Raw genomic sequence first — 52,182 nt, forward strand, 5'->3', positions numbered from 1 at the left:
CTCCATCACCCAGTCCCCCTCAGAGGGGCGGCTCCATCACCCAGGCCCCCTCAGAGGGGCGGCTCCATCACCCAGGCTCCCTCAGAGGGGCGGCTCCATCACCCAGGCTCCCTCAGAGGGGCGGCTCCATCACCCAGGCTCCCTCAGAGGGGCGGCTCCATCACCCAGGCTCCCTCAGAGGGGCGGCTCCATCACCCAGTTCCCCTCAGAGGGGCAGCTCCATCACCCAGTCCCCCTCAGAGGGCCGGCTCCATCACTCAGGCCCCCTCAGAGGGGCAGCTCCATCACTCAGGTCCCAGATCATGCAGTCATCGTGTGTGATACACGTCCCTGCACCAGACAACTGACAGGTTCTTACTAGAACACCTGGCCCTCACAAGCCCTTCTTCAAGAGGGAAAACAGAAACGGACAGGTGTTCATCTGCCCTGCGTAGGCCTCTGGCCCCCATCCCTCCTGGGCCCTACTGTGCAGAGTTCTCTTCCTGTCCTAGCCCAGGATTCAGAGCAAGTCATCTGTCTCCTTGGACCCTTGAATCCCTCAGCTAAATGCTGAAGTGGATCTGGAGAGATGGCTTAGTGGTTAAGAGCACTGGCTGTTCTTCAGAGAACCCATGTTCAATTCCCAGCACCCACATAGTGGCTCATAACTGTAACTCCAGTTCCAGGGGATCCAACACCCTCTTCTGGTCTCCATGGGCACCAGACACACATATGATACCGACATGTCTTCATACAAAACACCCATATACATAAAATGAAAAGGCAGAAATGAAGTCTTTGGCCATACCGCCTGAACTCACCTGATCTTGTCTAAAATGCAGAAATTCCTCCTTTTTAAAATTACTTTAAGTATTGAATGGGGCGGTGAGGGGGGACGACAGATGAAGGTACCTCCAGCCTAATGCTCAGCTGCTAGCACTCAAAACGGCCCTCTAAGGTTTTTGTTTTCCTCCGATGAGCGAGCGTTCCAGCAGCAAAGGTTTCATCTCACCACCAGAGGGCAGTGCTATCCACTCACCGTGCACTGCGGCTCTGCAGGGTGGAAGCCTAGGCTGGCTGGGCTTTCCAGTACCGCCTCATAGGGCAGACAGATCTCAACATAGAGGGGCGCAGGCCCCACTGGGGCAGCCCCGAGCTTCCAGGTGGTCACTCCTGTGTCTCCACCCGTAGAGCAGAAACACAGCATCCTCCCTGGTGACAGATCTTCAGGGAAGACCACCCGGCAGGCCAGGATTTGGACATCTCTAGATCCCAAGCCAAGCACCACATTATCAGGGATCCTCTTGCTGAAGAAGGGGACTGACTTCCCTGGAGCAGCCTGACAGGTGTGTGATTTCCACAAACAGGTGGCCTGTGCTGGCTTGGCCCCAGGAACGAACCCACTGTGGTGGTGCAGATCTATAATCCCAGCACTTGGGAGGTACAGGCAGGCTGTTAGTTCAAGGTTGTCCTCGGCTACATAGCAAATTTGAGGCCAACTTGGGCTAAGTGTAACCCAGTCTCAAGAAAGCAAAACATATATACACCAAAAACCCAAAAATTCCCAGCAGGCACCAGGCCAGCTGGGACATTGGAAATAGGGAACACGGGACATTCACAGGTCACACATTGCTGTTTAATGACTAACTCTGAACAGGTCTTAGGAGGACTCTGGAGGATCACCACACACATGAGGTTTTCCACAAGGGTGGACATTTGGCATCTTCAAACCTCACAGATGCTGAAGAAGCCCAAATCCCTTCAGTGGTTGGTCAGACAAAGCCCATCCCTGATGGACAGCCTTTTGGAGAAGCTAAGGCCTTGACCAGGCAGGCACAGCGTACCCTGAGCACTCACCATTCCTAAGCCTGCCCTACCTAAGCACTTGGAACAAAGGACAGGGAGGTGTCAACAGGGAACAGGGACGTGAAGACCTGCCCACTGCTGAAAAATAGCAAGTCCCCAAGCTCCACAGCCTGAGAGGGAGCAGGTTATTGCTTGGCCTCTTGTGAGGACTTCCTGGGACACACACCAGCCAGGTCTCTCCGTGGGCTGGCCCAGAACTGTGGGTAGGTTTGAGAAGCCTTCACTTTTAGCCCTGGATGGAATGATGGCGATGTTGGAGGATCCTCTGCCCTTTCAATTGTTTGTTTGGTTGGTTGGTTTCTTTGAGACAAGGTTTTCTCTGTGTAGCAGCTCTGGCTGTCTTGGAACTCGCTCTGTAGTCCAGGCTGGCCTCGAACTCACAGAGATCCACCTGCCTCTGCCTCCCAAGTGCTGGGATTAAAGGCATGCACCACCACTTCCCGGTTGTTCTTTCAGTTTTACGGGGCAAAAGGGAGTGTGGGTGATGTTTAAGGCTTTTGTGAGGTCAAGGATGTTCTGTTAATCTTGACAACTCATCTATAAGTGATTCTAATTGGGCACTTCATCCAGATCCCAAGAGAGTAAGAAACACACACGCACATTGGGCCCAGGTATCCAACACACCTAGATGGCAGGATCCCAGGACCTCAGCCCATCCCTATTCTCGAAGAGACACCAAGTCCCCAGGTTCAGCCTCTGTGGCTTCTGTCCACAATGTGGTAGTTGAAGAGGCTTCAGCCACTGGTCACAGGTGGTGGGCCACTTCCCAGAGGATCTGCAGGGCCATGGAGACACAGGCAAACTGGGCCAGGACATAAGCTCCAGAGCGGATGCGTGGGTTCAGCTTGCCCAGGTAGGCCACCGTGTGCACCACACGGCCTATGAGGACAACAAGGAAATGTATCCAGGCGATCAAAGGTGTGGGTTCCAGGAAGGAGTAGATGAAGCCCAGGAAGAGGAAGGGATAGATCGTCTCCATGTCGTTGCGGTGGGCCCTGGGGAGCAGAGCGGTACAGTCAATAGCCTTAGTGCTGGGACTCCCAACCCACCGGGACCTTCTGGGACTGCCAGACACTCCAATCCCTTGCTGGCCAGGGGCCAAGGGGGACAGTGACTCCGAGCTTTTACCCAGAAGGGCTGAGGCTCAAAGCCCCGTTAATAGCACCTGACGGGGAGGCCGCCGCTGGATTAGGGCTTTCTTAACACGCCATGGGGCTTGTATGGGCATAGTCCTCCCCACCTTCCCCATGCTGTCTCCTCTGTCCCTTAGACACCAGGCGGAAAAAGGAGGACTCAGAGGATAGGGTTGGGTGAGTGACAGGTGTTCTCTGAGGAGACCTGCCTGCACTCTGAATGCAAGTTTGGGGTCCCATCCAGTGCTGTCTCTGTCCCTTTCCACCCCAAAAGCTGACTAAGCATCATCTTTGCAGGACTAACCACAGGATTCTTCCATTCCCCAGCCTAGCTAAGCACAGGACGCTGCTCAGCCTTCCCTTCCTTCCTTCAGGCGTGCTATCCCCGCGCATGCGTGGCGGGAAGGCTGCTTACAAGCCAACCGTAAATGATGACCAAGGAAGAAAACTCTCACTGGCCGTTAGTTTCCATGACCCCTTTTGGACTGTTGCCACTCTCTAAAATGAACCAGGCAGGCAAGCCCCATCAATTAGGGACGGTGACCGCCCTGGAGCCATCGATGACCACTTAGAAAAACATGACCCCAGTGGCTGAGCCGTGACCTTCCCCAGGACAGGCTCCATCCCTCAGTCTGAAGCTGCAGTCCATCTGACAGGCAGCACCAGGCCACTGGCCGGTCCAGCCTAGCCCCAGCGCTATGTGGCGAACCGCTTCAGAGGTCTCATCTTGTTTCCCGCTGGAAAATGAGTCTTAGTAAGAGCCACCAGCAGTTTACTGAAAGGCAGTAGGCAGAGCCTGGAAGAGGCTGGAATACCCAGCACCCCAATGCTTCAGGGAGACCGAGGCAGTAGTCGGGTGGAGACATGTGTTAGAGTCTAACTGAGGAGAAGCTGGCCAGGCAGAGAAGAACCTTCTTGGCAAGTACCCAGCATATGCAAAGGCCCTGTGGTCAGAACAGCAGAGTTCAAAATCGACCTGTTTGCTGGAGGGAAGTGAGGCAGATGGGTAGGAGGGGGCCTGGGAACAGAGGAGGAAATGAAATTCAGCCAAGGGCACGAAAATTCTTAAGGAGGGGAGATGTAGCTTAGCAGATGGAGTGCTTATCCCCAGCTCTGCTTAAAACAGGGTGGAAAAATAACTACAATCAAGAGATCAAGGTCAGGGCCTGGAGAGATGGTTCATCAGTGAAGAGCACTTGGTGCTCTTGGAGATGACTCAGGTTCAGATCCCAGCACCCACAGAGTAGGTCACAAGCATCTCTAACTCCAGTTCCGGGGGATTTGATGCCCTCCTCCGGCCTCTGAAGGCACCAGACATACACATGGTGCACACATATGTACATGCAAGTAAACACACACAAAATAAAAATAAATAAATCTTGGTCATACTCTACTAGTGAATGAGTTGAGGCAGTCCTGGGCTGTATATAAGACTTTCTGTCCTTCCTTCTGTCCTTCCTTCCTTCCTTCCTTCCTTCCTCCCTCCCTCCCTCTCTCTTTCTCTCTTTCTTTCTTTCTTTCTTTCTTTCTTTCTTTCTTAGCCAAGCATGGTGGCACACTCCTTCAATCCTAGCACAGAGGCAGGCAGATCTCTGTGAATTCGAGGTCAGCCTGGTCTACAGAGCTCCTGGTCTACAGAGTTCCAGGACAGCCAGAGCTACATAGAGAAACCCTGTTGCAGAATATTTGAACACTGTGAAGATGTGTCTTTGCTACGGCACCTTCTGATTGGTTTAATAAAGACCTGAATGGAATAAAGAGCTGAATGGCCAATAGCTAGGCAGGAGATACAGGCAGGATTTCTGGAGAGAGAAGGAAGAGGAGGAGGAATCTAGGCATGCAGGAGAAGCAAGGAGACACCGAGAGGAAACAGGAGGTACAAGATTGAAGAGAGGTAACGCCATGTGATAGAATGTAGGTTAATATAAATGGGTTAATTTAAATTATAAGAGCTAGTTAGGAACAAGCTAAGCTACAGACCAAGCTTTCGTAATAAGAAGCCTCTGTGTTATTATTTGGGAGCTGGCAGGACAGAAAAAGACTCATTACTTGCCAGGCGGTGGTGGCGCAAGCCTTTAATCCCAGCACTTGGGAGGCAGAGGCAGGTGGATCTCTATGAGATAGAGGCCAGCCTGGTCTACAGAGCGAGATCCAGGACAGGTACAAAACTACACAGAGAAACCCTGTGTCAAAAAAAACAAAAAACCAAAACAAAAAAAAGGCTCAGTGGTTAATACAGATTGCTGAACAATCATGAGGACCAGAGTTCAAATCCCCACACCCATATTTAAAACAAAACAAACCCTAGATGTCACTAAAGTGCTAATAACCCTAGCAGGAGGGGATGGAAACAGAATGGCTGGAGTTTGCTGGCTGTCGACCAGCTCCAGGTTCAGTGAGAGACTCTGCCTCAAGGGAATAAAAGAAGAGCACTAGATGAGGGTGACAAGTTCTCTAGCCTCAGCACCTCCCTCTCTCTCTCTCTCTCTCTCTCTTTCTCTCTCTCTCTCTCTCTTACACACACACACACACACACACACACACACACACACACACACACCCTTTCTTCCATTCTTCCAGCAGGACCTGGAACTTTCCCAGGTGTTGTAGCCAGCCTCCATCTCCCTGAGCCCCATCCATATGACCTTTCTTCTCCTTTTCACCTGGATCATGACCTTGTGACCCAGACACAGGGAAAGCAAGTCTGGGTGGCTGGTGAGGTCAGCTCTCAGCCTGCTGTGGCATAGACTACAGTGGTGCATGGCACAGGGTGACAGGCCTGGACAGACTCTGGAGACTGATGACAGGGAGGGGCGAGAAACCTGAGAGCAGGGACCATGGGGACTCTCATCACATGGGTCACTAGAGACAGGACAGGGTTCCCTCAGATCACAACACCCGATGAGATGGAGCGGTGTCTACACAGCCTCCGTGTCCTAATTATGGGAACACCCTTGAAAGCCCACCACAGCAAATTAGCTGTCTGCAGATGGGCTCTGCCTACCACAGGGGACCATGAGATGGTTCTGTCTGCAGATGGGCTGCTCTGCCTACCACAGGGGACCGTGAGATGGCTGTCTGAGGTGCCCGATGAGGGGGGGGACTCAGCTGCCAGACTGCGCCGTAATATATGGGAGCCGAGGGCTGGGGAATCTGTAAAGTGTTGGCTGGGAGAGCATGAAGAACCAAGTTCAGTCCCCAGAAGCCACGCGAAAAAGCTAGGTGCTCTTGTACCCGCCTGTAACCCCAGCTCAGGGAAATGGAGACAGGAGGCTCCCATGGGCTAGCCTAGTTCCAAGTTATGAGGTCGTCTCAAAAACCAGTGGGACAGCGCTTGAGAAACAGCAGCCGAGGCTAGCCCCTGGACTCACACACGTGTGCAAGCATACCTCCACCAAGAGGAGTTGGTGTGTTAAGAGCGAGAGTCAGCTGGGTGGTGGTGGTATACACCACCTGGGGCTACAAAAGGCCCTGTCCTGAAAATAAACACAATATTTAAATACAGTATCCAGAAGCATGGAGGGAGTCACGTGTTGGAAGATGGCTGAGTGATTGGGAGCACTGGCTGCTCTTCCAGAGGACCCACATGGTGGCTCACAACCATCTGTAACGCCAGTTCCAGGGAATCTGACGCCCTCTTCTGGCCTCTTCGGGCACTGCATGTATATAATGCAAAACACCCAAATACATAAGATAAATAATATATATATTTTTAACTCTAGGAATATGGCTTAGCTGGTATAACACTTGACTAAGAATTAAAAGGTCCTGGGCTCAGTCCCCAGCAGCAAATGAACCAGAGGTGGTGGCACATGCCTCTAACTCTAGCACTTGAGGGGTAGAGGCAGAAGGATCAGAAGTTCAAGGTTATCCTCAGCTATGTAGAGAGTTAGAGGCCAGCCTGGGCTATATGGGACTCTGTCTCAAAAACAAAACAAAACCATATTGAAAACAAATGTGACCAAACCTGAAAAGCAGGTAGGCAAGGTTGGGACTCGGGGGTAGGAGGAGAGGTCTCTGCTCCGTGGCAGGCCCCTGGTTGGGGAGGCAGGCCTTGCAGAGAAAACACACTTCCTTGGCACACGTAGGAAAAGCGGCTGGGAGCAGATGGAGCTCCGACCCAGGGCCTCCCTCCCTCATCTGTTTGAAACCACAATGGGGCCCCACAAAGCCACGGAGGTGCCGGGGGCAGGGAAGAATGGGGAAATCAGGATGTTGAAAATAACAAAGTAAAGCTCACCTCTCCTCCCCTGCTACAGTATCCAGAGGCATGGAGGGAGTCACGTACTGGGAGGCAGGGAGAAATGTGTCACAATAACAACCAGTGATCTGAGGCAAAAGTCACCAAAGCCAGTTCCCACCAGACGAGACTTGCACAGCGCACACACACACACACACACACACACACACACACACACACACGTGACATCCGCCCGCCCCTCACCCTCAACACATGCTGGAACAGAGCTGTTTTACTGCAGCAAGTGACTGCTACGAGGAGAGACCTCCGGTGACCCCAGGTCAAGGCAGTGACAGCAGCTGGAGGCAACGTGTTCCCTCTCTTCCAGGGCGCCACCCACGCTGCACGTGTACGTGAGCCCAGGGTGCCAGAGGACGGCTGCTTGGTGCCAAAGGCAGGTGTGCACAGGGAAATCGGTAAGGGGCGGGGCTGAGGCAGTGGGTTTGAGGCTTTGCCTCCTGCTAGATGGGGTTACAGCCTCAGGGCCAGACCTTGGCACACCGCTTCGAAACATCACTCTCCTCGGAGTGCTAGGGTGCTGTAGGTGTTGATACCCAGAAAATAAGGAAAAGCAGATAGGAGGGCCTTAAGTTTGTTACCACCACCCCCATCATGGGCACCCCGAAATCACCAGCCCTGGCCTGGGCACAGCTGTGACTGCTCCTCATTCTCCTTTAGCTGACAACCTGCCACAGTCCTTCACTGACCCTAGTGAGAAATGGGGGTTCCACCAGAGGCCACCAACTCTGACTGCCACCAAGGAGCTGAGGCCACAGGCAGGTGTCCCTTCCTCTCAAAGCCTGTGTCCACTACTGATAAATGGACAGGTAGGATGCCAGTTTTGGAACATAGGATGGTGGCACCGTCCTGGGACTAGAACATGGCTGGGTGTGAGTGCGGGCAGGTGTCCTGGGATGAGAACATGGCAGGGTGTGAGTGCGGGCAGGTGTCCTGGGAGGAGAACGTGGCAGGGTGTGAGTGCGGGCAGGTGTCCCGGAAGGAGAACATGGCAGGGTGTGAGTGCGGGCAGGTGTCCCGGAAGGAGAACATGGCAGGGTGTGAGTGCGGGCAGGTGTCCTGGGATGAGAACATGGCAGGGTGTGAGTGCGGGCAGGTGTCCCAGGATGAGAACGTGAGTGCGGGCAGGTGTCCTGGGAGGAGAACGTGGCAGGGTGTGAGTGCGGGCAGGTGTCCCGGAAGGAGAACGTGGCAGGGTGTGAGTGCGGGCAGGTGTCCCGGAAGAACATGGCAGGGTGTGAGTGCGGGCAGGTGTCCCGGAAGAACATGGCAGGGTGTGAGTGCAGGCAGGTGTCCCGGGAGGAGACCGTGGCAGGGTGTGAGTGCGGGCAGGTGTCCCGGGATGAGAACGTGGCTGGGCGTGAGTGTGGGCAGGTGTCCCGGGATGAGAACGTGGCTGGGCGTGAGTGTGGGCAGGTGTCCCGGGATGAGAACGTGGCTGGGCGTGAGTGTGGGCAGGTGTCCCGGGATGAGAACGTGGCTGGGCGTGAGTGCGGGCAGGTGTCCTGGGAGGAGAACATAGCAGGGTGTGAATGCGGGCAGGTGTCCTGGGATGAGAAAACGTGGCAGGGTACCTGTCCAGGACGGCTGGAACTTGACTGGGGCAGCGAGGGAAAGAACAGACACACATCCAGAGAAGCTGGGGTCAGTGGGCCACTCGCTCTCTGCCAGGAGTTTATTGTGTACAGAGGGGGAGGGAGAGGTCAGGAGGTCTGTGTAGGAGGGCAGTCCCAGCCCGTAAACATCCTTGAAGAGGTTTGCAGTTATGAGTTTTTATTATATCCTGCCAACATTCGCACCAGGACCAGAGGAAGGCTTTGCCATCCCCGGGCCTCATCGGAGGAAGGCTTTGCCATTGCTGTGGATCTGAGACTTTAGTTTGTGGCACAGCCGTGCCCATGTCAACAACAGACTCACTCAGGACTTCCTTCGCTCCCCACAGCTGGCCTTCCTGTCTCATGGAGTTTGTGCAAGCCTCTGATGTTATATTGTGCAGCTAAGGCTGGCCTCGAACTCTGACCCTGCCGCCTCCACCTCCTCAGTGCTAGAATCCCAGGTGAGGCCACTACAGGTGGCCTCAGGCTCATTCTTTTTTTTTTTTTTTTATCTTAAAAAAAAAATTGGCCAGGTGGTGGTGGTGCACACCTTTAATCCCAGCACTTGGGAGGCAGAGCCAGGCAGATCTCTGTGAGTTCGAGGCCAGCCCATTCTATAGAGCAAGATCCAAAACTACACAGAGAAACCCTTGTTGTGGGATGGTCTGTATGTCAAATGTGTTGCTCTGATTGGTCAATAAATAAAACACAGATTGGCCAGTAGCCAGGCAGGAAGTATAGGCAGGACTAACAGAGGAGAACTAAGAGAACAGGAAGGCGGAGGGAGACACTGCCAGCTGCCGCCATGACAAGAAGCATGTGAAGATGCCAGTAAGCCACGAGCCGCGTGGCAAGGTATAGATTTATAGAAATGGATTCATTTAAGATGTAAGAACTAGATAGCTAGAAGCCTGAGCCATTAGGCCCAACAGTTTAAATAATATAAGCATCTGTGCGTTTATTTTATAAGTGGGCTGTCGGACTGCCGGGGCTTGGTGGGACCTGGATAGAAAACTCTAGCAACAAACCCTGTCTCAAAATTAAAAGAAAAAAAATGTAGGTGGTGTACACCTTAATCCCAGCACTCAGGAGGCAGAGACAGGTGGATCTCTTTGAGTTTGAAGCCAGCCTGGTCTACATAGTGAGTTCCAGAATAGCTAAGGCTACATAGTGAGACCCTGACTTGAAAAAAAGAATTAAGTTAAATTAAAGTTATCTATTTTATTTTTTCTCAGAGCATTTTTGCCTACATGTATATATGTGCACCACATGTGTGCCTAGTGCCTGAGGAGATCAGAAAAGGGCACCGTGTGGGTGCTGGGAATCGAACCTGAGTCTTCTGCAAGAGCAACGAGTGTTCTTAATCACGGGATCCTCTCTCTAGCTGCCTGGGTTCCGTTCTTTAAACCTGGTCTCTGATTGCCTCAGAACCAGCCTGGCTTGTCTCCAGCATGTGCTAATCTGCAAGGCAGATTTATGACCCGGGATCCAGGCTTCATGCTTCCTGTGTACACAGCAGTGTTGGCCTGGGGGCGTGTGCCCTCGTTCCAACATTTAACTGCTCGCTCTCGCTCCCTCTCTCTCTCCAGTCAGTTCCTAGAGGGAGGCAGCTGGCATGATTCCCAGTTCTGCACCCTCAGCTGACACATTTTCTTCTTTGAGACAGGGTCCTCTGGCTGCCTTGGAACTCACTGTGTAAATCAGACTGAACTCAAACTCATAGAGATCCTCCTGCCTCTGCTTCCCAAGTACCGGGATTAAAAAGATGGGCTACCACAAGTGGCTGGCTTCCTTCCTTCCTTTCTTTTGTAAGATAGGGTCTCATGTAGTCCAGGCTAGCCTCCAACTCTATTTTATGCAAGCACTCTACCAACCTGGGCATCATCTCTGACCCTCAACTGTCTGTGATGTCCTATGGAGTCAGGAGGCTTCTCAGCTCCCCAGGAGTTCAGCCCCCTAGGCAGAGTACCTAGGAAATCCTGAATGAGCCTCACCAGGTGAGGAATGTTCAGAAAGTGCTAGATTGAATACCAACCACTGACGCTTCAGGACTAAAGAGTATAAGAAATAAAATCCAGGGCTGGAGAGATGGCTCAGAGGTTAAGAGCACTGGTTGCCCTTCCAGAGGTCCTGAGTTCAATTCCCAGCAACCACATGGTGGCTCACAACCATCTGAAATGAAATCTTGATGCCCTCTTCTGGCCTGCAGGCATACATGTAGACAGAACACTGTATACATAATAAATAAATGAATGAATGAATGAATAAATAAATAAATAAATAAATAAATAAATAAATAAATAAATAAAAATAAAATCCAGCTAGAGAGATGGCTCACTCATTTCTCTTGCAGGCACACTTATTTCTCTTGCAGAGGACCACCAGGATCAACTCCCAGCATCCATATGGAGGCTTACAACTATCTGTAACCCCAGTTCCAAGGGATCCAATATGCACATATGTAGTGCATATACCTGCACTCAGGGAAAACACTCATACACATAAAATGAAGTAAATATAAAGCAAATATTAAAAAAGAAGAAGAAAAATCCCACTGGGTAGGTGGGAATGGCAGAGTCCCTTGAAGTTCTTTCATCTTCCCTGAATAAGGTTATGCCTTTAGGAGGTAACAAAACCCAAGCCCTGGGTTGTTGCTGACAGCTGGCTGAGATGACTGTCTGGGCCACTCAACCTTTCCCTCTCAAGGTTCAGAATGGCCCAGACAACCAAGAGTCACCAATATGTGGTCACGGCTGTGCAAGGCCATTTACTCATGAAACCAGCCAATGCCTGCCATGTAGTAGCTGTTCATTAAACCCTGAATGGACAATGGCCTGATGGAACACATACAGATTAGCCCATATTTCTGTTGGAAAGAACAGGGCGGCCTGGAGTCTCACTTCCTGACACAGTGCTGTCATTTTTTAAAAAACCACAAGTGTGTACATTATTGTCAATGGCTAAGAAAAACACAAGGAAACCCTCCCTCCCCACACTTTGTTTACAGAGGGGAATTCTGTTATGGACGTGACCGCCCCACCCATCTCCGCCTGTTGCAAGGGGCTCTGTTGGGAGCTGTTTACAGCGGTTTGTCTCACATCTCAGCAGGTCCAGCTGCCCATCCTCCTTGCTCCCATCACCCCAGTGCCCCTCACTCTAGATGACTGATGAGGTGGGAAGAAATGGCCCAGACTCCAATACTAAGCGGGCTCTAAAAATCGACTTTTACTCCCTAGAAGTTTACACAGCCAAGACTTTCGCTTTCCTTTTTTTTTTTTTTTTTTTTTTTTTTTGGTTTTTTGAGACAGAGTTTCTCCGTGTAGTTTTGGTTCCTGTCCTGGAGCTCGCTCTGTAGACTAGGCTGGCCTCGAACTCACAGAGATCCGCCTGCCTCTACCTCCCGAGTGCTGGGATTAAAGGCATGAGCCACCACTGCCCGGCTTTTTTTTTTTTTTTTTTAAGACAAGTCTCTCTGTGTAGCCCTGACTATCCTGGAACTCGCTCTGTAGACCAGGCTGACCTCAAACTTAGAGATCCGCCTACCTCTACCTCCCGAGTGCTGGGATTAAAGGCATGAGCTGCCACCACCCAGATTGTTTTGTTCTTTGAGACTGGGCTTTACCCATAGCCCATACCAGCCTAGAACCCAAGGCAATCCTTCTATCTCAGCCTCCAAAACATTGGCATCATGGGTGTGTGCCACTATACCTAGCCTAAAGACTCACTTTAAAACTAACACTTAGGGGGAGAGAGAGGGTGTGCCCTGAGACATGAAGAAGCCAGGGATCCACTGGCAGGGATGGTTTTCTAACAGCAGAGGCTGGTCTTGAACACCCGACGCTCTGGCTTGTACCTCCCAAACGCTGGGCTCACAGGTATGAGCCACTATACTCCACTTGTATTTCTTTTTCTGTTTGTTTGCTTGCTTCAAATGGTCCCACTCTGTGGTTGGTCTAGAACTCTGGTCGAGCTTCCTGCTTCCAGCTCCCAAGTGTTGGCATCTCAGACATGCACCATCAACCTTGAACTAACTCTACTTCTGGATCCCGAGAATTTTCTTTTCCAAGACAAATGTAATGAGCAAACTATCATCGCCTGAGAAGAAATCAGGCCCACAGACGCCCTTAGACACATAAGTGACTCTCAAGGCCCCATTTCAGAAACTCAGTAAGGACAGGTAGCAGCCAGGTCTGTCTGTGGCCAAGTCCAAGATGCTGGCAGGTACTCACCTGAGGCAGCGCTCCACATCTGGATCACTCCTGTAGAACTGGAGGCCTCCATGTCTCAGGGCATCCTCAGGGTTGGCAAAAGCCTGAAACACATTGGCTGAGGGTCACCATCCCTGAGGAGGTCCTCGTCTGAGGACAGAACTCAGGAGCTAGGCAACAACACAGCCACCTACATGGCCTACAGGCCACTCAACTTGCCCCCCTGGACCTCTTCTCTGAGCTGCGCACTGGAGCTCACAGTGGCAAGCGCTCTCTCATAGGTTAAGAGAGACTGCTAGATTGGGACTCAGTGGGACTGGATAGCCTAGCACTCAGGAGGGGCTCGGGGTATGGATCCACATCCTGTCTTTGCCTAGCGTGCGTGAGTCCCTAGACTCTAATCCAAGAACCTCGAAAAGTAAATTAAAATAAGATTCAGCAAAGTGTGGTGGCGCACACCTTTAATCCCAGCACTCTGGAGACAGAGGTGGGCAGATCTCTGTGAGTTCAAGGGCATCCTGGTCTATGTAGGAAGACCCTATCTCAAGATGAAAGTAGGAGCCATCAGGGACGCTCAAGAGCCTGGTCAGACACTCAGGCCCTCACGACCACCAGGCTTGCAGAGGGGGTCACTGAGCTCTCAACTGCTCAGGTCCCCAGGCCGGTGGGAGAGGATCCCGAGCCTGTGCCCATCCCCTCTGCAGATGGTGATCCTCTGGTCCCTCCTGACAGAAAGGAGAGACGCCTCAGGATCCCCAGGGCCCAAAGCAGGGGAGGTCTCCCTCAGCGCCTGTATCTGGAATCATGGGGAATGGAGACCAGGAGGAAGTGAGGCTCAGGAGCCAGACACTAAGCTTCAAAAGGGGATGGAAGGAGCCACAGGAAGCCGACATCTCCCAGCCCAGACTTCTCACTGGAAAAACCGAGGAAACCTATCTCCCACTGCCTCCCCCAGGCTCTGGTGGTAATTTGGTGCTCGGCTTTGGGGCCCCTGCCGAGGGGACAATGACAGAATACAGCTATCTCTGCCCGGCATCTGTGTCCTACATCCCAGGTCAGACCCAACAGGAGAACCAGAGGCAGCCAGTAAGAGGTGGCCCTGCCTTTATTCCTGCCAGTAGCTGCCCCAGGGGCTGAACCCAGCTGGAGGGCCAGAGTCCCACCCGGGGATCCCACCCGCACTCCGTCCCCCCTGCCTTTGGGCCTGTAAGCAACAGATAACTTCGTGCGGTTCTGCTTTCCAGTAGCTTCCAGGGTTCCGTCCAATGCGGAGGAATGGGTCGGGGCGTCCTGGCCACTCCCACCGGCTCCGTGTGGGCTCTTTTTACTGTTATTTCCTTGCCAGGACTGGGATCAGAGTGTGTCGTCTGTGACCTCTTTGGCTAGGACCAAGCCTCGGAGGCTGCCGTGAGTCTGTGTGTGACGCCCACGGGGAGTGGGAATTTCCACGGAAAGACTTCTCGGGCTCCTGCTTTGCCGGTCCCCACTCCACCCAGATACGAAATCCCCCTGCCTGCCTGCCAGGAAGCCACCAGGTCAGGAGACCTCTCGCTGTCAGGGTCCCTGTGCTCCACGTGCGTCTCCTGGTGGCAGATGCTTCACCTGGCGCTGAGAGAGGGAACCCCGAGTGCTCTCATGCCAGCGGGTTCAGGAGCTGAAGCCCAAGCCAGCATCCCGAAGGGCTGAGGCGGCAGCTTTGAAGCAGCTACGTCTGCACGCTGGCAGGCACACCTCCGCCACGCTGTTCAGTTCTCAGACTTTCTTGCAGGAAAAAGCCAGCAGAGTGCTAATTGCCCCCCCACACACACACACACACACACTCCAGCTCACGTACCTTCTTCCGAAGCCTAGTGTAGCCTGTGATGACACCCACCGCGTACATCTTGATGATCAGCAGTGTGCTACAGAGCAGGAAGGCCGGGAGTACCTGGCCGTTCTCCATCACCTGGCCCAGAGAAGGCATCTCGGCTAGCCGGCTTGGGCTCCAACTCCGGGACGCAATGACTGAGTGTGTCTGTCCCACACGGCAGCCTGTGGAGAGGAGGAGGAGGAGGAGGAGGCGGGCCAAGCCCTGAGTAGGCGGCCTGCCGTCGCCCCCGCCCACTCCCCGCCCACCCTGAGCACCCACAGCAGGCCCCCTGCTCCAGGAAAGAAGGAAACAGGGACTTCTGCTCCAAGTGCTGGGAGCAGCCCAGAAGTGGAGGTGACCCCACGCCATCCTTGGATCTGGACCATGGTTCCCTGGCAAAGCCTCAGACTTCCTAATCTGTTTCTCATCTTAACTCCAGGTCATCGACCTCGGTCTGCGGAATTTATCACTGACACATGCCCACTTTCCAAAGGGGGAGGACAGGTGGAGGGCACGAGAACCAGGCCATCTGTGCTAATGCACTGTCTCTGTGATGTTAGACACTCCAGGCACGGAGATGGGCTGCCTCCACAAGCCAGAAAGTGAGAGAGATCCTTCGGCTGTTCTCTAGCAGGAACACAGACCTCCAATTCCCAGTTCAGACTCTGTGTGTGTGTGGAGGGGGTGTTCATTTGGGTGTGTATATGTGCATAAGGATGAGGGCACATGTGTGCATCTGCGTGTGGAAGCCAGTAGCTGACTTCCTGTGACTTCCTCAATTGCCCACCACCTCATATTTTTCCTTGTAGTTTCTTTTAAAATTACAATTTATTTATTTATTGTGAGTGTGCTATAGCAGTTGTGTCAAAGTCAGAGGACAACTTGTTAGAGTTGATTCTATTATGCCATGTGAGTCCAGGAATAGAATTCAGGTCTCATGGGCCCAGCCACTATCTAGTCCTGGCTGGCCTTGAACTCACAGAGATCCGCCTGCCTCTGCCTCTGAGTGCTGGGACTAAAGGTGTGCGCCATCACATCTGGCCCCAAGTTACATTTTGAGGCGTGATCGCTCACTGAACCTGGGGCTCCTCCTTCTGCTAGACTGGCAGGCCAGTGAACTCCAGGCACCACCTGTCTCTGTGGCCAGCAGATTACAAATAGACATCTTCACGTCTGGCTTTTTAAGTGGGTTCTGGGGGTCAGAAGCCAGGTTTTCCTGCTTTATCAACTGAGCCATCTACCCCCCCTTGACCCTCCTCCCGTCCCTCATCTCTTTCCTTGTCTAACAGCATCTAAAAAGTTGGGCTCAAACTCACTCCTTAGCCAAGTGTGACCCAAACTCCAGCTGCCTCTGGCTGCACCCCTCCAGTGTGGAGGTGACAGGCCTGTGCCATCACCGTGCTCGGCCCCCAGTCCCAGCTTCTAAGCTCAAGGGCTTTGGTTCACACCCACTAATGCGAAGTCACTTCAGCAGCTGTGGGAGACCCTCCACCAGCAAAGAGCCTGACTGTTACGAAGACCCTAGAACCCCTGCCAGGCTGCGTCTCATCCCTGGTGATTGTCCATTTCTCCGCACTTGGGAGTACGGCCTGGGGAAAGGCCATCTTGCTTATCCGTTCTCCAATCAACTAGAACCTCAGGGACAGTAACCTCATCCTGACAGTCCCAGAGGGACGTCAACATCAGCCTGGCCAGTGCCTCAAAGCAACAGGGATCTAGGGGCAACCAGTGTGACGCCCACTCAGTTGGTACGCTTAGCCACAGGGTGGTGATGTGCCTGGGGATGTGATTTCCCCCTTTGATCAGTTTCCCTGGCTACAAAATGCAGTTGACTATCACTGCCACCAGCGACTCCACCATAGCAGTTACTGGATCTAAATAGTCTTGGGCTGGGGGTGTGGCTCAGTTGGTAGAGTGTTTGTTTGTCTAGCACGGATGAAGCCCTGGGTTTGACCCCCAGCACCACAGAAACCAGGTACATCTGCATGCCTGGGAAGTCAGCGGGACCCACAGCTGTGAGGAGAAAGGTGTCCTGAAGTCGGGCTATACCTGAAGCTGGGATCCGGTGGGGGATAGTCTTCCGGCAGGATGTAGCAATCCTGCTCCTCTCAGAGCCAGAGCCGTTAGAGCTGAACTCTGCTCCCCCCACCCCACCCCCACCTCTGCCAAGGGAGCTTCCGGGCAGAGGTATCCGTTTCTTCTCAGCTCCGGCCCAAGATGTTATGTCTTCTGCTTCACTCTGCTACAGGGGAAACCTCTGTTGAAATGTAGCAATCTGCTTGGGCTCCTCCGAAATTTTGCTCTCGAGATGTAGCGACCAGATCAGAAGCTCAAGGTCAACCTCGGCTACATAGTGAATTTGAAGCCAGCCTGAGATGGTAAACCCTGTCTCAGAAAATAAGGGCTGGTGAGATGGCTCCGTAGGAAAAGGTACCTGCCACCAAGCTTGAGTTCCGTTCCCAGACCCACATGGTGGAAGGAACTGAGGCAGGTTGTCCTCTGACTCTGAGTATACCCACAAATAATAAAATCAATGTAAAAAGGATTAAATCAGTAATCACAGAGCACCCGCTATGCAGTAGCCCCCCCTTGCTAAGAGCCCTGGAACCTCAGTTCCCCTCCTCAGAATAGAGCTAATACTTCCAACCTAGTTAGATTGGCAGGAGGGAGACCTTGCTGCTGGGGGCAGTGGGTGGCTTCTTGCTGACTTACAGAAAGAACTAAAGATATGCTTGATAAGATGACTTTCGACATTCCTGGGTTTTGTTTGTTTGTTTTGTTTTATTTTTCTCAAGACAGGGTTTCTCTGTGTAGTTTTGATGCCTGTCTTGGGTCTTGCTCTGTAGACCAGGCCTCGAACTCACAGAGATCAGCCTGGCTCTGCCTCCTGAGTGCTGGGATAAAAGGTACGCACCACCGCTGCCCGGTGACATTTGTGTTTCTAAAGCACAGGTTACCACACCGGGCTTAGCAGGGCTGATAGAGACAGAGCTCTCTCAGGGAACTGGGCATGGCACGGTCTGCTTGTCCTGAAGCATGTTTTATCTGTGGCTGCGGGCTGAGGAGCTAGGCAAATAGCCAGCTTTCTGCTCCACTTGCTGGGAACTGCTTCAGGGAAGCATCTTATCACAAAGCTCAGTGCTGAGCTGGCTCCTCTGACCTCCATATTTGTGCCATGGTCCTTGAGTGCACCCACAAGCTCTTGCACACACACACCACACACTCACTCAGCCAGGTGGCACACACCTATAATCCCAGCACTCCAGAGGTAGAAGCAGGGGGTTCAAGGCCAACCTTAGCAACACCTTGAATTTCAGGCCTCCCTGGACTACACAAGGCTCAGAGAGCTTGCTAAGCATCACCAGAACCCGAGTTCAAATCCTCAGCTCCCATGTATAGGCCAATAAGCAGCCCCAGTGCTGTGCAGGGCAAAGGCAGGAGGGTCACTGGGCTGCAGGCCACCAGCCTAGCTCCGGTGTGATGAGCGACGCTGTCTCAAGGGAATGAAGCGGGACATCAGACATCCTCCTCTGAGCTCTACTCATTGGGACACAGACCTGTGCACCTCTGTACACAAGCATGTGTGCACAAACTGCACACGTACTTTATACACACTTTCAGACACACCAACAAACAAAAAGCATAGTCCCCAGGCAAAGGCCAGGGCTGTGGCTGCATCAGAGCACTTGCCTGGTGTTTCTGAGGCTCTGCATTCCCTTCCCAGGCCCAGAAAAGTAACACTAAATAAAACTCCAGTTGTGTTCTGTGAGTGGTTGCCGCAGCTCCGAAGAAGAGCGTTGGGCTTACCTCACCGCGTTCCCGATATTTTTCCTTCCTTTCTTTCTTTCTTTCTTTCTTTCTTTCTTTCTTTCTTTCTTTCTTTCTTTCTTTCTTTCTTTCTTTCGAGACAGGGTTTCTCTGTGTAGCTCTTGCTGTCCTGGATCTCACTCTGTAAACCAGGCTGGCCTCGAACTCACAGAGATCCTCCTGCCTCTGCCTCCCAAGTGCTGGGATTAAAGGCGTGTGCCACCACCACCTGGCTTAGCTTTATTTTGTATACCTAATCATTATGTGGAGGATTTGGAAAAGGTGTTTATTCCTCATGGACTGACTATGGACGGGACTGAAAGCCTTGCTCGAGATGTCATGAAGGAGATGGGAGGCTATCACATTGCGGCCCTCTGTGCTGAAGTGGGGACTATAAATTCTTTGCTGACCTGCTGCTGGATTACATTAAAGCACTTAATAGAAATATTCCTATGACTGTAGATTTTATCAGACTGAAGAGCTACTGTAATGATCAGTCAACAGGGGACATAAAAGTTCATGGTGGAGATGATCTCTCAACTGGAAAGAGTGTCTTGATTGTTGAAGATGTAGTTGACACTGGTAAAACAATGCAAACTTTGCTTTCCTTGATAAGAGGTACAAGCCCTTATCAGGGGTTAGGGTTGTTAAGGCCGCAAGCTTGCTGGTAGAAAGGCCTCGCCAAGTGCTGGGTGGAGGTCAGACTTTGCTGGATTTGAAATTCCAGACAAGTTTGTTATTGGATATGCCCTTGACTCTAATGAGTACTTCAGGGATTTGAATCCTGTTTGTGTCGTTAGTGAAACTGGAAAAGCCAAATGCAAAGCCTAAGACGAGAGCTGGATCTGCAAATCTGAGGAGTGGGGTTGACGTTGCCAGTACAGTTAGCACGTCTTCCAGTTCTGCTGCCGCCTCTTAGGACAGCTTTTTACAGGAACCGTCTAAGAATTTTATGTTTTTTATTTTTAGCGATGTCAGTTGCCCCATTCTTGATCTTTTTATTTGCACTATGAACCTATAGGCCGACTATCAGTTCCCTTTAGTAGATTGCCACTTACCTTGTGAGCAAAATAAATCTCCTAAATTACCACTATGAAATAATACTGAGATCGTATCTGTAAGAAAGCATTTAAAGAGAAGATATATTAGTTTTCTAATTGGTGTTTTAATTTTTACATATTCAGGAAAGAAAGATGTGATTGAATATTGTTAATTAGACCACATGTGTTTAGATCAGTCTGAAGCACTCAGCTTCATGTTAGTACCCATCTAAGAAGTTTTGCTCAGTGGAATAAACATGCTTCAGCAGTTGTTGGCTGTATTTTCCTACTTGGATTATTTCAGTGAATTGTTGTCAACAGTTCCTTTTAATACAAATAAATAAATTCTAAAAATTAAAAAAACAAGAAACAAACTCAGTTGCTGCTGGATGTGGTAGCCCATGCCTTTTATCCCAGTAATTGAGAGGCAGGGGCAGTGATCTCCGTGAGTTCGAGGCCAGCCTGGGCTACAGAGGGACTTGCAGGACAGCCAAGCCTACACAAAGAAACCCTGTCTGGAAAAAACAAACAAACAAAAAGAAAAGAATCCTCAGTTGTGAGGTTGCTGTCTGTAGGATCTACTGTCCCCTGATCATAAACCAGATCACCCAAGGGGGCCTCTATGTGCCCTCCATGGGCTAGGGTGCGAGGGGACAGCTGCACCTTGCTTGGACCCCTTGGGAGCAAGCTACATGCTCCAGCACTGAGTCAGATGAAGCATGATCCCAGCTGTGAACAAAACCTCCTAAGATGCTGCGTCTATCTGGCTGTGAAGGAAAATTCCCGAAAGGAGCTGGTGTCTGCGGAGATTGATGAGCTGGTCCGAACTTCAGGACGTGGGGAGGTTGGAATGTTGCCGGTCCAGAGGCAAACTCCCTTATCACCTATATCAAAACCAACATCTTTTGATGACAGATAAAAGCCTGATCTACTGACTTAGCAAGCAACTAGTTCCTACCAGTCCAAAAGCCAAGGATGTCATAGGATACCATTTTAGCTTATGGAATAGTCCTGCTGTCTGACTCACTGTACCTGCCTTCCTGAAGTACCCACCAATGCACTTTAAACTTGCCTTAATGGATGACTCTCTGTTCTGTAAAACTATACAAACTCCATGAAGCTGCTTCCATGTTGGAGCATGGAATTTTGGGTTACCTAAATCTGTGTTCCCAGGTCATAGTCACTCAAAGAACTTATTCTGAGCTGGGTAAAGAAAGCCCCTACTTGGACAGATACCTTTTTGGTCTGATTTCAAGTATTTGACGTAGTATCTAGTTTGTTTTCTCTGAGAGCATTCCGGTCTGGATTGTTTGACTGGTTTTTTGCCTTCGGCTCTCTAAAGGCCTTTTAGATTCTGCCTGGCCAGCTTGTTTTCAGCATCTTTGTTCATTTTTGGACCTTTGGAGGCTTTTTGGTTTTTATTTTAATTGTCTTGGTTTTCCTTGTCTTTGAAATCTTTTCATTATCATTCGGCCTTTGTCACCTGACATTCCTCCTCAGATGCATAATTCTACTTTTTCTTCTGCTTTCCTGTGACCTTGCCAAGCCTTTAGCTTAGGAATTTTATGGCTCCTGGTGATAAAGAGACACCAAAACAAAAGGCACTTGTTCCAAGAGCATGGCAGTATCAGGGGACCTCCAGGTTGTACAACAACAGCCTTGGCCTTGTAGGGAAACCCAAGAAACATACCCATTCCTGGGTCAGAAGGATCCGTACTGACTCACCCTGGAAGTTACAAATGAGGACTGGTTACCCGGTGTCTGAGCCCTGCAGGACACCCAGTGCAGGGAGAAGACGTTTGGGGTGAAAGCTGAGAAAGTCATCCCCAAAGCAGAACATAAAACTGACCTGAAACACACTCCTAGCTAGCGTAGCTAGGCAACTTCTCGAGAGAAAAGAAAAACATAGAAATATGGAGAACAAGGTTTCAGAGAAGGAAGAACCGCTACAAGCTGGAATGTTCTTAGGTACTCAGCTGGCCTCAAGCGTGGTAATTATTAACTCGCAAGTATCTGGGAAAATGAAAAAAGATCTAAAGTTAACTACCCCCAAATGCTTTATCTTGCCTGCTTACCAAAGTCCTAGGCAATCAAGTTGTCTCTTTAAAAACAAACAAACAAACAAACAAACAAATCACAAACAGGCAGCCTGCTTTTATTAAAATATAAAATACCTGTTAACAACAACAACAACAACCCTGATAAAATTGGTAATTCATAATTTAAAAAAAGAGTAAGTTAAATTAGAAACTAAGCAATTAATCAAATGAATTTTTTGAGTTTATATCAACCAAAGGTGACCCCCTATTCTTCTCTTCTCTGACCTTGCTTCTTTTTGTTTGGTTGGTTTTTTTGGTTTTCTAGACGGGGTTTCTCTGGCTGTTCTGGAACACACTCCGTAGACCAGGCTGGCTTTGAACTCAGACATCCGCCTGCCTCTGCCTCCCGAGTGCTGGGATCAAGTGCCTGGCCTTACTTTGCTTCTCTGAAGTTTCCCTTAGCGGCTTTTGGTTTTTCCTTTGGACTCTGCTTACATTAAAGAGTCATACAAATTTGTAAAGCAGAGAATCTCAGCTCTGCCAGCAGGGATAGCCCTGCAGCTTAGAGGAACCCCTCCAACTGTTGAAGGTAAGTGAAGCTAAATCTGGGTCTCCCACAACACCCCGGGGACTTCACTGAAACCCATCTTCAAGCATCTTGGTGCGTTTCCGTCTTTTATTTACCTGGTCGATCCTGTTAAACATGAGTTCTGTGTTCCTTTGCTTCTGTTTTTCTACAAGAAGGCCACTAAATGTTTGTGTGTCACCAACAACAAAAATAGACATTTTCCTAGACCTGTCCATACTGTGCTCCCAGGTCATAGAACACCCAGCTTTTCTGGAGACCATCTTCTCAAATCCTGATCCTCCTGTGGCCCGTCTGACAGATATAAAGATTCTAAAGACACATTTGTGTTTCTCAGTCTAACTGTGAGACTGCTGAAAGAATGGGCCCAAGGCTAGTGGGGTTTCCCTGGGCTCTCATTACGGGTAAGGCAAGGGTGCCAGTTAGGGAGGGGCCTGTCTTTCTGAAGAAGACTGCAGACAATTCCAGCAACCTGCCAGACCTTACAGGGCGGAGACTGAGGCCGACAGGGATGAGTCAATGATGGGCTGCTTGGATGTTCACATGCTTGTCTCTTAAACTTTTGGGACCCTAAAGGTAGACTTAAAGGGTTTGCTGGACCTCTGTCCCCCACTTCCCAGTATGACCACATTGAATAAATCCCCCTTTTCTGCTTCCCCCCACCCCCCACCCCCTTTTTTTGGCGACATAGTTTCTCTGTAGCCCTGGCTGTCCTGAAACTCACTCTGTAGACCAGGCTGGCCTCAAACTCGCAGAGACTGCCTGCTTCTGCCTCCCGAGTGCTGAGATTAAAGGTGTGTACCATAACTGCCTGGCTCTGCTTTCTACTTTTAATTGGCTTATTATGGAAGGGTGGCTAGACCTGACTTGGCATAAATTATGACCTGTTAGAAAGCAGCCTGGGAGACAGACAGACAGACACACACACACACACACACACACACACACACACACACACACACGCACTCCTATCTCATCATACTTGTAAGGCTGCCATTCTGGGCAATCTCCTCCACCTTCCTGAATCTACCTATAACCCCACTCCCCCCAACCCCCGATGTCCTCACATTTGTGCACAAGACCCCCGGCCTCGTCATTGCCATAGCAAAGTCCAGATCGGCAGAGAGGCAGCTGGAGGCAGTGACAGGCAGGGTGACCGGGAAAAGCAGCTGCTGACAGCCTGAGATCAGGGAACCCAAGACCCCAGCAGGGAAGAGCAGGTCCTGGCGGCGGCACATGCCTGCAATTCCAGCACCAGAGGTAGAGGCAGGTGGTGGAGGCTGTTAGTTCAAGACCTGCCTGGGCTACAGAGGAGTGTCTAAAAACAGCATCTATTGAACGGTAGCAACAGAGAAAACCAACAAGCAGGTAGTAGGCGCTGGCCTGGCATTCACTCTGGGTTCTGTTCTCAGTACTGCATCCCCCTCCCCAACAGTTCTGGTAACTTTTTGTGCTGTTCCACACCTGTAATCCCAGCACTCGGGAGGCTTGGAGGTAGAAGCCAGAAAATCAGGAGTTCAAGGCCAGCCTGGGTTATCTGAGATTCTGTCTCAAAAAACCAAAACCAAACAAAACGCAACAACACAATGCTCAGCGAAGAGGTTGAAGTCACTCCTTGGGGCAGGGTGGCTCCACCTACCAGAGTCTTTGGATGGCCCCAGGTCACCAGGAAAGGCCCAGTGGCCCAGCAGGCTGTTTAGAAAGACAGATTCAGGAAGTAACTGTCTCCAAATGGCTGGGATTAAATAAGGTCAAGGCAGCTTCTGTCACCCTGGGAACACCAACATGAGAAAGCGATTCCCATGGCCTGTGGTCACCTCTGGACACTGAGCAGGCGCTAACACTAAGGCAGCGGGGCCCTGTGGTGATCCGTTTTTGTATAGCTTGGAGAAGCCTGTCCTCACAGAGGCTATAGATAGTGGCGGTGACAGCATCCCAGGCCCGAGGCCGCCACGTTTTCAGGTCCTAGGGACCCAGGTGCCCTCTCTGCATTTCTTTTTCCCAAGCCACTGGGGACACAGCCAAGCTGTCTGTCCAGAGCTGGAGTTGGAACCAGAAATCTTAGCCACTTAACGTTGCACCTTGGTCCCTCTCAGCATCCTCTGAGCCCCAGACAGGGAAAACGGGAAGTTGCTAAGTAACTGTGGTCTTACACACTACCTCTGACACACGTCCTGAGAGCAAGCCTCTAGATTCACAACCTGTCCTGGCACGTGGAGAGAAACACTCAGGTGTCTCTACAGCATCACCCGCAACAGTCCGGGGGGAGGAGAACACAGGCGGTGTCTAGGGAGCCACCAGTCACCCAAGGTGTGACAGGTACTGTCCAACTGCAGGTGTCCCCTGGGAAAAGGAGGCCAGCGGCACCAGCGAGCGGGCGGAAGGGCGGGCAGAGCCCATCTCCCCGAGAGCTCTCGGCACCAGCCTCCCGGTTGTCGGCCTGCAGCCGAAAGGTCACAGGCGTGTAGCAAAGTCCCAGTCAAGAGACGCCAGCACAATTAATACTCCCGATCCCACCATCTCAGGTGGTCTTAAAGTTAATTGTGACTGATCAAAAGGCTTGGTTTTAACTCTGTGTGTGTGTGTGTGTGTGTGTGTGTGTGTGTGTGTGTGTGTCCATGCGTTTTAAAGCTATCCCCTCTCTTGGCAGGGGTAGGGGGTACAGATGATTTCTGTATTTCTTCTGGAAAAAAAAAATCAGCGACAGAAACCTGATTCTAAAAGACTATGGATTTGGGGCTTTTGACGTAGGCGTACAAACCACCGTGCAGAGAGCAGGAAATGACAGCTCAGCGCTGCCGTACCACCACACCTGACATACCTGTTTTGTTTTCGTGTTTCTCTGTATAGCCCTGGCCTTCCTGGAACTCGCTCTGTAGACCAGGCTGGCCTCGGATGATGTGAGAAAGCTCAGCTCCTCCTCGGGGTGCGTTAGAAGGAGCTGCGTCTTTCCCTCAGAATGCCTTTGATGTGACGTCCTCTTTTCCTTTAGTTGATGAAATCATCCGATTTTATCCTTTGAAGAAGACTCGGGCTGATTCAAACTTTAGTTACCACCATTAAAAGTCTCTAACAAGGCAGTGTGTTTCTTGTCTCTCTAATAGATAAACAGATTTAAGTATTTGTCTGATAGAACAAGGCTTGCAAGCACTGTGTAATTTAGCAGGAATATTCTGTGTACACATCATTCTTTAAATGGATTTTTTTTTTTTTTTTTTTTTTGGTTTTTCGAGACAGGGTTTCTCTGCGTAGCTTTGCGCCTTTTCCTGGGACTCACTTGGTAGTCCAGGCTGGCCTCGAACTCACAGAGATTCGCCTGGCTCTGCCTCCCGAGTGCTGGGATTAAAGGCGTGCGCCACCACCGCCCGGCTAAATGGATTTTATATACTTAAGGCAATAACTGCTTAAGCAAGGGCTTTGTCCAGTAAGAAAATATATTTAATGACAGGTTTTGCCTTGTTGTTTGTTCTGGGGGACAGGGTCTCACTGTGTAGCCCAGGCTGGCCTGGAATTCACAGAGGACTGCCTGCCTCTTGCCTCCTGAGTGTTGAGACTAATGGCGTGTGCCACCATGCCTGGCCTTCATGGTATCTTACTTTCAAGTCCTCCAAAATTAATAAAAAGTAAATGCTTTTTCTAACAAACCATTTCAAGGTACCTGTTATAATAACTTTGATCTTTAATAAATAATTTTAATTTTGTTAAGAAAGCAAGACTATTGATGTAGTTTACCTGTGTTTGTAACTGTTAGGTATCTAAGATACCATATGTTTTCTGTGTTTTAAATACAGCCTCCTGAGCTTTTATTGAAAATCACCTCATTAAAATGTTTTCCAAATTTTGCAGCAACAACAATAATGTTAATATTAAAGTATATTGTAAATGGTATTTAAAAACAAATATAGTTGTGCCAGGCGTGGCCCACGCCTTTAATCCCAGCACTCAGAAGGCAGAGGAAGATGGATCTCCGTGATTTTGAAGCTAGCCTGGTCTACACAGTGAGTTCCAGGACAGTCAGCGCTACACAGTGAGACCCTACTTCAAAAAACAAACCATTAACATAAACAAATAAGGTGAATAAGAGTGGTTGAGTAGTGTGAGGATAGTAATGTAATCCTACTTTAAAATTTTTTTGAGACAGCCTTGAACTCACAGAGATTCATCTTCCTCTGCATCCCAGAGATGGAATTGAAGATATGGCCCTCCTGGTTGAGTGTAGGCAGCGACTTCTCCTCCTCTTCCTTCAGATCCATTTGTTTTATTTTTGTGTGTATGGGTGTTTGGGCTACAAGTATGTCTGCGAACCTCATGTACACTGTGCCCGTGGAGCCCAGAAGAGTGCACTGGATCCGCTGGAACGGGAGTTACAGACCCTTGTGAGCTGCCAGGTGGGTGTTGGGAACAGAACCCAGGTCCTCTGAAGAGTAGCCCCTGCTCTCGAGGGCTGAGCCAACTCTAGTCCCAGGTCCATGGGCTTGTTATGAAAGAGACCCAGGATTTCTTTGATTTTAAGGGATATGCTTGTTGTCTCTCCCTTGCCACAGGCTGGGGGTCATGGGCAGGAAAATGAGTGGAGAGAAGCCTTGGGATTTTTTTCCCTCTCTTGATCTGGTTAGCAGCACTCTAGCCAAGAGGGGCTGTCCTGGAACTGCCTGGAGTTTACGACAACTCCCTCCTCGGCATTTCCCGGGGATCAGCTGTTGGAGCTGGCCCACTCTGAGGACTAGGTCACGGGACTCTGGGAGAGCCGAGGAAGTGACTCCACCCCAGCTACTGGCTCCTGACCCCTGACCCCTGGAGTAAGAGACTGACTGGGTTTCCGGCAGCCAGAGACAGGGAAAGCAACCCTCTGGGGGTAAAAAACTAATACTAAACGGACTGTATCCGAGTGATCTTTGAAGTCAGGCTTGTACTGTGGTCCTCACCCTGCCTGACCCTGCGGAGGTCAGAGGTCAGCTCTCAGAAGTTGTCTTCCACCTTGTTGAAACAGAGATTCTGGCTTTCTGCAGCTTTGCTGCTGTGCAAGCAAACTGGCTTTGAACTCCTGGGCCATTCTCCTGTCCCGGGTTCGAATCTCATTTTAGGAGTTTGTTCATTACAGATGTGGGACTCCGTGAGTTCCTGGGATGAGACTAGGGTCATTAGGCTTGGGCGGCTGCAATCCTCTACCCACAGAGCTGTCACCCTGGCCCCAGTAATCCCCAGCTGCAGGAACCAGGCAAGCATGCCCACAGTCCCAGCCCATGTGTCTGCCATGTGACCCAGAACAGTCAATAGAGTTCTTGACATCTAATAATGGTGACTGGTCCAAGCAGAGACCTCCCCTGAGAGTTTCTGTGCTGACTGCCAGGGAGATCTTTTGGGGTTCTGAGATGACCTGAGTAGGTAAGCAGTCTCGTCTCTTTCTCCAAGCTGCCCGTACCCAGAGGAAGAAAGAAGCCCAGTCATTGGCTCAGCTCTGCCTAAAAATCCAGAACTTTCCATCTTCGCTCAAACGAAAACACCCTTCCCTTGTTCGGAACCCTGCGATGGCCCCCAGCTCAGGCAAAGGAAAGGCTGAACTGTCCCTGTGGCTCCCGCCTCCTCTTCCCTCCCAGTCACACCACTCTCCTCAGGTGAGGTCCGATCCCTCACGCCTCTGGGCCTTCCCTCTGGCTGGTCCCTCTGCCTGGAATTCTCCCTGAGGACCCAATGGCTGTCACCTCACCTCTTTCCAAGGCTATGCTGGCATCTAGAGGCTGACCCATTTCTCAGTGAGGCCCACCCCAAGCTTCTTCGAGGTCCCTGTTTGCTGCACCCGCAGGCTCGGAGCCAAGCTCTGTCTCTGCTCTTTCCACAGAGAGGATCTCCCAAGGCCACCCATGCCACACAGCCACAGCAGACTACAGAGGGAGGCAGGAGAGAGGAGAGAATGGAAGAGTCCTGGGCAACTGGCTTTACTTTTCCCTTCGCATTTCTTTATTGCGTATGTATACGTGTGGGCATGTGCACCCCAGCACACACGTGGAGGCCAAAGGACAACTTGCAGATGTCACGTTTTCTTCCTTCCCCCTCGTGGGACTGGGAGAAGGAACCGCACCTTTGCCCAGTGACCACATTGCCGGCTCCGCTCACTCACTGGCTGACACCTTTACCCACATCACACAGATAGAGCAAACACAGTTTGGTGAACTGAGTTCCATTAAACCAAGTGGTCTTGTCCCTCATAACCTGGACTCCAAACGGAGATTGGAGGTGCTCTTCCCCTTCCGGGATCTGTTTCTGGCTCCTGCTCTGGTCTGCCAACCTCCCGGAACACCTCGGGCAGCAGGCTCTTGAAGTCTGGGTGGAGCAGGCTGCCAGGAAGGCTGGGACAGAACCAGACAACAGGAACTGCCCCAGGCACCTGTCCTGGTGACCATTGAGTTAGGAATGAGAAAGATGGAGGGTTACCCCCACTTTTGTGTGTAAAGATCAGGTCTCACACTGTAGCCTGAAACAGTTGTGTAGCTGCAACTTGGCCTCAGAGCTGCAGGAATCCTCTTGCCTCAGCTTCCCGAGCACTGAGATTAGAGGTGTGCTCTGTTAGGCATGGCAAAGACTGAGTGTGTTACATTTAGTCTGTTTGGTGAGGGAATAAACCTCACCCAGCAGTAAGGAAGCCCAGAAACTGACATTTACTGACAGCATAAATGATTCAGGCCAGGAGCTGCCTTCCGTGAACCTGCGGACTGAGGGTTTTGTGCAAGGCTTCTAGCCTGGGCTCCCAAGCCTAGACTGGCCCTGGCCCCTACTCCCAGGGCAGCCCCTGTGGCCGTCAGGGATCACACATTTCTGCTTATGGACCGCAGCCAGGTGAAGGCACAGAGCCTCCTACCTGGGGCCGTGGACACCTGGTACACAGTCAGTGGTGGAAGAGATGAGAGTCTTAGCTGGTACAGTGGCACAGGCAAATTTATCGCTTATCAGGGCCACAGAGAGTTCAAGGGCAACCTGGGCAATTTACTCAGACCCTGTCTCAAAGAAAAAAAAAAAAAAAGCCAGTGAGCTAACCCAGCCAGAAAAGGAGTCTCCCCCACGTTGTTCTCAGGTCCCCAGGCTAGTGCTGCAGTGTACACCCCAACACACACAATAAATAAAAGTAACATTGTTTTTAAAGGAGGGGGAACGCAGCTCAGTTTACCTAGCATGCTCAAGGCGCTCCCTTTCCTCCCTCCCCCTTCTTTTCCTCTCCCACACGGTGCTGGGGGTTGAACCTGGGGCTTATGCACCCCAGGCAAGCACTCTACTACTGAGCCGGCTTCCCAGCGCTTTTTATTATCCTTATTTTGAGACAGGGTCTCACTGAGTTGCCAAGGCTGGCCTTGGACTCACGGTGTAGTCAAAACAGCCACTGACATCAAGGGCTTTGAACTCTGCCTGCCGCCTCCGGAGTAGCTGGGATGGCGAGCATGCACCCGCAGTCCTAGCTGGAGTAATGTGTGTGGATTTTTTTGTTATTGTTTGTTTGTTCCAGCCCAAATGCCAGGCAAACCCTGTGCCCCTGCCTCAGCCCCGCCTCTCTCAGCCCCGCCTCTCTCAGCCCCGCCTCTCTCAGCCCCGCCTCTCTCAGCCCCGCCTCTCTCAGCCCCGCCTCTCTCAGCCCCGCCTCTCTCAGCCCCGCCTCTCTCAGCCCCGCCTCTCTCAGCTCCGCCTCTCAGCTCCTCTGTTCTCTAACCTCACGGCTTACTGATGGTACCTAGGCATCCAGAGGAAGAACAGGCTGCTTCTGCTATGATGCCCACAAGCCTCAAAAGACTGTGTCAAGGGAAGAAGCCCGGCACAAAAGGCCACTTGCTGCCAGCGAGATGGTTCTGAGGGGTGACGTCGCTTGCAATGCAAACCTCAAGTTCAGTCCAAGGAGTCCACATGGTGGAAGGAGAGAACCCACTCCTGAGAGTTCTGTGACCCTTCACGTGTGTCATGGCAAACACATGCCCTTCCCCCTACCCCCACCCACAAACAGATGTAAATAGGAAAGAAATAACCAGCCTTACTTAGCATGGGGGAGACCCTAACTTCCGTCTCCAGGACAGCAAAGGAAAAAGAAAGAAAAATCGTGGAGGCTTCTCGGAGGAGACGGTTTCCTCTGGGTCGATGGTGACATTCTGTAGAAGGAACGGGGCTGAGTGCAGGGCACTGTCACTGAGCTAACAACATGGAACTGTACGACTTCCTGGTTTGTTTTTTTTTTTGTTATTTTGTCTTTTTTTTTTTTTTTTTTTCAGAGCTGAGGACCGAACCCAGATCTACCACTGAGCTAAATCCCCAACCCCACGACTTCCTGGTTTATCGAATTAGTTTTCCATGATGGGGCTGGGGCCAGGCATTCAGGGCTGGAGAGGTGGATGAGCAGTTAGGAGCACTGGGTGTTCATACAGAGGACAGAGTTCAGTTCCCAGCACCCACATGGCCGCTCACAACCATCTGTATGTAATTCCAGTTCCAAGGAATCCATAATCCTCTTCTGGCCTCCACGGGCATGCATACATCTGCTGCACAGACACACCTGTAGATAAATACTCACAAGATAAAAATAAATAAATCTTTTTTGTTGTTTTTATTTTTGTTTGTTTTTTTGAGATAGAGTTTCTCTATGTAATAGCCCTAGTTGTCCTGGAACTTGCTTTGTAAATCAGGCTGGCCTTGAACTCAAAGATCCACCTGCCTCTGCCTCCTGAATGCTGAGATTAAAGGCGTGCACCACCACAGTCCAGCAATAAATAAAATCTTTAAGAGAAAAAAATAACCAGGCAGTCTACCACTGATACCCCTCCCCCGAAATTATGCTTCCTCCTTTTATTTTTCATTTATATTTAGTTTGGGGCTTTTGTTGTTCTCATTGTACCATGCTGGGGGTCGAATACAGGGCCTAGCCCATTACTAGGGAATTCCTCTACCACTGAGCTGCATCTCCAAACATGGCTTTGGAATTTTTTGTTTTGTTTTGTTTGTTTTTCAAGACCAGGTTTCTCTGTGTAGCCCTGGCTCTCCTGGAACTCACTTTGGAGACCAGGCTGGCCTCGAACTCACAGAGATCCTCCTGCCTCTGCCTCTCGAGTGCTGGGGTTAAAGGCGTGGGCCACCTCCGTCACTGTCGGCTTGCTTTGGCATTTTGAAGCAGGCTTTCACTTCAGGCTGGACTTGCACTCTCCAACAGTCCACACTGCCTCAGCCTCTTTCAGTGAGATCTTTTTTTTTTTTTTTTTTTCCTATCAAAGATGGCTAGCCCACCAAAGGCCAGGAGTCCATAAATCTCTCATCTTGTAAAACTTTTATGAAAATGTTCTAAAACCCTCCCCACCCCCTAATAACATGTGTTTACACAAAGGCCCAGAAGCCAAGCCTTCCCTACTTTTCCTTTGCATAGATTCTTTTTATTTTTTTAAATTAATTAATTAATTAATTTTTTCTATTATCAGCTTGATACAGTATAAATTCTTACCCTAATAGTGAAATGTTTCATTGAGGCTTGCCCAGTAATCGAGTAAAATCAAAACTTTATTATAAGCCACAGTTATCCTAGGGCCCTCCTGCTATGTAGCCTCCCTGGATCTGTGGGTTACAGTCTGATTTTTCTTTGCTTTATATCTAGAATCCACTTATGAGTAAGTACATACCATGTTTGTCCTTCTGGGTTTGGGTTACCTCACTCAGAATGATTTTTTTCTAGTTCCATCCATTTGCCTGCAAATTTCATGCTGTCATTGTTTTTCTCTGCTGAGTAGTACTCCATTGTGTATATGTACCACATTTTCTTAATCCATTCTTCAGTTGACGGGCATCTAGGTTGTTTCCAGGTTCTGGCTATTACGAATAGTGCTGCTATGAACATAGTGGAGCATGTATCTTTGTGGTATGATGGAACATTCCTTGGGTATATGTCCAAGAGTGGTATGGCTGGGTGCTGAGGTAGATCGATTCCCAATTTTCTGAGAAACCGCCATACTGATTTCCACAGTGGTTGTACAAGTTTGTATTCCCACCAACAGTGGAGGAGTGTTCCCTTTGCTCCACATCCTCTCCAACATAAGCTGTCCTTAGTGTTTTTGATCATAGCCATTCTGACAGGTGTAAGGTGGTATCTCAGAGTCATTTTGATTTGCATTTCTCTGATGATTAAAGATGTTGAGCATTTCTTTAAATGTCTTCCAGCCATTTGTGATTCTTGTTTTGTGAATTCTCTGTTTAGCTCTTTAGCCCATTTTTTAATTGAATTGTTCAGTATTTTGATGTCTAGTTTCTTGAGTTCTTTATATACTTTAGAGATCAGTCCTCTGTCAGATGTGGGGTTGATAAAGGTCTTTTCCCATTCTGTAGGCTATCTTTTTGTCTTATTGACCGTGTCTTTTGCCCTGCAAAAGCTTCTCAGTTTCAAGAGGTCCCATTTATTAATTGTTGTGCTCAGTGTCTGTGCTGTTGGAAGTGATCTCCTGTGCCAATGTGTTCAAGAGTACTTCCTACTTTCTCTTCTGTTAAGTTTAGTGTAACTGGATTTATGTTGAGGTCTTTGATTCACTTGGACTTGAGTTTTGTGCATTGATTCTTTTAAAACTAGCCAGTCATAAAAGGCTATGAGGTTAGACCCTAGCCCATGGGTAAAAGTCATCAGATTTATTAGAATAAGACCCAAATGAACTTCCTGCCTGTGTGCTGCTAGTTGGTTTGGGTTCTGGTGTACTCTTTTTACAAAAAGAAATTGTCTTTCCAAGTTACTTTCTCTTTGTGTATCTCTTTGTGTGTCACAAAGGATGCTTGTTTCCAAAACCTAGTGAAGATCCCAGATGTATGTCACCATGCCTGACTTTGTGCACTTTTTGTTGTTGTGTGTATGCGTGATAGATGAATAAAGAAGAAATGAGGAAAGGACATGAGTGCTGTGCAATAATCCTCTGTACACTATGTGAACATGTGACACTGTGATTGGTTTAATAAACAAGCTGACTGGTCAGTAGCTGAACAAGACAAAGGTAGGCGGGAGAGCCAAACTGAGACTGATGGGATGAGAAAGGGTGGAGTCAGAGGAGTGAGTAGACAGACTGAGAGCAGGAGAACGAGTCTGACATACAAAATGGGATAGAGGTAAAAGCCATGGGCCTTGGGGCAGCACATAGATGAATAGAAATTGCTGTGGATATCGATCGCTCTGTGTGCTGTGAGTGTGTTGCTCTGATTTGGATGATAAATAAAATGCTGATTGGCCAGTAGCCAGGCAGGAAGTACAGTATAGGAGAGATAAGCAGAGAGGAGAATTCTGGGAATAGGAAGGCTGAGTCAGGAGATGCTGCCAGCTGCTGCCGCCATGAGAAGCAAGATGTAAAGTACTGGCAAGCCACAAGCCATGTGACAACTTACAGATTAATAGAAATGGGTTAATTTAATATATAAGAACTAGATAGCAAGAAGCCTGCCACGACCAAACATTTTATGAGTAATATAAGTCTCTGTGTGTTTACTTGGGTCTGAGCAGCTGCGGGCCCCGGTGGGACTGGAGAAAACTCCAGCTACAAGAAATGGATTAAGTTGTGAGTTCCAGGACAGCCAGGACTGTTACACAGAGAAACCCTATCTCGAAAAACAAAAACAAAAAAACAAAAAAAAAGAAAAGAAGAAGAAGTAGATTAAGTTGTAAGAGCTAGTTAGTAACAAGCTTGAGCTATTGGCTGAGCATTTATAATTAATATAAGCCTTAGTGTGTTTATTTGAGAGCAGCTGCCAGACAGGAAAACTCTGCCTACACATGACTGCTCTTAAGTATGGTGGAGGAGAGGTTTATTGTAGATAAAGGGAGACATAAGAAGCAGGGACATCTTGGAGAGTCCAGAGTGGACATGACCCTTAGCTGGGCCGTGTGAGGAGAGGGGGGAAGGGGGGAGCAGCTGCTGATCAAAAGATGCAGACTGGGCCAAGAGACTGTCCAAGAGAGTAGCTGAAAGAGACCAGAAAGCCAAAGTGGTTGGATTATATGGACAGGGCAACTGGGAAGGCGGCCCAGCCCCTGCCTGGGCTGGAGAATTTAGGGTAGGGATAGTGTTAATCCCACTGGTCAAGAATAAGACCACAGTTTAAAGTCAAATTTGGAGCAAGATTTAATAATGGCTAGGTGGGGGACTTGGGCCAGCTCCATACCTGGGTTCCCCAGAAATGGCTTAATCATGTTTTGCAGGGATTTAAAAAGGCAAAATCCATAATTCACTGAATTTTCCATGAGGTCCAATGAGGGCAAGGGTAAAACCTGATACTTTTCCTACCCACACACCTCCCACTCACATGTGGTCAAGCACGTCCAGTGTAGATGGGTCAAACAGACTTGTTTAGGGGAGTGGAAACATGTGTCTTGTTATCTCCCATGAACAATAGCCTCCAGCGTTTCGGGAACTCTCTGTCCTTGGGCAAGGGGCATGCATTGCAGATCAGAGGCATTTTTGTTTCATGGATCTCTCAGACATAGTAATTAAAACTTAGGATGTACCTTTGGCTCTCACATTGGGCATGCCAGCCAGGAGGGCCCTGTAACAGGTAAGGACTAAGGGATGCAGCTCGTAGGCCAGTGTCTGCTTTGACACATTAAATAGGCATTTCAGCTTTTTGTTTGTTTGTTTGTTTTGATTTTTTGAGACAGGGTTTCTCTGTGTAGTTTTGCGCCTTTCCTGGAACTCACTTTGTAGATCAGGCTGGCCTCGAACTCACAGAGATCCGCCTGCCTCTGCCTCCCGAGTGCTGGGATTAAAGGGGTGCTCCACCACCGCCCTGCAGCATCTCAGCTTTTTGTCCCGGGTTAGAAACCTAACAATATATATGTGGGATGAGTGTGCGTGTGCACGCTACATGATGCATGTGTAGAGGTCAGTACAACTTTTCGGAATCGAATCTCTCCTTCTAGCAAGTCACCAGGTTTGCCTGGAAAGTACCCACCGAGACACCTCAAAACCCTAACCCCGCCTGAAAAGCTCAGGTGGACCTGAAGGTGACCTCTGGTCTCCACACACACATGAACATGGAGATACAGATAGAGAGGGTAAGGGAGGGGAGGAGAGAGGCCGAGAAGCTCAGCCTTCTGTCTTAGTGGTGGTCCCCTTTGCAGTGGCTACCATTGTGTGTTAGCAAAGCAGAGCTTGGTAATTACTTGCTGACTTGGGCCGTCTATTGCTTCAGGATTTGGGGACTTGAATCCCATCACTGCTGCACAGAGCTTTGGGGTGGGAGGAAGCATTTCCTAGAACTAGGTGACAGAGAGGCTGATGGGATATTTCCAGGGAATCTACTGTTTTCTGAGTACAGTCTTTGGAGTCAGGAATCCTAAGATCTTCCCAGCCTGGTGGCCACCCAGGCAGCTCATGCGCATGACACCCACCCACAGATGCCGCTATCCCAGAGGCTACAATGTAGATGGGTGATTTGGGTGTTCAGTAATCTGTTTGGCCACTTCAGGGACCTTGTGGGGACACTTGGCATTCTTCAAGGATTCGACCAGTGATTGCTGTGCTTTCAAAGGCTGGACTGATAAGAATCCTTCCCAGCCCTCTGACTCATACAGCAGCCTCCAAGAACCGTAACAATTCCCTATTCTCGGCACACAGCACCATCCGCTCCCGTCCAGGCCTTGTCCTGAAATCGTACTTCACGCCTCTTTGTGACAGTCGTTGAGTATGCCAGGTGCTGACGTTCTCAGGCAGCCCAGTGCCTGCTTCCTCCTGTCCTCTTGACATCAAGTTCATCTCTGCACCACGCCGAATGCCTGCCTCAGCCTCAGCTTTACACTGTAGTAACCACAGCAAAGACAGGCATCCTTCTCCAGCCTGCTCCAGAGAGCCTGGCGCCCTCTGGATGCTCTGCAGACAAGTCGACCACTTCATCCTCCGCACCCTTTTAGCAGGCTGAAGGTGCAGATCAGGATGCAAGCCCAGGGCTGTACATGTCCCATCGAAAGCCCCTGGGGTGGATGGAAGCAGAGTCATCTCCATCCATAGGACAGGAAACTCATCCCCAAAAAAGCTGGAATCAGGCAGGCATTTCTCACCTTGCACAACCTTCCACACCCCCTGTTCCTTCTGAGAGCTGAGCCTGATCAGATGGGCACCTTAGGGCTCTGTAGGAGACACACCTCTCCCTCCCCCACTGCTCTTCAGAGCTAAATCAGGCCTCCAGATCAAACACTGGCCCTCGTGGGCTCTCTAGCCTGCATACCAGATCTGTCCGGCATGTGCAAGTCCCGCATAGAGAGCCGTGCCCCACATTCAGGGCCATGCCCTGCATTCCAGAACCCAGCTCAGGAAATCTGTTTCCAGGAAAGCTATCACCACCGAGGGCACAGGAAGAATTGGGACTCTGAGCAGGTCTGGCCATGTCCTTTATGCAGCCAGAAGCAAAATGAAAATGCGAAGTCCTTTATTCAAAGGTTAAGAATGTTAAAGGGGTTGGGTGTAGTTCAGTGGTAGAGCGTGTGCAGGGCATGTTCTAGGCCCTGTGTTCAAGCCCCAGTGCTTGTGATAATGTGTGGACTTCAAGGCAGGGACAGTAAAGCCAGGCGTGGTGGCACAGGCCTATAATCTCAGCACTTGAGACAGAGCCAGGGTGATCAGGAGTTCATTCTTTGCTGCATAAAGAGCCAGGGCCATCTTGAGCTACATGAAACCTTGCCTCAAAGACAAAGCAGACACATACTGGCAAAGGTCTATAGTCCCAGCACTCCGGAGGCAGAGACAGGCGGATTTCTGTGAGTTGGAGGACAGCCTGGTTTGCATAGCAAGCTCCAAGCCATGCACGGCTACATAGTAAGACCCTGTTTTGTTTGTTTGTTTGTTTGTTTTGTTTTGTTTTTTAAATTAATTTACTTTTGCTTTTTTAGGCAGGTCTTACTATGTAGCTCTGGCTGTCCTGGAACTCACTCTGTAGACTAGGCTGGCCTGAAACTCAGAGATCTGCCTGCCTCTGCCTCCCAAGTGCTGGGATCAAAGGTGTGCACCACCATGCCAAGCCCAAGACCCTGTTTTAAGACAAACGTCAACAAAAACTAAAGAAAATAAGTGCAAAAGAACGATGGGGGGCGCGGGGGGGGGGGGGCGGAGCTGGAGAGAGACCGGTGGTGAGAGCAGGTACTGATCCCGCAGAGGACCAGAGTTCAATAACAGCCCATGCTGGGCGACTCCCCACCACAGGTAACTCCAGCTCCGGGCCTTTGACACTCTCTTCTAACTACTACAGATATCACGCACGTGTGCCATACACACAGAAACACAGGTACAAAAATAAAAAGAATACTTTAAAATTTCCATTTTTTTTTAAAAGACAGGGACAATAAAAATATGAAACTCAGTAGACGAAGCCGGTCAGTGGGATGCTTACTTCCTACACGAGAAGCTCTAGGTCCATCCCCAGGACAGTATAGACCTGGCATGGTGGTGCACACATGTTTTTCTTTTGGTTTGGTTTTTGCTTTTTGAGACAGGGTTTCTCTGTTTAGCCCTGGCTGTCCTGGAGCTCGTGCTGTAGACCAGGCTGGCCTTGAACTCAGAGATCCACCTGCCTCTGCCTCCCAAGTGCTGGGATTAAAGACTTGAGGCACCACCGCCTGCTGGTACACACTTGTAATCTCAGAAATCAAGAGATGGAGGTAGGAGGATCAGAAGTTCAAGGCTGGATACATATCCATTTCCAAGCCAGCCTGGACTATATGAGACCTTGTCTTTAAAAAAAAAAATTAATCAAATAAGCAATCAATAGGCATGAAACAAAAAGCCCTTTCTAAGCATGGGTGGCCGGGTGTGCCTACATGAAACTGGATCTGAGTCTCATCCTGAATGAGTCAACACAGCTAATAGGCAAGGTTGTTCTAGCCAAAGCCAAAGCTAGGCTGACATCAGCACCTCACCTGCTCTGTTTAATCTCCAGGGCCAGGAGTCTTGGCTTCTCATCATTTTCCCTCAGTGTTTATCTTGAAAGATACCATGAGCCACAGCAGACTCTGGAGCCAAACTTCCTGCAATATATGTTTTTATGGCACTTATATAATGCTTACCACATGCCAGGATTAACTAATCTAATCTTCATATTAACCAGATGAAGTAGGCTTTTGTAAATTTATTATTATTATTCTATGTGCGTGAATGTTTTACCTGCATGTATGTACGTGTATCCTGTATGTGTAATGACCTCTGAAGTCAGAAGAGGGAATTGGATTCCCTTGGGACTGGAGTTTAGGGATGGTCGTGAGCGGCCATGTGGGTGCTGAGAATCTTAACTGGGTCCTCTGAAAGAGCAGTTAGTGCTCTTAACTGCTTAGCCAGCTCTCTAGCAGCACTCCCACCCCTTTTGAGACAGGGTCTTACTTTGTAGCCCTGGCTGGCCTGGACAAAGCTATGGAGACAAAGTTACCCTTAGACTCACAGAGATCCACCTGTGTCTGCCTCCCAAGGACCAGAATTAAAGGCGTGGGCCACCATGCCCAGAGAGGTAGATTGTATTATTCCTGTTTTATGGGTGAGAAAACTGGAACACAGGAACTGGGGGGTAGCTTAGTTGGCACAGTGATTGGCTGGTATGCACAAAGCTCTGGGTTCCACCACCAGGGCTAATAAAAGAGGTGTGGTGATGGATGTCTGCAGCCCACAGCTGTTCAGTGAATTCAAGGCCCACCTGAGTACATGAGACCCTGTATGGGGTGGGGGACTAACCCAGTGGTTAAGAGTGTGTAGTGCTCTCGCAGAGGACCTGAATTCTGTTCCTAGCACCTGTATTGGTTAGCTCACAACCACTTGTAACTCCAGCTCAAGGATGCCCTTTTCTGGCCCCCACAGCGCTTCATTAGACCACACATACCCACACACAGGTACACATACATACACATATCTTTAAGATTTACTTATTTTATGTGTATGAGTGTTTCACCGGCATGTGTGTCCCTGCACATGTGTGCAGTGTCCACAGAGGCCAGAAGAGGGCATCAGATCCCCTGAGACTAGAGTTACAGATAATCGTCCAGATAACCAAGGTCCTCTGAAAGAGCAGTCAGAGCTTTTAACCCCGAGCCACCTCTCCAGGCCCTCACGTAATTTAAAAGAAATGAGGGGCGGGGCACGACGGAGCACAGAACAACCATATAACATACCAGTTACAGCCCACCTGAGCTATCATTTCAGAGACGTTTCCTGAGGCTCAGAGGACACACAGCCACAATGCACTGATCTCCAGTGGGGGAGTCAAATCCAGAACCACCAAGTCTGGAGCCCACACTCTGAGTTCTTTGCATCCAGTTCTCACCAAAGACCCAGGCTACATGCATGCCTTCGGTAAATGGAAAATCTTAACCTCCCCCTTACCCCCCACCTCCTGCCCCAAAGAAAAGTCCACATCATAGCTCCTGGTACCTGGGAGTGTGAAATCATTTGGAAACAGTGTTTGAAGCAGCAGCCTTCAGAGACACAGTCCATAGGTTATGCATATGTACATATACACATACACATACACATACACATACATATACATATACATATACACATACATATACACATACATATACATATACACATACACATACACATACACATACACATACATATACACATACACATACACATACACATACACATACACATACACACACACACACACACACACATACACATACACATACACATACACATACACATACACACACACACATACACATACACATACACATACACATACACATACATATACACATACACATACATATACACATACATATACACATACACATACACATACATATACATATACACATACACATACATATACATATACACATACACATACACATACACATACACATACACATACATATACACATACATATACACATACATATACACATACATATACACATACACATACACATACATATACATATACACATACACATACACATACACATACATATACACATACATATACACATACACATACACATACATATACACATACACATACACATACACATACACATACACATACATATACACATACACATACACATACATATACACATACATATACACATACACATACACATACACATACACATACACATACACATACACATACACATACACATACACATACATATACACATACATGTGTGTAGTGTTGGGTATATAATGAGGCTTACTGTGTGTGTGTGTGTGTGTGTGTGTGTGTGTGTGTAGGAGAGATGTGCACATGTCAGAGTGCCTGTGGAAGTCAGAGACGACTCAGTTGTCAGCGCTTGCCTCCCCACTCCCTTGAGGCACCAAATACTCCAGGCTAGCAGGCCTTCTCGATTCCACAAATTCTCATCCCACTCCCATCTTCCTATTAGAATTTTGGGGCTACAGGCCCATGCTGCTGTGGCTGTCTTTATGTGGATGTTTGGGATCCAGACTCCGGTCCTAACACTTTACTCACTGAATCACTTCCTCAGCCCCGGGAGAGCTATGACAGTGTATAATTGGCTCCTGTATAATGATAATGAATAATTGGTTGGAAAGTCCTGTAAGCTGTGCATAGAGGCGCACCTCTTTAATCCTAGCACTTGGGAGGAAGAGGCAGGTGGATCTCTGTGAGTTCAAGGCCAGCCCTGTCTACATAGTGAGACACTGTCTACATACATACATACATACATACATACATACATACATACATACATAGTTCTCCCTATAGACTCTCTACAGGCTACAAACCCAGGGAGGTCAACAATATAGTTCAGTCCAAGGTCAAAGGCAGATGGTGGGGGCTGGAGAGATGGTTTAGTGGTTCAGAGCACTTGCTGCTCTTGCAGAGGACCCAAGTTCCATTCCCAGCACCCACAGCACGCTGCTCAAAACCTCCTGTAACTCTAGCTCCAGGAGATCCGAGACCTTCTGCCCTCCAGGAGCACTCACAGAGACATATCACCAAAAATAGATCTAAAAGAAAGAAAGGTTGATGGTATAAATCCGTCTGAAGATTGGGAGATCAGAGATGTCACAGCTCGTGTCTAGCCTGAAGAAGACCTCCTCCTTCTGCTGTCTGTTCTGTTCCAGCCTGAGTGAGTGGGCTGTGGATTGGGTGGTGAGGACCCTCTGTGTGTCCATGAGTTCAACATTTAACTTCATGCAGAAACACCCGAAGACACACCCACAAATAATGTTTTAATCTGGGCATGTGGTGGCTGGCTAGGTTGGCTCAGAAAATTAAGCCACTACAAATCCACCCCGTGTGGATTTTGAATCCAGACACATCTCCTGAAACCACCCTTAATCTCCCAACAATGGCAGCAGAAAACCTAATCCCATCAGGCATGATCCAGCTGTCCAACTCAGCCTCAAACACACTGGTCTCTCTTCCCGGAAGAGGAAGGAAGTCCCGAGTCTGTCATCTTCTGAAGTCCCCACATTGTGGGGTAAAGTCAGAAGCCCTGAGCAGCTCAGCCTCCCCCAGAGCTTAGATCACACATGTGCCTCCGTGTTGTGCTCGTGGCTGGCTTCTTTCTTTCTTTCTTGAATATAACTTATTTATTTTTATTTATTTGCACTGGTGTTTTGCTGCACATGTGTCTGTGTGAGGGTGTCAGATCTTAGAATTACAGACAGCTGTGAGCTGCTATGTGGGTACTAGGACTTGAACCCAGGTCCTCTGGAAGAAGAGTCAGTGTTCTTAACCACGCTCTTAACCACTGAGCCATCTCTCCAGCCCCAGCAATAAGCACTCTTAACTGCTGAGACATCTTTCCAGCACCTCTCTCTCTCTCTCTCTCTCTCTCTCTCTCTCTCTCTCTCTCTCTCTCTCTCCCTTCTTCCTTCCTTCCTTCTTTCCTTCCTTCCTTCCTTCTGTCCTTCCTTCCTTCCTTCCTTCCTTCCTTCCTTCCTTCCTTCCTTCTCTTCTTCTTCTTTTGGTTGGTTGGTTGATTTCTGAGATAGATTCTCACAGTACAGCCTGACTGGCCTAGAACTTGCTGTCAGTCACGCTGTCCTCAAACTCACAGAGATTCATCTACCTGCCTCTGTCTCCAGAGGGCCAGGATTAAAGGTGTCTGCTACCAAGCCTGATATGATAGTTGGTTGAAAAACATATTTTAGCTGGGCTCAAGCTTTTAATCCCAGCACTCAGGAGGCAGAGGCAGGCAGATCTCTGACTTTAAGACCAGCCTGGTCTACAGAGTGAGTTCCAGGATAGCTAGAGCTACATAAAGAAATCCTGTCTGGAAAAACCAATATATGTAATATGTGTATACACACACACACACACGTTTTCATTCAGCATGTTCGTGTGTGTGTGTGTGTGTGTGTGTGTGTGTGTGTGTGTGTGTGCACTACAGTGCATGTATGGAGGTTAGAAGACAACTTATATTCTCTCTTTCCACCTTATGGTTCCCAGGGATTGAGTAGGTCATCAGCTTGGCGGCAAGCATCTTTACCCCCAACCCCCTTGCAGGCCTGTATGGCTGATATTTGTAACTACTTCCCCGTGCCCTCAGTAAGGCACCTCAGCCCACACTGGTCCTTGGTCATGTGAGGTGACCGAGTCTCCTGGGTAATGACAGAGCAGTCATTTTCCCTTGACATAACTTAAAAATTGTTTTGAGCATAGTTGTGTGTGAGACGGGGTGGGGGCGATGCCACACAGAACATGTGTGGCGGCCAGAGGACTGGTCTGTGGAACTGGTTCTCTCCTTCCCCCTCCATGTGAGCTCTAGGGACTGAACTCAGACTGGCAATGCTTTGCCTTGCTGAGCTGTCTCGCCAGACCCCCTCACTGGGGCTCCCGTACCCCTGTAGATGTCTCTCTCTCTCTCACTCCTTCATTGAGAAACAGCCGTCCAGTTTCCCCATTCTGGAGAGACCAGAGTGTTCAGTCACCCCAGGCAGCACCATGACTCAGAAGCACGGTGGAGTTCAGCTCTGTGAGTCTCAGCCCCCTGGAGGAAGATCCTCCCTCTGGGGCTAAGACGGAGTTCAAAAACAAGGCGAGGCAAATGTTTTGCCAGTAGGTCACTGGGTAATGGAGAACGACCCTCCTCCCATGTCCATCCTTCACCCCACACTGGCTGTATTAGCCAGTGTTCTCTAGAGGAACAGAACCCTTGGAATAACACACATGACCAAAGGGGATTACTTCGATTGGCTTACATAACATGGGGCTGAGAGCTGAAGACGCTCCATCCCTGAGGCTGGTGCTGAAGGCCTGGGGGATTCCTGGGGAGCAGGCGGTGCTCAGTCCATATGGGAAGGCCGAATAACCTGGGTCCTGATGTTAGCCAAGGAAGCACGGACAAAACAGCTTCCCTCACTGGAGGAGGGCAGGCAAACGCAGCCGCTTCCTGGTCAGACCTCTTCGTATCAGGGGTGCACCAGAATGAACCTTCCAGAACATGGTCTCACAGACCTGCACAGAGGTGTGACTGTGGGTTGAACCCAGATCCAATCCAATTGACACTGAGACGAACCATTACCCGGGTGAGCCCTCCTACTGTACTGGATTTTGACTCAGAGCTCATGGAAGCTTCTGGAAAGCCTCATCTCAGCCCTGCTGGCAGGGGCTGCCAGAGTCTTCAAGGTGGTGACACTGTTTCAGTGACTTCCATGAGCAGGGCTTTTGGGTGGCACTTCTCCTACTGTAAAGTGGACTGGAACTTGTTGTTATCCTCCTGCCTCAGCCTCCTAAGTGCTGACATTCTTGGTTATTTTACATTTTTTTTAATTCGTGTAAAGTCTGGAAACAGTGCGAGTTCACGCTTGCACACCTCTCCTAGCCTTCTGCACTCCTCATGTTTGGGTACTCAGTGACCACATCTGGTTTGTGGCAGTCATGATGGGCAGTGCGGGGTTCTGTGATGACAGACTGAGCCCCCCTGCCCTCTTCCCTGTGTGACAAAGAGCTCCAGGGATCACACTTTTCTGACTTTATGTATTTTTTTTAAAGATTTATCTATTTTTTATTTATTTTTTTTTTAATTTTTTTTTTTTTCGAGACAGGGTTTTGCTGTGTAGCTTTGCGCCTTTCCTGGAACTCACTCTGTAGCCCTGGCTGGCCTCGAACTCACAGAGATCCACCTGCCTCTGCCTCCTGAGTGCTGGGATTAAAGGCATGCACCACCACTGCCCAGCTAGATTTATCTATTTTTTAATGTGTCTGAGCGTTCTGTATGTATACCACATGTGTGCCTGGTGCCTGGGGAGGCCAGAGAGGGTATTGGACTCCCTGGAACTGGAGTTATAGACAGCCCCGAACAACCATGTAGGTGCTGGGAACCAAACCCAGTGCCATCTCTCCAGCCCCACGTTTCTGGTTTTTGAAAGACATGTAGTAGAAAGGTCATGAACATGAGTAGATTCTCAGATGAAGCACATGTCTGCTGGATCAAATCCCAAGCCCTATGAAGCTGGTGCAGCTCACCTTGAGGTGGGTGAGCACCCAAACCATGGCACCATGGCTGATGTCACGTGTGCTGGTCATCACTGACAAGAGTAGGGTGTGATGACGCATGCGTGCAGCAGCATTAGGAGTTCATGCCAGCCTGGCATACATACTAAGTTTGGGGACATCATAGGTTATATGACTCAAAAAGCCAAAAAGCCCACCAGCGGTAACCGTGCTACCTAGAAGGTGTTTCGGTGTGAAAAGTTTTTATTTTTCTCTGACTACCCCATGCATTAGGTTCACATTCCTATTTACTTTGTAGGGGGAGGGTGTGAGTGCCACAGCTTGAACGTGGAGGTCAGAGGACACTTCCAGGAGCTGGTTTTCTCCTTCCACCGTGTGGATCCCGGGATCAAGCTCAGGCTGTACACTTGGTGGCAGCAGCCTTTTACCTCGGGCCATTTTCCCAGGCCCTTATCACACTCTTTTTTTTTTTTTTTTTTTCGAGACAGGGTTTCTCTGTGTAGCTTTGCGCCTTTCCTGGAACTCACTCTGTAGCCCAGGCTGGCCTCGAACTCACAGAGATCCACCTGCCTCTGCCTCCCGAGTGCTGGGATTAAAGGCATGTGCCACCACCGCCCGGCCTTATCACACTCTTAATTTTTTTTTTAATTTTTTAATTTTTTTTTGGTTTTTCGAGACAGGGTTTCTCTGTGTAGCTTTGTGCCTGTCCTGGAACTCACTTGGTAGCCCAGGCTGGCCTCGAACTCACTGAGATTCGCCTGGCTCTGCCTCCCGAGTGCTGGGATTAAAGGCGTGCGCCACCACCGCCCGGCCTTATCACACTCTTAAAGAGGGGGAAACTGAGGCCTAGAGAGACCAAGGAACTTGCCCATGGTGAATTGAATGAGAAGCAAGGAGGAGCCCAGGTTGGAAGCTACATCTGGTTCCTGTTTAGAGCACCTCCCTAGCCTCAACTTCTGTCTATAAAATGTGCTTCTTGGAATGTTCCAGACTGCAGGAGTTGTAAGTGGCCTAAGGGTAAGCTATTGCTGCTGAGAGTGTTGCTGTTACTGTGTGTGCATGCGTGTGTGCATGTGTGTATGTGTGCATGTGTGTATGTGTGTATGCATGTGTGTATGCATGTGTGTATATGTATGCATGCGTGTGTGCATGTGTGTATGTGTGCATGTGTGTATGTGTATGCATGTGTGTATGTGTATGCATGTGTGTATGCATGCGTGTGTGCATGTGTGTATGTGTGCATGTGTGTATGTGTATGCATGTGTGTATGTGTATGCATGTGTGTATGCATGCGTGTGTGTATGCATGCGTGTGTGCATGTGTGTATGTGTGTATGTGTGTATACATGTGTGCATGTGTGCATGTGTGCATGTGTGTATGTGTGTATGTGTGTATGCATGTGTGTATGTGTGTATGTGTGCATGTGTGCATGTGTGTATGTGTGTATGCATGTGTGTATGTGTGCATGTGTGTATGTGTGCATGTGTGCATGTGTGTATGTGTGCATGTGTGTATGTGTGCATGTTTGTATGTGTGTATGCATGAATGTGTGTATGTGTGTATGTGTGTACGTGTGTATGCATGTGTGTATGTGTGCATGTGTGTATGTGTGCATGTGTGCATGTGTGTATGTGTGCATGTGTGTATGTGTGTATGTGTGTATACATGTGTGCATGTGTGCATGTGTGCATGTGTGTATGTGTGTATGTGTGTATGTGTGTATGCATGTGTGTATGTGTGTATGTGTGCATGTGTGCATGTGTGTATGTGTGTATGCATGTGTGTATGTGTGCATGTGTGTATGTGTGCATGTGTGCATGTGTGTATGTGTGCATGTGTGTATGTGTGCATGTTTGTATGTGTGTATGCATGAATGTGTGTATGTGTGTATGTGTGTACGTGTGTATGCATGTGTGTATGTGTGCATGTGTGTATGTGTGCATGTGTGCATGTGTGTATGTGTGCATGTGTGTATGTGTGTATGTGTGTATGCATGTGTGTATGTGTATGCATGTGTGTATGTGTATGCATGTGTGTATGCATGCGTGTGTGCATGTGTGTATGTGTGCATGTGTGTATGTGTATGCATGTGTGTATGTGTATGCATGTGTGTATGCATGCGTGTGTGTATGCATGCGTGTGTGCATGTGTGTATGTGTGTATGTGTGTATACATGTGTGCATGTGTGCATGTGTGCATGTGTGTATGTGTGTATGTGTGTATGCATGTGTGTATGTGTGTATGTGTGCATGTGTGCATGTGTGTATGTGTGTATGCATGTGTGTATGTGTGCATGTGTGTATGTGTGCATGTGTGCATGTGTGTATGTGTGCATGTGTGTATGTGTGCATGTTTGTATGTGTGTATGCATGAATGTGTGTATGTGTGTATGTGTGTACGTGTGTATGCATGTGTGTATGTGTGCATGTGTGTATGTGTGCATGTGTGCATGTGTGTATGTGTGCATGTGTGTATGTGTGTATGTGTGTATACATGTGTGCATGTGTGCATGTGTGCATGTGTGTATGTGTGTATGTGTGTATGTGTGTATGCATGTGTGTATGTGTGTATGTGTGCATGTGTGCATGTGTGTATGTGTGTATGCATGTGTGTATGTGTGCATGTGTGTATGTGTGCATGTGTGCATGTGTGTATGTGTGCATGTGTGTATGTGTGCATGTTTGTATGTGTGTATGCATGAATGTGTGTATGTGTGTATGTGTGTACGTGTGTATGCATGTGTGTATGTGTGCATGTGTGTATGTGTGCATGTGTGCATGTGTGTATGTGTGCATGTGTGTATGTGTGTATGTGTGTATGCATGTGTGTATGTGTATGCATGTGTGTATGTGTATGCATGTGTGTATGCATGCGTGTGTGCATGTGTGTATGTGTGCATGTGTGTATGTGTATGCATGTGTGTATGTGTATGCATGTGTGTATGCATGCGTGTGTGTATGCATGCGTGTGTGCATGTGTGTATGTGTGTATGTGTGTATACATGTGTGCATGTGTGCATGTGTGCATGTGTGTATGTGTGTATGTGTGTATGTGTGTATGCATGTGTGTATGTGTGTATGTGTGCATGTGTGCATGTGTGTGTGTGTGTATGCATGTGTGTATGTGTGCATGTGTGTATGTGTGCATGTGTGCATGTGTGTATGTGTGCATGTGTGTATGTGTGCATGTTTGTATGTGTGTATGCATGAATGTGTGTATGTGTGTATGTGTGTATGTGTGTATGCATGTGTGTATGTGTGCATGTGTGTATGTGTGCATGTGTGCATGTGTGTATGTGTGCATGTGTGTATGTGTGTATGTGTGTATGCATGTGTGTATGTGTGCATGTGTGTATGTGTGCATGTGTGCATGTGTGTATGTGTGCATGTGTGCATGTGTGTATGCATGTGTGTATGCATGCGTGTGTGCATGTGTGTATGTGTGCATGTATGTATGCATGAGCGTATGTGTGCATGCATTGGGTGTGCATGTGTATGCAGAGACCAGGGGTTGAAGTTGGGTGTCTTCCTCTATTGCTCTCCTCCTTGTTTTTGTTCTTAAAATTTCCATGTCTGTGTCTGGGTGAGAGTGCCATGTGTGTGCCTGCTGGGGGCATACAATCCCCTGGAGCTGGAATTACAAGTGGTCGCGAGTCCTCTGGCCAAACCCAGGTCCTCTGTGACAGCAGCCAGTGCTCTTAACTGATGAGCCGTCTCTCCAGCCTTCCACTTTGTTTGTCAAGACAGGGTTTCTCTGTGTAGCCCTGGCTGTCCTGGAATTAGCTCTGTAGATCAGGCTGGCCCTGAACTCACAGCCCTACCTGTCACCTTACTTTTTTCAGACAGGGTCTCTCACTGAACCTGGAGCTCTCTGACTGGGCTAGGCTGGCTACCCAGGGAGCCCCAGGTGTCTGCATGTCCTTCCTTAGATCTAGGACCCAGCCATGCACCGCCACACTGGGTTTTCGCATGGGCACCTCTGGGCTCTAACTCCGATCTCAGGCTTGTATGGCAAGCACTTCCCCCACTGAGCCGTTTCTCCAGCCTCTGCCGGTGCTATTTTAAGAACCGAGATTCAGCTAGGCCAGGCCCCTTCCCGAGGTTCAGCTAGGCCAGGCCCCTTCCCGAGGTTCAGCTAGGCCAGGCCCCTTCCCGAGGTTCAGCTAGGCCAGGCCCCTTCCCGAGGTTCAGCTAGGCCAGGCTCCTTCCCGAGGTTCAGCTAGGCCAGGCTCCTTCCCGAGGCTTTTACACAGAGGATGAGCTCGTATCCAACCCAGCCAGCTACAGGGGGCAGGAAATGAGTCCCCAATATTTACTTAGAGTCAACAAACATGCAACAGCCACTTAGACACTCAAGGAAGTTGGCTCATCTGCGAATGTCCCTGCATCTCAAATCTAGGCCAGCACAGCCAGAGGAGGGAAATTTAGGAGCGAATTATGCAACACCTCACTTCCCTAAGCTGGGTGAGGCTAGCATCTTCCTCTAGGGGTCATCTGGCAAACACACACAGAACCTCTGACAGAGGCCCAGAGGCTGGGGACACTTGTGATGCTTGTGACCTCCACACACAACAAGGCAGTCCCAGAGGAGCACAGAGAACCAAGAATGGCTTCAGGGGTCTCCCAGAGCCTGGCTAGCCGGCAGGCAGCCAAACATATACTGAACGAGGCCCAGAGCTCAGGCCTCTGCAAGATCCCTGGGAAGCTTCTTTCATATACACAGATGGACACATTGTCCCCCAGACCAGCAGCCATAGGCAACTGCTCCTGCCACAGTGGCGCAGCTGATTGGACAGCAGCGAGCACCTGACCACAGGTAGCCAGTGGATGCTTGGCAACCACCAATGAGCTCACAGCCCAGTGACAGCACACATGATCCTCTGATGAACCCAAACAGACCCAGAGGAAATGGAGCTGTGGGCAGCTGGGACACAAAGGCTGCACCCTCAGGCTTAGAGAGATGGCTCAGTAGTTAAGAGCACTGGCTGCTCCAGCAGAGGATCTGGGTTCCATTCCCAGATGGTAGCTCCTCCGTAACTCCAGTCCCAGGGAATCTGATGCCCTCTTTTGGTCTCTTCAGGCACTGCATATATGTGGTGAGCATACAAACAAGCAATACACACACACACAAAATAAATTAAATAAACAAACAAACAAACAAATAAATAAATTGTAATGGGAGGGTCATGAACTCATCTGAAAAATGACAAAAGACCCTTCTGGAAATCTGCTTCAGACACTGACTGGCTCCTCACCTGACTGCCATGTTGTGAGGCCTCAGGCCTCCTTATCCTAGAGTCCTCATGGCACCTCCGCCCCTGCCACAGCAGAACAGTTGACAACTGTCACAAACCAGAGGGGCTCATAGACTCTTTCCGCCCCGGGACTGGGGAACCTCACTTCCTCTGGGTACCTTAGGGTTTATGACATTTTGTATGCATAGCCCCTTGATTCTCCATGTCTCCCCATCCCGTAGCGCCACCTTGTCTCGAGACCCTCCCCAGCACAGATACCTCAGTGATAACTCAGGATGAGCCCCTGGCTGCCAACAGGCAGCCTGATCGCACTTGGGACGAGGCTCTTCTCCAGACACGATTCTGGCCACGAGAGTGTCCACTGGTGCTGTGTGTCACGCTGTAAGCCTGTTGGTAGCAGCGGCTGAGAAAAGAGGCCACTCTGTACCCTGGAGAGGGGACCACACCAAGGCACAGGGAATTTCTGGCCAAGCAGAAGACCTGGCAGGAGATGGGGCTTTGCCGTCCAGCCAGCAGAGCCCCGAGACGGCACTTGTGCTGCAGCTGGAGCAGGAGTGAGCAGTGAGGCGAGTGGAAGTGGCCGCTGCATGCTCTCACTGGTAACAAGCAGACCCACGCTCAACTTCAGCCACGCCCCCGGGCTCTGTGTATTCCCTCATTGTCCTGATATCCAGTCTGCTGTCACTCATACTTTAACTTTTTAGGTTTTGGGTTAGTTTTTTTTTTTAGATAGGGCATCACTATGTAGCACTGGCCTGGAACTTGCTGTGTAGACCAGGCTGGCCTTGAATTCACAGACATCTGCCCACTTTTTACCTCCCCGGTGCTGGGATTAAAGGCGTGCACCACCAGGCTGGCTTCACTTTAGGGATTTGGTTTTTTTTTTGTTGTTGTTTGTTTTGCTTTGTTTGTTTGAGACAGGGTTTCTCTATATAACAGCTCTGGCTGTCCTGGAATTTGCTCTGTAGAACAGGATGGCCTCGAACTCACAGAGATGTGCCTGTTTCTGCCTCCTGAGTGCTGGGATTAAAGGTGTGCACCACCACTGCCCTGACACTTGGGGGTTTTATTAATTTGTTTCTTTTTTCAGGCAGGGTTTCATGCTCCCAGCCAGGCCTTGAACTTGCTATGTAGCCAAAGATGACCTTGAACCACTGATCCTCCTGCCTCTTTCTCCCATTCCTGGGATCACAAGTGTGTGCCACTAAACCTGCTTTGTGAGGTGCTGGAGTGGAACTTGGGGCCTCACGTAGGCTAAGCAGGTACTCTATCCACTGAGCCCCACCCGAGCCCCACCCATACCTCAGGGATGAGGAAACGGGGTTCAGAGGAGGGACATGACTCAGCCAGTGACTGTGTTAAATGCCATCAACACATGCTGTAGACAGCAGACTGAATTTGGATGTGTGGAGTCCCCCAGAGAGCCCCAGAGGACCGAGCTGAGAAGCAGCTGGTGGCCAGGAGGGCCAATCTGGGCTCTCAGAACTGTAGTAAGGGAGCAGGCACCTAAGAACGTCCTTTGTCATCCATATTCCCACCCTGAGCACAACAGACAACCAAGGGCCTAGACACGTGAGCCCGACAGTGCCAAGGCTTGCCCTGATCTCACCCTCAGGGTGTTGGGAAGCCCTGGGAACTGCCCCGCCTTGCACTCTGAATTGTATCATATTCTAGAAGAAATCTCTCTCCATCCTCTCGGCTGGGGGTGGTATTTGCAGCGGGCTATTAGCTCTCCCCAGCTCCACATACACTGGGTGTGCACATCTGAGAAGTAGACACTAGGCACCAGCTGAAAAGCTAGGGCAGATCTTTGAGGGAGTCAAAGAAGGCAGTACCCCAGAGGAGCAGTCAGCGAAAGGCTGACCTTCCAGCAGGGTGTGTCTGGGGTCTCTCCAAGACTGTGCTCACCCTGGCCCTCCAGGAGCCAGCCAGTCTCAGCCCTTGCTGGCCTCTTACTGTGTCCCTAGGTGCCTCTGCTGAGCTCATCTGTAATGACTTCACCCACGTCACTCTGGAGGCCTTGGCAGCTTGACATCCAAGGGGTTTCGGGGTTCTCTCTCCTTCCTTTCAGTATGACTCAGGCCAGGAGACACAGGCTGGGGCAAGGCTGTCCATTCTTGCACAATTGCCGTCCTGATTCAAACCACAGCCCTGTGGGGCCACCTCAGGC

At 49.6% G+C, this 52,182-nt stretch overlaps 1 protein-coding gene, 1 long non-coding RNA gene and 1 pseudogene across 2 annotated transcripts; 2 read left to right on the forward strand and 1 right to left on the reverse strand.

Annotated features, from left to right (window-relative positions):
* Positions 1-2,370: 2,370 nt before the first annotated feature.
* On the reverse strand, positions 2,371-15,087 carry Ptges (prostaglandin E synthase). The gene is made up of 3 exons (XM_059260003.1): positions 14,874-15,087; positions 13,061-13,143; positions 2,371-2,840 (listed from the first exon to the last, which is right to left on the reverse strand). The coding sequence occupies exons 1-3, from the start codon at positions 15,000-15,002 to the stop codon at positions 2,591-2,593; spliced, it is 462 nt and encodes a 153-aa protein (XP_059115986.1). The 5' UTR covers positions 15,003-15,087; the 3' UTR covers positions 2,371-2,590.
* A 3,821-nt stretch (positions 15,088-18,908) lies between these two features.
* LOC131907958 (hypoxanthine-guanine phosphoribosyltransferase-like) lies at positions 18,909-19,710 on the forward strand (annotated as a pseudogene).
* Positions 19,711-25,849: 6,139 nt separating this feature from the next.
* On the forward strand, positions 25,850-28,569 carry LOC131907959 (uncharacterized). Its single transcript, XR_009378510.1, has 2 exons — positions 25,850-26,748; positions 28,200-28,569. It is a non-coding gene; the product is annotated as an uncharacterized LOC131907959 (long non-coding RNA).
* The last annotated feature ends 23,613 nt before the right edge of the window (positions 28,570-52,182 follow it).

This window comes from Peromyscus eremicus, chromosome 4 (assembly GCF_949786415.1).
Source record: "Peromyscus eremicus chromosome 4, PerEre_H2_v1, whole genome shotgun sequence".
Lineage (NCBI taxonomy): Eukaryota > Metazoa > Chordata > Mammalia > Rodentia > Cricetidae > Peromyscus > Peromyscus eremicus.

What these genes read in the sequence shown, in the direction of transcription:
- Ptges (XM_059260003.1), bottom strand. Translation starts at nt 15,002, where the DNA reads ATGCCTTCTCTGGGCCAGGTGATGGAGAACGGCCAGGTACTCCCGGCC. An exon ending in ACACTAGGCTTCGGAAGAAG is followed by an intron (nt 13,144 to 14,873) that starts GTACGTGAGCTG and finishes AATGTGTTTCAG; the next exon opens with GCTTTTGCCAACCCTGAGGA. An exon ending in GATGTGGAGCGCTGCCTCAG is followed by an intron (nt 2,841 to 13,060) that starts GTGAGTACCTGC and finishes TCTGCTCCCCAG; the next exon opens with GGCCCACCGCAACGACATGG.